General features: G+C 42.3%; 2 long non-coding RNA genes across 2 annotated transcripts; one reads left to right on the forward strand and one right to left on the reverse strand.

Annotated features, from left to right (window-relative positions):
- Positions 1-31,323: 31,323 nt before the first annotated feature.
- On the forward strand, positions 31,324-32,579 carry LOC115584395 (uncharacterized). Its single transcript, XR_003984534.1, has 2 exons — positions 31,324-31,402; positions 31,706-32,579. It is a non-coding gene; the product is annotated as an uncharacterized LOC115584395 (long non-coding RNA).
- Positions 32,580-62,402: 29,823 nt separating this feature from the next.
- LOC115585770 (uncharacterized) lies at positions 62,403-69,748 on the reverse strand. Its single transcript, XR_003984766.1, has 3 exons — positions 69,639-69,748; positions 64,769-64,906; positions 62,403-63,101 (listed from the first exon to the last, which is right to left on the reverse strand). It is a non-coding gene; the product is annotated as an uncharacterized LOC115585770 (long non-coding RNA).
- Positions 69,749-72,089: the final 2,341 nt, after the last annotated feature.

The raw sequence follows: 72,089 nt of genomic DNA on the forward strand, positions 1-72,089 counted from the left end.
GCAGGCACAGCTGTGTTTGTGCGTAAGAAACACAGACGTACTGTCGAGGGAATGTAGTCCCAAAGGAAAGGGCAATGCACTGACTTGGAATAAGTACCTCATACAATGCCACATCCAAAGACCTGAACTATCTTTTTAATGTCACATTGTCATGGTTACTTGACGCTTGAATGTAACAAAGCCATTGTTAATGCCATTAATACAAGCTGTGCTTATTGAACTCTGGCAAGTCAAAAGATCTTCTGCACAGTTCATTAATATTTAGGTTGCTAGCTTTTTAAAGTTTGAAAATGCAAATTAGCTGCCAGAAGAAAAGCTAAACAAAGACAGATCATTTTCAAACTGATGACAACAATTTACAACTAGGCTTGTCTAGTTTACAATTTAATTTCAACAGTTCTAGTTTCAGTGTCAGGCAGCAACTGTTTGCAAGATCCAGTAGCTCGGTTTGAATCAGACAGGCGGCCAGTTCTTACATGTTGTACCTTTATTTTTGTACATACACTGAAATAAAATCTTAATTTGATAAAAAAAACAAAAAAAAAACATTTATTTTACCACTGGACGGAGAATTTTCATGATCCTGAAATCTGTACTTCGTCATCGTTCGTCATCATTCCATTCCCTGTTATTTTTCCTCATAAAAGCAACAATTATGTGGTATGTGCGTGTGCACATGAGGTTTTTTTAACTCTCAACTTCTTCTTTCACTGAAAAGATGAAGCACAGGAGCCTCAGTGACGGCAACCTGACAGTAGATTTTAAATGAAAGCAGTCTGGCTGCTGTGATAAACAAACTCTGCTTTGTCTGGTATTAACTGAATGGTCATGTTTGTGCAGTACAGCTAAAAAAAATAAAAATAAAAATATCCTATTATATTTTCCAGCAGCATCTTCATAATATGTTGTCCTTCCACCTACACATATTGAAGTCTCATGCTAATTCTAATCTAAGTTTACCTTATTATCATCGCCAAGGCAACTAATCCAATACAACACACAAGTAATGCCTTGACCTCTCGCTCCTCTCTTCTTCTGTCTGCCTGCCCGTGTCCCGCTGTCACTCATAAACCAATCATAAGGTAACATCTCCCTCCTCTAGTCTTTTGTCACCTCTGACCCCGCCCCTGAACTCAGGTCTCCTCCAATAAGGCTTCGTGTCAGAGCGAGGCACTCACCCATGGCCGCAGACAGAGCCGCCAATCATCTGGGATAATCAGAAATGGGCTGACCCTGAGCTGACCCGGCCTTGCAGAGGGCTGACAGGATGAGAGGCGCTGGAGTGAAACTTACAGGGTATTTTCACGCTGTCTCTCTCTCTCTCTCTCTCTCACACACACACACAGACACTGAACTCTCCCTGTAGATGATTTTACATAAACTAGCCATAACTTTAAAAATGAAAACCGAACTTTATTAAAGACAAAAACAGGTAATCGTCAAACATATGAGTTGAAAATTACCATAATATTCAGATTATTTTCTGTCTAAATGATAAAGTTCCCCCTTTGTGATGTCCTGTGTGTTTGTGCGATCAGCCTGCCCTTGACAAACCGCAACCACAGTAATGTTCCTATTGTTTTTTTATGATGTGCTAGATCCATTGGCTCGGTCTATTAACCTTTAACATACTACAGTATGCATCATTCACTCACGTCACTGGAAGCATCATGTCCTTTGTTGTCAGCGTCCTAGAGGGAAGGATATAGTTTCATGCTCTTCAGTCAGACGGAGAGTGAAAGACACAGAGATTGGAGGACAGGCTGGAAACCAACATGCCACAACACCTGTTAGTGACTGTAGCCACTGGCTGGACAGTTAAAGAGCAAAATCAGATTGTCTACCAGTGAATTCTCTCATACAAATCATCTTCTCTGGTTTTCTCTCCTCAAACAATTTAGCTTCCAGTTTACGTTTGTCCCATGATTTAAACTAATATCATACAGGGCCAGCTTTTAGTGGATGCTTTTTACAGTACAGCCTTTAACATATCCTTGAATGAAAAGTTCATCCAAAAACGAAAAATTTGGTCATTATCAATTCAGTCTCATGCTGATGGAAGAGTCGGGTGAGGTTTAGCAGTCCGTAAAACATTTCTGGAACTTTGCAGCAAAACAGCGCGGCAGCATTCTGCTAAACCACAGTAGTAGAGAAGTCATCATCAAACTTTATCTGAAGTAAAAAAATAAAATAACAACAAAAAAATTTGATAAGACAATATTTTCACTCTTGATGCCTGGTGGAGCTCGTGGACTCACTTCAGATGGAGCCACGCTAACGCTTTTAGCTTAGCTGTTACAGTTAAGATTTCAGCTTTCAGCTTACCAAAGGGTGTAAAATAAGGGGAAAAACAATATATAATATAGAAAATAATATTTTCTTCTTTATGTTTGAAAACAAGGCACCAGTAAGTTGAGTGTTGCAAAGCTGCACGGCATGAGGGTGAGCTATAGAGCTACTGTAGGAGCAAGCTAGTAAGATGGACATGCTAACATCTTCATTTTAAGTTAGAGCAGTGAACTCACCATTTCGGCCATTCTGTAAGCCTGCTAAGCTAAGATTGGACAACTTCTTGTTGTGGGAGGAGTTTAGTGAACAGTCTCTTTGAACCTTATTGTGTGAATTCTCGTCTGTGTCTTTACATCGACCTGTGATGGAATCATTTCTGAAATTCACTTCATATTCCATCTGAACTCTTAAAGAGTGACATCGGGGGGGATAAATAAAGACATAACCCACACAGGCATCCTTTGCCAGTGACTGCCTGTACTTTTGTCCTACATTACCGTTGCTCACAATTCCCTCTTGCATGCAATACAGTACAGCCAGTTTTGTACAACACAAAACTCAATAGCCCTCACAAAATCTGGCAGCCGAATGAAGAGCAGAACTCACAGAGGCTTTACAGATACTTCTCTGGTTTCGTAGCAACCACAGCGGACACATTATCAAAGGCCAAATAACACAAATAAAGATAAAAACAACAGTTGGTGAAGAAAAGGAAGATTTTAAAAGATTAGTTTTTTGGGATTTCATGTACAAGGGACAAGGGACAAGACAAAACTGTTGATGAGGCTCCCTGGTTATGCAGACATTGTTCAGAATGATGGAACAATCTACTTCAAAAAGCAAAAGACTACTTTTACTGGCAGAGTTCATTAGCTGTAGCTATAGCTAGCTAATACCCATTAACTCATTAGATGGCCGAAGACTCTGTCTCCGGTTCAGCTTTTTAATGTTTCTGACTGAGCTGTGTGAAAATATTAGCAAATAATATGCTAACTCTTTCCCTTGGAGGTAATGCTAGGTTGCTCCTCAAGGAGAGTGGTCGCTAACATTAGCAGGATACATTGGCAAGAAAAAAAAACGAGACTTAATGGACTTTTTCTTTTTCTTTTTTTTTTTTAACTTTGGTAATGGAATAACATGCAGCCTTTAAATGGCGTAAAGACAGTTCCAAAACTCAAAAGTGTACTGCAGAGTCATGTCCTCTATCTGTGTCACGAAGGTTTGGCCATTTCCCCCGGTCCTTAGACTAGCAGCAGGTCGTGAGGTCTGTTTGCTCCAGATGGATTGATTGTGGCTGGTCATTTTGTCCTAACATTTATGAAGTGCTTTTGAGGAGATTTCAAAATATGAAATATACTTTATATTGTCCAGCTAAAGATTGGATCATTCTCACTTACTTGTGGCATTATTCCCATTTCATCAAATATTGAGGCATTTCTTTAAGCATTGAGTGTACAAACGATTAACACTCGTTACTTTAGAGACACTGTAGCAGACCCTTTTAGTAGCTGCTTTAGTGACCGTGGGAGAGGAAGAAATGAGACGGGGAAACAAAAAGAGTTCAGAGTGGCAGAGATGTGGAGACAGGCCGCGTTGTTAGTATTCAACCTCCAGCCTCAGAGCTGTCCTCTTTGAGACATCCCCATTTCCAATTCTCCACTCACCTTTTTCGTACACAGACGCAAAGCGAGGGCGGAGAGAACAGCAGAGAATGAAAAATTTAAAAAAAGAAAAAAAAAAACTAAGACTTGAGTAAGATTTGGGTAGACGGAGGAAGAATAACAAAGGGGAAAATCAGTCAGAAGTTACTGATGCCGTGTTACCGTCTCTGATCTGTCTTTGTTGGCACTCCTTGTTAGAGTGCGAGCGAAGCCGCTGTCACTGCGACTGTCACAGCACCAGAGTTCAAACTGGCAGTAGCCTTTCATCTTGGCTTTTTCAAGGTGAATTTTTGTGGCATTTTGGATTTCTGTTTTTTCATTAACAGTGCGCTGAGGGAAAGGAAAGGTGCAGGAAAGAGGAAGGATCATGACACGCCGTGGGTATCAAAAGCCCACACACGCTTTGAAAGGTCACAACTTACCGGGCTGGAAGCAAAAAAGCCTTTTTGAATCAGACTTGTTTGGACTTCGACAAACACACGGCTGCTCATCAAACAAATTGTTTTAACATTTAGGGAAATACAGTTATTATGCTTTTGTCTGGGAGTGAGATGAGAAGATTGATATCATTCTCATGTCTGTGTGGTAAATACAGAGCTGACAACCGGACAAACAGCTTAAAAAGTATAAATAATACTGTTGTTTTTACACGAAGCTACATGCTACAAAGATGGAATTACAAAGAGCCAATGTCATGACGGCTGGGCAGGGATAGCCTCTGTCATTTTCCCATCTTCCTGGGGACTACTGTCCATATTCTAAGACAAATTGGCAGAACTTACACAAAGTCAAACAATGATCAAATATGCGTATTGCGTTGTGCTCGGTGATTCGAGTCAAACAGATACACACGCACATACACACACACAGACTGGACTATAGACAACAGTTGGAGAAAACACCCAGCAAAAAACAGGTCTGTTAATCCAGATTGGACTCTTACATGTTCATTATTCCAACCCGCGGCTCAAAATCAGTGATTGCTAAACTTGGCAATGTGATGCGCCGCAACCAGACAGAGCATGTTTTGAGCAAAAAAACAAACACAAAAACCCCCAGAAATTCTGATTACCTCCTCGTTTACTTGGGAACATTTTCTGGAACTGGACCTCTTTAAGTTTAAACTTGATTATTTGAATCCCTCAGATCCCAAAATCTGTGTTACAGCAAACAAAACTATAAGCACAGAAGAGCCAGGCTGATACATAAACATTGTTCCTGACGAATTATTCCAACATATAGAATCCAGAATCACAATTTCTTTCCCTTGCTGCTCATTGATTCAGTAAAAAGACACGATGCAGCGAGCCATCGGGAAAATGTTTCTGAACTTTGGACGGAGCCAATTTGACTGTTTTCCCCTGCTTCCAGTCTAACCAGGCTGGCCATATATTAAACCGACCCTGCCCTGTACTTAATGGGCAGACATCGCGTTAATATCAGTCCTCTGATCTCGCTCTCATTCCTGAACTGTTAAATTGTTCCCTTAAGCAGAGCAATTTTTATTTTTTTTTATTTTGAGTGAGATTTTGAGGAGCTGAGTTCAAGTCCTGTGCTCCTTCCCTCCTAAAGTATAAGGTGAAAGGAAAATTCTTACATCATTGTAAGAGGAAAATACGTATATAAAACAGATTGGGTTATGTTTTATTGATTAAATAGTCGCTTTCTTACATATTTTAAATTCCCCATGGAGCAGTTCTTGCACGGAGCCAAACAAGTGCAATCCTTGCAAATTGTTTAAAGTGTATGTAATTGGGTTGTGTACCAAAACGGCCCAGTTTTTTTTTTCTATCATTTGTAAAATTTCCATCGCGTGAAGCAGAACTGGGCCCCGGCCAGTGGAAGTGACGGAGATGCGAAGTATTTTGTGTCAGATCAGCAACAGGAGCGAGCGCTAGAGCGAGAGGGAGAGGGAATGAGGGAGAGAGAGAGCGTCTGTTAATGACGAGTATTATCTTCTCATCTTTTTGAGTGCTGCAATTGCAAAAAAAAAAAAAAAAAAAAAGAACACTGAATTATTCATCCCCCCCCGAAATAATAAATAACCACTGCAATTCTAATGGGAATCTGTAGCATCTATATTTTATGAACGAGCAAAAGATTTAAGACAAACGGGTTCATTATAGCGCACACACAAAGACACACACACACACACAGAGTAATTGGTATGATTGCTTCCCCAAACACCCACAGACTAAACCTTCAAACAAAAGTCTACAGACGGACTTATCCGAGGAAATCTACGCCAGCCACGCAGATAACGTCTTTGTCTCCCTCTTCTCCTTCCCTCTCCGACTATTGAAGAGATTTTATGCATATTCGCAAAGGCTAATTCTCTGGCACTCACCCCGAGGTACCCCTCTGTGAATGTCTGCTCGTAGCAGGGAGCAGCCTCTGCGCGCCGCTGCATGTGGTGAGATAACACAAGATACTGAATACATGATAGGGAGCCACACAAAGGGAGAGAGCGATACACTGAACTTCAGAAAACAAAACTGACTGGGGCCGCCGGCTGCAAGGCTGCTGGAGTGACGACTAAATTTGTTATAAGGTTGAGCCTTGAAATAGAAAGAAATCTGCCAATATGGATGAGATGCAATATTATGAATAAAAGTTATTGATACCAATGGAGTCAAATGACTTGTTCTGCTGCGGATGAAGTTATTGTCTCTAGTAGGGCTGTAATGGAAAACAACTGTCTCTGCTTATGGTCTTCCTTGTCTGGGTTGAATTGTATTCAATTGCAACCCAATGGCCGGAATAAATGTCAGCAACGTACGCTTTCGAAAAACCACAGATAAGTTCAAACTCAGTGTTTCTTTCTGTTGCAACTTGATGTTTGTTCCGGTTCAGTTCTTTCTTTCTGTTTCTCTCTCGTCACACCGCTGCGTCTGCTTAAGTTTAGGCACAAAAACCATTTGGTTCGGATTAGGAAAACATCATGGTTTGGCTAGAAATACCTGTTCTGGTTGCCATTTAAAAAAAAAAAAAAAAAAAAAAGACGAGATGGTCTGGCTTACTGTCAACAATAGATGGTTTCGGTCGCTGCAAAAAACGGATGGAAAAACGTCCCCGCAGGCTCAAACTGCAGCTGCCCGCTCAGAATCAGAATTCCTTTTTTAGTCTCGCAAACGGGGAAATTTGTGTGTCACAGCAGCCAAATGACAGTTTAATATAACAATAAACAATAAGAGTAAAAAATAAACAATATAATAAAAAGGTAAGAAATAAAAAATAGCCCGTATATACATATTATGTACGGCATGCGAGTGAGCGCAAGTCAGCTGATGAACATATGAATGCGAAGGTGAGACGTTTGGTACAAATGTCAAACGTGGATGTAACTGTGGTTCCTGGTTACTGAGCTGTCTAGTTTCCCATTCATACTAATATACTTTAATGAAATGATCTGATTTGTGCTAACGTTTAACATAGCAAGTTTAAACTGTGTAACTGTTGATTGGGTTAACTTTCTGTTGGTGCTGCAAGACATATTTTCCTCAGTTTTTACCTTTGCTTTGTAAAAGTAATACAGCACTACCATACTGAACAAACAGTCCTCCTTTCAAAATGTACTTACAGACAGGTATCAAAGGTACTTGCAGCAGAATGCCCCCCCATTTCCAAATTTTAGACTCTTATGGTTTGAGCCCGGGGTGGCTGTAGCTCAGCGGGTAGACCAGGTCGGCTAGTGATCGGAAGGTTGCTGGTTCAAATCCTGGCTCCCCTGGGATGTGTCAGGCTGCATGTTGAAGTGTTCTTGAGCAAGATACTGAACCCCAAATTGCTCCTGTGGGCCCTGCGATGAGCTGGCAAATTGTCCAGGGTGTACCCTGCCTTTGCCTGGAGACAGCTGGGATTGGCTCCAGCAACAAAAAGCCTGCGACCCCTTGAAGGATGAAAGGATAAAGCAGTTACAGACCACGACATGACATAGTTTAAGCCTTACAGATGTATCTTTTTATAAACTCATTATAGGTTGTCTGTCTAGAATATTAAAAGTAACTATAGCTGTCATGCTGTTGGAATGAACTAGTGCTGTTGTGACGGCCTCTGACACTGCTCGAGTGTTTGTGCAGGTTGGTCACTGTAACCCCTCTCTCTCTCTCTCTCTCTCTCTCTCTCTCTCTCTCTCTCTCTCTGTCTCTCTCTCTCTCTGTCTCTCTCTCTCTCTGTCTCTCCTTCTCTCTGAGGGTGACAGCAGTATCAGTCTGATCCGGAGCACCTGGTCTCAGCTGGTCTCAGCTGGTCTCTGGGGGATATAAAAGTCTGGCCTCTAGCTGGGCTGGGCTCTCTTGTTTTTCTCCCATCGCCCGCACCTTTTGTTGTTGCGTTTAAACTATTGTTTTGCACCACGCCATCTCTCCACACGTCCACACTCACACCGCTGATGCCACTGACGCACACACCATATTGAACTGTTATTGTTAAGTTTCTTATGTTAATTAAAATAAATTATGTATTTTTGGTTTTAATTATTAAATTATTTCATTTTGCACTCTGTGTCTTTTCCCATTGTTTGTCATGGCCAAGAGCCAGGTTATGACACTGGCAGGAAAAGAATGCAAAACTTTTTTCTTACATCTGGTTATGTACCGTCTGCATGTAGCAGTTGCTTAAAGGAATTAGATTGAAAATGAACTCAACTGTTTGTCACAGTCTAGTTTAAAAGTTCACCCGCTTGTAATTTTTTAATTATTTATCTTCGATACTATTTTATTTTATTTATTATTATCTTATGCATTTTATCCTTTTAACTGTTCACTTCTTTAAATTATCTTTTGTCAGGGTTTTTATCCTATCTTATGTTTTTAGTTTTTAAGGGTTAACTCCAGAGTTTCCTCACACTGGTCCTCCACACTGGGAGCTGTGTCTGGGATGCTGCTGGGGGTGCTGTCCCTGGGTCCCTTTGGCCCAGCCATTCGTTGTCTGTCAGGGTCGGGGGGCCTGGGCACTGGTGCCCCCCGTGGCACAGCCTGTGACTCCTCCCAGTGTGGACGGCCCCAAAGGTGGCGTTTCCTCAATCCTCAGTGCCTTGCCATGTCTCCTTATTTCCTGTAGTAAGAGTGTGTGTGTGTGTGTGTGTGTGTGTGTATGTGTGTGTACGTATGTGTGCATGTATATAGTACGGAGGGTGGGAGGGAGGGGCTTTCTTTATTATTGTTTTATGTTTCCTGTGTAAAGCACTTTGTGCTACATACTCATGTATGAAAAGTGCTTTATAAATAAAGTTGATTGATTGATTGATAGGAAGTGCTTGCAGGGGCACGTCCGGACTTTCTTTACAGGGGCATCTTTTCTCGGGGTGACATGAAGTAAGTGTGTGCACATTCACACATCGGAATTGTGTTAACTGTTAGTGTTGTGACGTTCACGAACGAACTGATTCTATTGAACGGCTCGTTAACATGAACAATGGGAACCGAGTCACAGCTGGGAACAGTTCTTTTTTTTTTTTTTATGTGCTCCTCCCCTGAGTGGGACAGAGAAGTTAAATGAGGAGGAGCGCAGCCCAGCTGCACGGTGCTTATTAGATATGCAAATGTAGCATGAGTTGTGCACGCTGCCTTTGCGTAAAAAAAAGAAAAAAAAAAGAAAAGGGAAATACGTGACTGCCCCTGCCTCGGAGAGCAGAGCAGCTGCAGCGGTCTTAATTAGGAGGAGGACAGTCAGTGACTGTCGTGTGTCCTGACGTCGTCGTTTGGACAAAATGAGCCAAAGGAAACGGAGCAGCATTTTGATGTACTTTTCTCTTGTGGAAGACAGTAATGCAAAATGCAATATTTGTCATAAAAATATTTTTTTTTAAGTCCGGTTCAACAAATAATTTGCATAGACACTTCAAAACACAACACCCAACAGTAAAAGTGGACTTTTCAGACTTTAAAATCTAGTCCACGCATGTCAGATGAGGTTATAATCAATATTTCAGAATAATTCAAACTCAGATATTGGTGGGATATCTAATTTGTATTATTTTGTTACAAATCTCACCAATCTTATTTCCAAGATAAAATGAGTTACCACCAGGCTGGCTTCTTAACACTTAATAAATGTAAAAATCAGTCAAATGAGCCAGTTTTTTGAACGGCTCTTTGAAAGGAACGGTTCACCAAGATCCGGCTCCCCTCAAAGAGCCATAAATCCCATCTCTAGTTAACTGACCGTCCCTCATAGGCTTTAATAACCGGCACTACGGTGTCTCACAGTGTTACATTTTTATTTGTTTTTTACATTACATCACATTCACTTAGCTGATGCTTTTATCCACAGTGACTTCCAATAAGTGCATTTTAAAAGATAAATAGTCCCATCAATCACAACACAACAGAGTGGGAATATATAGTGAAGCTTCAATTCTTTCTTCTTTCAATAATAAATAAACATAAAAAAAACAAAAACAATTATTGTCAAAAACATCTGGTTTGAACTAAGGTCCTGTCTCTCACTGGGTAAACAGACAAACTTTAGAATAATAGGGTGGCACTTAGGATAGCCAATCAGATTTCAGGGTTGGCCAGCGCCACCCCAAGGCCACCCTTAATAGTGTTGATTACTTAAATCACTTAAAACTCATTTCTTGTCCCTTCTTCTGTCATCGAACTAAAGACATAAAGATGCATGTTGGTACATTTTTATTTAGTCTTTGTGAAGATAAAATCAACACAATTATGAAAGTGCATTAACACGGATCCTGTGCACTATAGATAAAAGGTGTGCAACGCTTAACACTTGAATAAACATAAAAGCTTTCATATATTCAGTGGTCCACACCCTGTATCGCTCTGTATCGCTCGTATACCCGGTGTATACGGTCCTGATGCAATATAGCACACAACAAGTACATTGTAAATGCGTTCTGTGGCATAGATGCAATCTCAATGTGCTTTCTGTTTTTTTTTTTTTAAGGACAACAGAGCTGCAATATGTCGGCTGGCGTTTGTTTGTGTCTGAGAGTACAAAATCATTACTGATTTGCACTCAGAGCCATCCTTAAGTAATATGGCCTTCAATATGTGGCTGTCAGTCTTTTGCAGCATGATGGAACATACAGCACCAGAATACAAGCACATTATTCAGAGATGTTTTTTATTATCAGCAGTTGGCAGAGCGATAAACGTTTCGGGAGAGGCGAGGATTGCTCTACATAGCTGGAACCCCTGCTTCGAATCCTGGTGAGAGGTGCTTTACATGCAATGCGATTTCAAATTATTTTCTTAACAAAGTATTCTTGATAACTATTCATAAATGTATACACTCCAGGTCCGCACAACATCTACATATTTCCCTCGGGACATACATAATTGAGCCAATACAAACAGGCTGAATGGAAAGTAAATTATATTAGGTTTTTACCTTTTCGCTTTGTTTGGGCATTTTGTTGATGCTTTTATCCAAAGCTGTTTAGAGTGAAGCCGGCTGAGAGTGCCTCTTATTAAAGAAAGTTTGACAGGATGGATGGATGGCTGCCTGTGGCAGAACACTTTCCGGTTACAAGTGTGTTTCTTCGAGGTTTTATGAAGTGTGCTCTGTAGCTCCTTGAACCATGTTAGAATTCCACCAAAGTGGTCAAATGGTCAGACATATGCACCAGTCATTATGAATGTAGGTATGCTGATTAATTCAGGGTTAAAATCTGCAATTTTTTTAATTTTTTTTTCCCTAAGGCCAAAGAAACAAGTCATTATCGTCTGTTTACCTCATTATTTTAACCTTTAAAGTATTGCATCTGTTCCTCCTTTTTAACTGTGAGAGTGGAATGACTCTATGATGGGAATGTTGGGTCGGCCCACCACTTAGGTCCAGATTGAAATACGTCAACAATTATTAGATTCTTTTTCCTATTCATGGTTCCAAGAGGATGAAGCCTACCAACTTTGCTGATCTCATGAATCTTCCCAGATCAATGCCATCAGATTAGACATCTGTGTTCTACACAGGATCAATTGTAATATCATTAATGATCCCTTAACCTTTTGATCTTGCCTCAACAACCAGTCAAAACCTTAGTATTTTCAACAATTTTGGCGATGACCAAATGAACAAATACCTGCAGAACTGATGACAGTCCCATCAGCCTCGGCTGTACTTGGTGTGAAGTTCTAATTAGCCATTTTTTAACATGCTTGGTTAAAGACACGGTGAAGATGATAAAACATCATAGCTGTTCTGCATTCAAAATCTGCATGTTAGCAATTTCGTTAGAAAAGTGTTGCTATGCTAGAGTTAGCATTACGCACAAAGGACCATTGTGCCTAGATCGAGCCTCACAGAGCTGCTAACATGACTATAGACTCTTATGGTGTGATCACCGAACACAAAGCACTTTCTCGATTATAAATCCCATTTTTAATCCCAAACGTTAAAAAGTCATCCCTGAGCCTTCCTCCTGTAGGTAAACAGTTCTCAATCAGAGCAGACCTCCTCAAGGAGATTTGGCCCTGCAGATGATTCTCTCCTTGAGAGCTGGCTGGCTCTGAGCAGCGTTTTCCCCTCTCTGCCCTGCCTGCTTCTCCCCACAAAACACTTGAAAAAGCCTGCGACACATGCACATTTTTCCCCTCAAAAATTGAGATTTTCAACTTGCATAATATGATTTTCAAACATGCAAATATTGCAGTTTTGTGCCACATCATTCCCTCTGCCTGGCTTGAACACTCGTGAACACCTTTGTATGCAATAAAAGACTATGCATGCAATCTAGACGTGTGAAAAATGTCTGCAGGTACACACTATTATTCTTGATTAGGGCTGTTTCCTCTGGCAAAATCTAGGTTTAAAACTTTCACAGTCTAACACATTGTTGAGACAGTCTGAACATCCACTAAAGTCATGGTTCACCATCTACGCCAATTCCTGACAAGGGTGAAGATGACTGAGATTGAGAAATGGGTTCAGTTGAAGAGAGCTCTCCTTGAGTGGAACAAAGTGAAGTATTTTTCTGTATTCCTTTTGACTTTTTCATAAAAGTTGTCCTTTGAGGTCGTTTTAAAACCTTGAGCAAGGATGAATACATCGTCATAAAGAGTCATCTGAATTGATGGACAACATCAGGATAGCTGTCTGTCTTTGTATTGATCCATCCCAGCCGCCCCCTCACTGCACCTCAGTGCTCCCTGTGTGTCTGTGCTGCAAGTCACATTGACGATCCAAGCTCCAACGTGTTCTGTGGGGTTGAGGTGTTCAGGAAAAAAAGATATTTGTTTGCATAAGAATTTAATAAAGTTCTGCTACAAGACAATAAGGGACTGTTGGAGAAACTAACTAACTGACTAAGAGTCACCACAAAAGGAAAGCATTTTAAAGAGTCAACGATCATAAAATGAAGGTTTTTTTTTTTTTTCTTTTGCTATTCAGTTGTAGTTAACCTTATATAATGCACAGGGGGCACATCATTACAAATCATTAAATATAGAATAATTAAACTGTCAAATAGACATGTCCTTTGCTTTAACGTATCATTATGAAGTAAATGAATTGTACAATGTAATAGCTACAGAATAATGACACCATCAGCATTTAGATGGTTTCCCTCTAAACCTCACTTTCACTATACAATATTGACTGCCGGCGGGCACAAATTCTCCTGGGAAAATAAAGGCTGACGAGCGATCCAGTCAAACTGGCAGCCTGGCACCATTTCCGTCTGCCTTCACATATGAATAAATAAACTCACGTTTTGCGAACCAGTTGTCTTTGGGACCATAGCACCACCAATGATACCACTTGGGGGGAAGTTGTCTGTATTCAGTATAACTAAGGCCTGACGTTCATCTGTCATTCTCATATGCTGTGGAACTTAATCTACTTAAAAATATACGTCTCAGTTGGATAAACCACAAGCCGATGTGTCAGCAACAGTGATGGCAATAACAGCATTACAAACGGGTAATCTAACTAATTACTATTTCTGTCGTTCGACACCGTTACTGTTAGCGACAGTTATATGTGGCGCGTTATAAACTGAAGCTACTCGCTGAAGCTGTTGTCATCTGACTCGGCTCTCAGCCACAGGAGCTGCAAACCTGTTGTCTTTTTTCCTTTGTTGAGGGAGGAGGGGGGGACGGGACAACAGCATAAGTGATGATGATTGGCCAAGGTAGAGTTAGAGTTCGTAAGCCATTCAGAGGCAGTGTTCAGTTTACACACAAACCACACACGCACACAGCAGCCTCACACAAACTAACTAGCAGAGGTAAACTGCAGCAATGGCGAGTCCGGAGGGAAAGTTGGTGTTTTCAAAGTGGAAATACAGACACGACTTTAATCTCCTTGAGGTAAAAGGCAAGAACGTACATGTGAGGTGTACATTATGTCCACGAGCGAAGTGTTTGTCCACATGCGTTGTAAGCAACACTAATCTAATGAAGCATCTCTCAACGGCACACGCTTCTACAAAACTAGTGGCCAAAAACACTGTTGTTGACACTGTTGATGATGACAGCAGGCCATGTGTGGCTAACGTGAGCTCCGCTAACAAAGAAGGACACGGAGCTGTCCAAGCAGCTAAAGCTGGATTTTTCTGCTCCAGCTTCACAAAAACATGTGACACAGACTGAACTGAATGCAGTGATAGGCAGGTATGTTGTTGAGAACATGCTCCAGTAATCAACAGCTGACTCAGATTCCTTCAGAGCCCTCATTGGTAAAATACCAGGGAGAGCATATTTAAACTAAAAAAAACAAACGCAATAGTTACTTTCCCTGGTAACTAGTTACCGTTTATAATATAGTTACTAACTCAGTTACTTTTTGTGAGAAGTAACTAGTAACTATAACATATATTAATTTTTATAAGTAACGTGCCCAACACTGGTCAGCAATCTGTTTTTTTTTTTCTGAGCTAATCAGGGCAAGTCTTTCTAATGCATGGGTGCCACAAGGAATGGGTTAGCGGACCCTGAATGTTTTTAGCAACTATCTTACCTGTGTTTTTAGCAGATCGTACCTGTGTAGGAACCCGTGTGTTTTAAATGGAGGGAAACGCTGTCAGACCAGAAAACAAAGCCCTACACTGTCGTCAGTGTCTTGTTTTCACCCAGCCTGTCACTCAGAGTTCCCAGTGACTACCTAAAATGTCATGCCAGTCAAGTAAACACAATTTGTGACCTTAGACTTACTAAAAAATTTCAAGGCCAAGCGCTGGACCTCCACTGACCCTAGAACTGCCCCGCTTCTCCAGTGTAATGGTGGTGGTAAGGCACCGGAAACTGGTAACAGCTAAAAAAACAACCCCTGGAGCTGAATCTCTTCTGTCCATAAGGAGTTTAGTCGCAACAGTAACAGTTAAGCTGGCTAGCTAACAATCCAAGTTGTGCAACCACATGGATGACACATGGATGGACACCCACACCTTTCATTCAATTGTTAAATTGATCAGGGATAGCAAATTACTCCTTTGTTTAAATCTAACTTCTTATTTCCTGCCACTTTAGATGAGTTTTATATTCTTTGTCTCTGTGTAACTATAGCTGCCATTGTCACAGAGGACAGACCCTTTTAAAGCAGTATTCCCCAGACCACCTCGTGCCTTGATTACAATTGGTAAAAGAAAAGGTTACATTTGTGTCTTGCACAGGCGGAATGGCCTGAATGCATTTTTAGCATGAAATCAGTCTTGGTATCAGCTATTCAGTGAAACGGTTTATTCTGAAGACACAAAGGGAACTGAAAGAACAGTCCCATCAGTGCAGTAACCCACGGGAAAACTGTGGCTATTTGGTGAGTAGGCTGACTCAGGTCACAGGGAGCTGTTACACTTAAAAAAAAAAAGAAAAGTGGACAGGTGGTGGTGATTGCCCACATGGGAGAAGCTGCTCTGCTGCGACTGTAAGTATTTTATCGTCCTTTGCTTGTGGTGTCTGGTTGTCAGACAATCTCATGAGCTCAGCTGGTCTTACCAACAAACTCCTGCGTGAGGGAGTCTATGATCTGCTTTTTAATGAACTTTGCAAACTTCTTGAAGTTTGAGTAGACAGCGCTTGGGAAAAGAAATGCTGAACTTCTAACTCTCTTTGAGTTCAGGCTTTGAAGAAACTGATAAACAGAACGGAAAGACGATATTCTTTTCATGCTTTGCTTTCAAATGTCTCTTGATAATCAGGCGCTCGAGGTTATCTAATCATGTTAACACTCCAAATAGAGAACGTTAAGTGAGGTCATCAGCAACACCAGTCGGAAAGTGCCAAAAAACATGTTGGTTAGAAATCCAGAAGGCCAAACACATGACCTTGTGTGCTCTCAGCAGCTCAGAAATGTGTTTTGTAGCCAGTCAAGTGTGCGGCGGGTCAACAAGTCCTTATATCTTCACGTGTTTTCCACATGCCCTTGTGATGTTCTGGTTGAACTACAGCCGCCGCCGCTGGGCTACCCTGTTTGTACTCTTAGATGTCTGCCGCGTTTTACCGTTTCATCAGTCACTGCTGATGAAACCCAACATTTCCCTTTTTTTGCTGCCTCATAATAAAAGCTGTCAAATGACTAAATAATAGGGGACTTTTATTGTGAAAAATGTATAGTAAATTAAATGGATCAGCAAATTAATATTATTATTATGATTATTGTAATTATTATATCTATTCTTTGATAATACTGCAGTACTGAGTATTTACAGTATTTACATTGAACCACTATTCCACAGAGGCATGTCATAAGTTGAAGACCTTCGAGCACGTAGCCCTGCTGTAATGGCAGTGCAAAATCCTGCCGTGCTGGGCTGACAAATCAAATCGAGCCGAGCGATTGAATGGAGGTGCGCCAGTCTGGTTCTTGGGTTTTTTTTGAGCCACCACAATGTTCCAAAAAGTTATTTGGCTTCTTTGCATTACAGAAAACTTTTAACAATGTATCAGGCTACTTTCTTTCTTTTTTTTTTCAGGACTTTAATCCCACGGTTAACAATTATGTTGGCTCTGCTTTTACCTTTGTAAGAAAAGGAATTATTATCAGGATTTGCTTCATTGGTGTAACGGCCCTGATCCTTTGCTGCATATTGATGGAGAGTGTTTTAAAGTGTGAATTAAACTCGAATACTTTCAGCTTTTCTGCTGTACCAAAAAGAAAAGTGTCGGGGCGGGTGAACCAGATCGTGATAATAAAAGGGATGGAGATGAATAAGTAGAAGAGGGGAATGAAAGATTCTTTGGGCGGGTGAAGGAAGGTGATGGCAAAGAAATCAGAGCGCTTCACAAAAGTGGATCATAGGTGAGGGGGAGAGGTGGACTGAGGTTTCAAGAGTGGCAGAGATGGGGTGTGGTTTTGTGATGGAAATGGAAGGCTGGAGAAAAGGTGGCGAGTCTGGAAGAGAAAGTTGTGAAGAGGGAGGAAGACTGTAGTGAAGTAATGAGGGCAACACGGAGGGATGGATGGGAGGGAAGAGAAAACGAGAGAGGGAGTGAGAGAGGGCAGCGGGTTAAGACGGAGGCGTGAAGAGGAAGGGAGAGGAAGGAGGACAGAAGTAGTAGGTAGGGAAAGTTAATAAATAATCTTTTTTAGTCTTGACACTGCACTCCTAAAAATGCAGCCAGAGCAAAATTAATGCCTGCTATAGTTTTCTTCTTTTACGCCATGACCACGGTTTCTCCTATCCCGTGCAAGTTTGCCTAATTTGCACTTTGAAAATCTGTTATTCCCTGGCACCCCCACTGAGGTGTAACACAAGCAATGAGATCATTTCTGCCTCCAGAGCTCTGGCTGGAAACGCTTGGCGAAACTGAAAAACCACAATCTGCACAGAAGATGTCTGTGGAGAAAGTATATGTGGGTCTAAATGTATAAACACACATGCACTTATTTGTTTTTGTCACCCCTGATATGAAACACAGTGGCTGTAAGTTGTTGTGTTGGTCCAGGTTTCCAGGCAACAACTACATTAACTAAAGGTCCAATAACATGTGTTTGAACATCAGAGAAATGTTGTTTGGTATATGTACTGTAATAATACATTTTACAGGACAGAGAAAGAATTTGACTCTCTGGAGGACTTCTAATAATAAAAATCCCCACGGCGCTGATGTAGCTGAACTCATCCTGAGGAAGGCTGCTGTGTTGCAAACAATCTGGCTGTGAAAACTTTAGATCTCTGTTTTATCTTACTGATATTATTGATACTACTAGTTTCGATTCTGCTTATCAGCCCGATTCTTTATAGCAGGTTTTCTCCAATGCTGGTCCTGGGGGCCCCCTGCCATGCATGTTTTAGGCATGCATGGCACACGGGTCATTTTGGACAGAAATATTAATAAATATGTCACAGAGATAATCTCCATCCATACAACATACCTGAAAACACATCCCATGCCCATTTACGTACAGTTGGCATGCCCGTGCAGATTGTGTACTCTGTGCTCCAAGTTAGCTACAGAGATACTCTGTAGAGCCAGCGTCTTGTCATCGGAAGGTTGCCGATTTGATTCCCCTGGTCTGCGTGTCAGAGTCTCCTTGGGCAAGATACTGAACCCCAAACTGCTCCTGATGTGCTGGTTGGCGCCTTGCATAGCAGCCACCGCCATCCGTGTATGTATGTATGTACGAATTATTTTAAGTCGCTTTAGACAAAAGCCTGCGAAGTGTAAAAAAAAAAAACTCTTCTGAGCAGCCGTTTTTGTCTCCATTCTCCATCATTGCATCATCAATGTCAGTAGGTGTCATTCTGAATATAACCTTAAACTATACAACATCCAATCTGGAACTTTACAGGCTCAAATACTCCAAAAGCACAACAAATACTCAGAGTTGACATGTGCCAGTGATGCTGCAAACATCGATAAATGTGTTGTTTCTTCGCCATACCTTCCAAAAGTCTCCTTTTCTGCCCGCCCTGATGTAAATGGTGAAAATGGCATTTCTGAATGGTCACCCCGGAGGGAGTTTTCAGGTCGAAGGTCAAAACGCAGAGAAAAAGCTTTCTTTTAAAAGGTACCCATATACATGTGGGCAGGTCATCGCTGTTTCCATGACCCAACACGCCTGATTCAGATGAATGGGTTGTTATCAGGCTTCAGCAGAGCTTGATGACGGGCAGATCAAGAATCAGGTGAGTTATGAAGGGGAAGCATCAAAAACATGCAGGGCAGGGGGGGACCACCAGAACCAGGACTGAAAAACAATGCTTTATAGGATCACTAATTGATTCCTGATCGATCTTATGTGTGGAAAATAAGTAGCCCTGTGCAGTTTTTGGCATCAATGCAACTGTTTTATCATCCCAGATTGTGAAGACAGTGCAGAATCAGAGTGGAAAGACGGCATTGTGTGCAAGGTCAAAAGCTCCACAGAAGCAGTTCACGATTCCTATCCCGCTTATCCGTACATCATTCATTTTCATTTGGGTTATATCATCTGATATTTAGCTTTGGTTAGAGATGTGCTGCTCTGTTGGGATGCATGGGCGCTCAAGCGCAACATTTCAGGTGCATTGGCCTTCCTGGAATTTAAGCCCATGTTGTGTAGAAAGGTGCTTCAGCGTATCACTCATGGTTCCATCCCTGCTTGAAATCATTCGACAGACATTACAATCTGCTCTGCTGTCACATTTCTTTGTGAAATGAAGCCATGCGTCGGACCATTTCGTCCTTTCCACCTCATAGTTGAAAGTCTGCAGCAGCATAGATGAGCGTGTCCTCCACAGAAAATGAAGGCAGCTTATTAAGAACCACATTTTTGTTTGTTGTTGTTAGGGGGCGTCCTCTGGTGGCTGTAGTAGGTATTACAGCTGCAGGAGGAAGTGAGACGAAGTAGTATGAAGTGTGAAAAGTCCATATAGGGAGGTGATCAAGTATGGATGCTGGGTCAGGAATGCTGATGAAGACAACAGTGAGTTTTATTATTATTATTATTATTATTATTATTATTATTATTATTATTATTTGTAGCATTATTTATTACACAATATATATTATGTATTCTAGTAAAATGTACATTTCTGTTCTGTTTTCATTGTTCTTGCTTACATATGGTTATTATTATTATCAAATACTATTATTATTATTATTATTATCATTATTATTATTATTATGCATATTTCTGGACTTTGAATGGCAGCAGCTGTAAGGCAAGCAATTTCCCCTCGAGGATCATTATGGCATAAATGATTCTGATTTTAACTTACTGATGTAGTGATGTAACTGTTGCTACTGCTACTGACAACCCTATCTTTTTTAACATTGAGCTTGCTATAAACTATCAATAAAAATGATGATGTGATTTTCCTCTTACCTTTCCCTTTGAAGGAGCCGGAAAGCACTACCCTTCACCTGTTGTGTGTAACATCTTCATGCCTGCGACATGTTGTATGTATGTACAGACAGAGACATTAAAACTGTATATAAACGCTGGTATGATGTCGATATGACTGTCTACAAGTTGTTTTCAGGACTATTTTTGCAGGGAATGGTGCGCGTGTTGCTGTAAAAATAGGTTTTGAATCTCTAGATGACTCACCCCTGCAGCCTCCCTTGACACGTGCGTGAGAGATGCGACTCACGCCACCAGTGTAGCTGCTCTCACCTGTAAACATGGACATTGAAAAAGCATGAAGTTCCACCGCACACGTGTGCAGCCCGGGCAGGCAGTGTGTCCAGCCTGCAAGTTTCACATCATTTCTTTGTAATGTGCAACTGTCAGAAAAGCATGCCAGCCGCATTTGAGAAAAAAAAAAAAAAATTGACAAACTCAGTGGTGCAACATTCCAATGGATCAGATAATTTGGAACCAGTTCTCAACTGGAACCCAGTTATTGATTCCCATCCCTAATCCCAACAAATCATGTCGCCATATCGGGAGATTTGAGTAATTCTTGTTAAATTACAACTGATGTGCCACATGATTAGTTTGAAAACTGAGAGGACAGAACCATACATATTATAGATTTGGGCATTTTACACAAAATCAGGATTGGTGTTTCTGTAAACAATGTATTCAATTATGTGGGAGATGACCATTGTTAGTAAGTGTCAAGGATCCGACCTATTACAGGCTCTGCTTTACTAGAAAATCTCAACATACAGTAGATGAGAGGTCTCTGCTTGTGTGGCTCTGCCAATTATTTGTGAGCTTTGCATTCTCTGTAATCTTTATGGACCAACTCAAGGGCTGAGACACGGAGAACAGCCTGGTGATCAGACTTTGTTCCATCTGTGTAACATAAACAGTTATATTTTCTCCTCAAGCAGCGGCTTTATATCTTCTTTTGTATTTGGTGTGAGATTATTTTTTATTTTTTTGGCCAGTGTGGGAGCTAGAGACAGAGCCTGAAAGAGGGGGTCTCGTGCCAAAATCATGAGTCTTCAACCCAGTGGGATGGTGTGGTGTGAGTTTTGGTGGGTTGCTGCCGTGGATAACCTTTACAAATCACTTTGAGTTTGTGTGTGTGTGGAAGTGTGTGTGTGTGTGGTCATAGGAGACACGGTTGTTCGAAAAGACAAGGAGCGAAAGAAAAAGAAAGAAAAGCAAAAAACCCATAAACTAAATATGAATATGTGAGGCCAGCCTTCATGATGCTAATAATGCCTCCATCCACTGGGAAACTGTGAGTTCAAACAACTACGGCAGGGTCATTGAAATAGGAAGCTAGTCTTTGAACCGTGTTGGCTGTTTACAACCAGACACTCTTGGTAATAATTTTCCTTCTTCTGCAAATAAGCTCGACTAAACTGTCTGCTGGTTTACAACCTGTCTGACTGTCTCACTGGCTGTTTCAGCTGGACCTATTTCTGTCAATGTCGCCATATTATGAGAGGTCAGCATTTACGTTGGTAAACACTAGTTTATCATAAAAGACAGAACAGATCGCTGCAACCAGGGAAAGATATCCCAAAGTATGATAAACTCTGGAGTTCCTTTATCCCTGTCGTGTTTTACCTTGTTATGACCTGCCTAGTGTCTCTAAAATGGAAGTTGAGTTTTCAGTCTCATTTGACTGTATGGACAAATTCCTCTCAATAGAAGGTCAAATTTCCAAGTATACGCACACCCAACACATCACTTGAGAAAATGTTACGTAGACTTACATTCATTTCCTGGTCCCCAACCCCAACTACTACTGCCTAACCCTAACATCGACCTTACTTTGACCATGACAACTACTTGTCTAACCCTTCCTCTGACAACAACATAACCCTAAAAACTACTTACCAACCATAACCTTACTCTAACTTTGACACTGACGACTACTTGCCTAGCCCTTGTTCTAGCTCTGACATCAACCTAACCCTGACCCTAACAACTACTTGTCTAACCCTTCCTCTGACAATAACCTAACCCCAACAACTAATTGCCTAACCCGCACTCTAAAATTGACCTAACCCTGACCCTAGTCTTCACTGTAAAATTGAATCTTTTACAGATGAGGTCCAGCATTTTGGTTCTCACAGATCTGTTGGAGCACACATTGTAAGTGGGCTCCCGCTTTTGGGATCTCACAATATAGACACACACACACACACACACACACACACACACACACCAACAGACAGCCGGAGTGCGTGAACAGTAATGTGGAGCCCTGGGGCGGACATCACTCGTAAGAGTATGATGAAGAGTGACACTGTACTGATTACAGCTTAATTCAGAAATAGTGTAGTTAAGAATTGCCATATGCTTGGGATCATTTGTCACAACAGGACCTACACAAGGAGCAGAAAACAGGTTCTCGCATGTAAAACGCATATATTATCCACCCACTCTCTTCTAGCCTACAGCTGCCCACTGTCAAAGCAACAGCTGGCCAATGTCTCCAAGCCTCAGGGATCATAGATAAATTAACTTGGTACATGGTGACATCAGAAAAACAGAGAACATGGGTATAAACTGAACCTAATGCAGGGGAAAACTCAAGATGTTTCTTGTTCAAATAGATCAAAAAGACCTTTACACCTATTCAGTTCAACTTCTGCCTGGCAGCGAGGGCCTGGGGAGTGCAGTAGTAGCACGAGAAGACAGGTACTTACACACATTCCACTTTCACACCAGTGCTCCCAGTGCTCCAGCTGTCACTGCTGGGAACTCAGATGTACCGTAGAAAGAAAAGAGAAAGAGATGGTGCAATAAATGACTCGGGTTGGAGCTATTTCCTAGAGACAGGTTGCTTTCACCCTCTTGTAGATCCAAAAATACACTCCTCCCCTTCTCTCCCCGTCTCACCTTTCAAACACTGAATACATCAGCCTGGTATATCTAGAATACAAACTATAGATACTGATAACGCTGTGGCATCACAACTCTCATTATCAGTGTCTCTTAAAAACTTTACACTGTCTTATCATTAATTACCAGAGTAAAGAACAAATGAAAAGCAAAGGCTTATTATATTCTAAAATTAGACAGATGCAGTATATATTTAAAGCTGCAGATGTTCAGTGTGAGTAGACAGCGTACTTCTTGTGCGACAAAGTAAGCCACGCGAAAGGTTGTGTATCATGGATTGTTTGTCGACATACTGTAATGTCGACAAGCTTAAGAGCTTCTACCTGCGTTTTAAGTTAATATTGTGTATTTTCTGCCAAATTGTTTTTTAACCTTTATTTTAATAGGATTATTCCCATTGAGATTTAAAATCTATTTTATAAGGGAGAACTTGACCAAGCATAAAAAAAACCTCTCATAAAGACCAAACTACAACTTAAAACAAACAACATATGAAATCTCGCATAACTGAAACTGACTTAAAACAATCAGCAAATTACATCAAGACAATGAATTTGCCAGTGTTCAGGAAATGTGAATTCTCTTGTGGATTTTTAATCAAACTCCATCATCATTATCAAGTTGCACTTGATTGCACAAAGAAGACCGACCAACTTTCTCACACAAGCTGCAGTGAAGTGTACGATTCACTGAATCCAGCATTCCAGAAGGAGATCAGTTAGCATGCGTGTATAAAATGTCATCTTAATCAATTACTGGCAAAAACGTCACTTGAATTATTTTTTTCCTTGTACTTAAAAAAACAAAACAGCAGATTGTTCCTATAACAGATACCAGCCTCAACCTGAACTGTTTTGTAATAAACTCAATCTGATGTTTTAATGTCCTAGGAAGAGAAGATCAAAGATATGTTTGTCTTTACAGTCCCAAGAACTGAAAAACTGAGAAATGAAATCATAAATTTAAGCCCTTTAAAAAAGATTCCTGACTGTGACTCCACCACGTGTGAAAAGCCATGAAGATAAGGTCAGTTAGATTGTTCTTTGTAATTAAACTTTCCATGAGAGATGCCACACTGGTATGACTGCTTCCTTAATGCACATAATGCCAGCACTGCCATGAGTGGTCATTTTGTCCAAACTCTCTAATCTCTCATGATAAACGACCCATATGAAGAGTGATGCATTTATTTGTGTTGATAACTTTCGGAAAGTCAACACAGGTTTACAAACTTATATCCCCCTCACACACTTACACACACAAACATCACACACGATGGACTGTATGTGCCATCACTTGTGTGTGGTTGTTATTTTCTGTATGTTGTGTTCCCTATAACTTGGTAAAATGTACATTATTAAGATGGAGGCCCTAGATAAACCGACAGGGTTTCTGCCTCTCCCAAACTGTTTATCATTCTCATTCGTGTGTATTTTGTTTTAAATTGTGCAAAAAAGTAAATTAAAAAAAAAGATTGCTATTTGCAGAAGCCTAAGTCAAAGTATTTGGTGTCAAAATGTGAGAGCTATAACACACAATTCCAGCTTGTTATGGATGCTGAAAGGGAAACTGTTCGGGTCTCCCCTACTGTATATTCCTCAAAGAAGCTGCGCAGCGAAGCAGAGCTCACCTCACTGTCATCTGATACATTCTGGTTAGCAAAATGTCATTTTTGGCAGCTGTTAAAAAGTGCAAGAGAAGGAAAAATCGAATTGAAAACTTTTGGAGTTTCGCTGACGCTCTTTCTCTTACTTGTAGATGAGACTGGTTGAATTTAGAATTTCGGCAACAGCTGTCTGACTGAATCCTCTGGCTGTCATGAGGCTTGTGTGAATTTTATTTACAGAAACTGTAACAAAATATACTAACACACCAACTGGTGGATCGGGGATGTGTGAGCGCATGTGTGAGAGTGAGCTGTGGAAGGTGTAAAATGAGGATGATCACAACAGAACAAAAGTGAAGAAAAGGGGGGGGGGGGGCGTGTGAGAGGAGAGGCACGTGAGTGGCTGATCTTAAACATATATACGCACACACATGCAAACACACACACACACACACACACACACACACACACACACACAGATATATATATATATATATATATATACATATATACACATACCAGAGTTTCAGACATAAAAATATCATTGTTGACCCCTGATGAGAAGCTTATAAAAATATGACAATATCCTTTAGATGTATGCTGCATAAATTTCAAACAATCAGTCAATTTTTTAAATGATCTGATATATATAATCATATAACACTAAACGAACCATTCCACCACACTAATCATGTATGTTTACTAGGGCTGTCAAAGTTACGCAACTTCCTTTTAACAGCGTTAATTTTTTTAACGCGCGATTAACGCTCAGTATTAAAATAAAAGGAACGCGCATTGTTTGATTTACGGCCGTTGATGGCACCTGTAGTCTTGATCCAGAGGGTGGCAGAAGAATAAGAAAGGGAATCAGAAGAAGAAGAAGCAGGGTTGGCATTCGGGAAAAACACGGTGGACTGAAAAGCGAAAGTGAAAGTAAATGGAGCAAGGACATGAACGACAAATTCACTTACAAAACACTGCCAGATGCTTTCGGGCGATAGGACAAAAGTTATCTGCACGTACTGTCAACATGAAATGAGTTACCATTGAAGTACGTCGAGTCTCAAATATCATTTGCAAGCCAAACACATGGCAGATGCAGAGAGCCCACCGCCCCCCCTCGTCAAAAGCAGACATCGCCATGTTGTGATCCCATTTACGGTAAGGGGATATTTTTTTAGCCTTTTATTTGAAGTGCATGATTTTAAGTGTTGAATAAACATTTTCATAAAGCAAGCATATTTGCCCTTTCTTATGTTGTTAAAGTATTAAGAATAACATGAACAAAATACATGAAGGTACATTTAGAACAGAAAGAAATGTGCCAAAAAATTGCCATTTTTTTTGCGATTAATCACGAGTTAACTATGGACAAAATGCGATTAATCGCGATTAAAACAATTAATCGTTTGACAGCCCTAATGTTTACTCTTAACTTTTAGTACAATCTGCTGAAAAGACATTTGTAACTTTGCGCTGTGGTATCACTACTTTGACTTTAATATACTGCAATAGTCAAATTAACAGTAATGCCTCTATATGACCTACAAACCATCAGCACAAGGATGTCTTAATAGTTAATATAGATGGCCATAATGCCTGCCGCTTGCCGAGATTACAGCTTATTAAGAATTTGGAAAAATCATCAAATAAAACTTCTTTTTTCTTTTTTATGCCGGACTACTGAGGAAGAATTGAGGAGTCTCAGAGGCTGAAAAAAAAGGCTGCTCTTTAGTCTGGTGGTACGGCACAAGTACAGAGTTTACTCAGAGTCATCCTCGTCATGGTACAGTGAATAATCTTACATTGCCCCAAATGAATACATCACCTGATCATTATGCATCCCGCAGACAGCCTCTCCCAGATAGCACAGGCGGTGGTGCTCGAACCACTTTTGTAAACAGGGGCCACCAAAATAAAAATCAAAGAAATGTCCTTGTATCTGCTTTAAATGAAAGATATGAGTACTTCTTTTACTAATAAATCCCAGTTGCTGATTTAAGCTTTAACCCAATACTGCCAAATTGGAAATGTGTCTGGAAATGAGGCACCTCTGGACAGCTTTCAAATGCTTCTTTCCTTTCCGTCCTTCCTTCCATCCATCCGTACTTACTGACTTAACTCAAGTTGGTTACTTCAAACCTGTTGGTCCCTGCTGGCTAGGTGTGCCCTCTGCTGGTGCAATAACACTTTATTTTATTCATGCTTTTCAATAATTCATCCTTTCTTTTAAACGGGCAGCGCAGGCCCACCCACCCTGCACGCATGGGTTGGGGTCATGGCTAATAGAAAAGTACTATCTCAAGAAGGAAACCAAAACCCTCAAACCACAGCCGGAACTTGACTTTCTAAAGGTTTGTGGTTTCTTGTTTTGCAGCCAAAAAAAAGGCCTTCAGTCTGCTTACAATTATCTAGGAAAAATATGTTCTGTTTCAGTGGCCTTGAGCTTCAAACTGTGACACTCTCTACCTTCTCCTCTAACTTTGTTTTTTTATAATTTTCAAAATAAAAGCTTGGGAACAAACAGTTCACATAATATGGACTGTTAGAAATGTCAAACAAAAACCTTAACAACTTGGTTAGGTTAAGGAAAATATAACACTTTTGTTAAAATAGCTACGTTCAGTGCGCACATCACTCATGCCATTTCTGTAACGTAAGTTAATTAGCTAATGTTACGCACGTTAGCTTACTTACATCGCATGACCTAAAAACAAATCAATCTTGACTTTTGGTCACAAACAGTGATTGAACCCTGATCTCTAGACATCAAATCCAGTGTGTGACCCGTCCAACCACCCCAACCACTCCCAGACGTGGACTTTTCTCGCTCCTTATACTACTGCACTAGAGAGGTGCTTCTGTAAGTGATGTCAGCCTGGTCCCAACAGCGCCATCCTTAGAAGCGTGGGGCCACTGAACAGGCTGCTTTATTTGATGCGTTAGTATTTTCTATCTTTAAAGTTTCTGATGGGACTCCATAAATATCGAAATGACATTTAATAATTTTCTGAATGTTATCAACCTTGTAGACCTGTTCACAACGGTAACAAAAATATACACTGCTAAAGATCAAATTTTGCTGAGGCGCTTTGAACAGCGCGGCAAGTATTAACCCCCAGAATATATTTGTTTCATACGGTACGGTTAGGACAATAATGATGAATACAAATCTGATACAGGCTGTTTCTCTAAGCGCCCAGATGATTTCAATATCAAAGTCTGACTTCTCGCTATGCACAGTCGGTTTGAAGTCAGCTCTGTGTTTCCCAAGGCTGGAGCGCTCGTCTGTGCATTTCCCTCACTTCACAAAACGAAATGAAAGCCTCGCTTGAAAACACGTCAGATGTCTGCGGCGCAAAAGGCAGGTTCTCTATCAAATAAAGAGATGGTGGTAAGCTTACGACGAGCAGGCTGGACTGCATCAGAACCAGGATTGACTTCTGCTTTTGTTTTAGAAATACAAAAGATGTCTAAATCTCATTTTTTTTGCAAAACGTGATGATCAATTAATTGATCCATCGGTAGACAGAGACGCGTACAATTGGGGCAAATTCATCTTGTTGGTTTATGATATTTTACATTGCTGTGATGTTTCGTCATTTTCAGGTTTCTGCTCATTTGACTTTGCACAGAAGCTCAATTTACAACTGACAAGCAGCGCAATTAGATTCAATAAAAATCACAATGTGGGGGAGGAAAAAAAAAAAAAAAAAGCAGAGGAATCAACCTTCACACAGGGAATTACCATTAAAAAAAAAAAGTCCAAATCTAATTTTCATCCAAAGTTTTCTTAACGAGCACGAGGTAACGCTGACCGCGGTGGAATTGTTTTGACACGAGCGGCCCCGTCTGACTAGACACCATTATTGCCTATATCCTCTCCTCTGACAGGGTCGGCCCAATTTGTCACATTACATAGCAAAACAGTGTTAAGAGCGCCTCCTGAGCCAGATCGAATGAGAGGGAATATTGTAATGTACATAACCTGAGCGGGGACCCGCGGCGCACGCACGCGCGCATGCAGATCCGCACGCGTAAGAAATGAAGAGCTGGAAAAGGTCAATAAGATCCACCAATTACTGCCAGTCATTACTCAGAGCGGAGACGAGGGGAGCTGAGGATGAAACAGTGGGCCGGGAGAGGACAGCTGCTGGTGAATTGATAATAACACTCGGATAAATAATCTGTCTTTCGCAACGTAACTCACAAGCCTTTTCCCCTCTTCTCTCCGTCGTCTTTCCCCCCGTTTTTTCGAATAAACCACAGGAGGAGCCGGGCGCCGGCATTGTCCCCACACCACCTTTTTTCTCCTCTCTCATTTATTTCAATTTGTCATGCTTTGCTCTCCTCCCTCGGTGCGAGGTGGAGGGGTGGGTGGGGGAGTGCATCGGGAGAGACGGGCAAAGAAATTGGTATCTCCACTCTTGCCGTAATGAAACATTTAGATGCAGGCGCAGCTATGCCTCGGCATTAATGGCTCGCGATGAAGGAGAGAGAGAGGGGAGGGGAGGGAGGGGAGAGGGGGCTGGAGAAGGGGACCAGGCGGTCGGACCACTTCACCCTAATAACCCTTGAATCCAGGTCAGACAGGAATACCTCCAGATAATCAGCTCTGCCACATTCCCTCAATGAGCCCCCATCATGGCTTGAAAAAGGGTTTTGTGTTGTGCGCAAAATGATCTGTGTGTGTGTGTATGTCTGTGTCTGTGTGTGTGTGTGTGTGTGCTGAAAAAAGCTTGGCGTGTCCGGTCCCTCACGCCTCCCCAGGGAATCTCAGGTGTCATATATTTCCTTGACAGCGATGAATATTGACATTTTTCATCTCGACTAAGATTAGACTGTTAGCAAACTTCCCCTTTGAATCGCTCCGGAGTTTAAATCATAGCAGATATCCTGCAGTGATAAAGTGGCTGAGATATTACCTGGAAATGATGATTGACTGGCTGGATCGCTTACGCCTTCGTGCGGTTAGAGAAGGAGAAAATGGAGACCTCATCATTTGCTCAACAACACAGCCCTCGAGAATAAAAGAGCCAAAGAAGAAACCTTGATTCCAAAAGCGTTTTTTTCTCAGTGTTTTGTTTTTGTCATTTTTTTTTTTAAACTCCAAAGTGGAGCGGTTTCAGATCAACTAGTCGAAATGTTGGCTCCGGCGTGGAGCCGTCCCACAGCCGTATGAGGCTCTGAACTGAAATGGCAGCGCCCTTTTCACAGCTCAGATGTTGTAACTTCCAAAAGAGGCCATTAATGAAATATTGGCATTGATATCGGAACAAAAATCTAAAGCCGCGCCGGCGCTTTGTTCTCTTTTGAGATGTCTTCTGCTAACTTTGGAGTCTGTTAGTGAATCTCCGACGCGCCCGTTGGCTGTCACACGGGCGTGTTTGCGATGAATCTGCCCTCAACACTTGTCACTTCAGATCTATCGGTTAATGCGCGCCGGTGCTGCTTCGAGGCTTTGTGCTATTATTTATCTCCGGCCAGTAACTGAGTATGACAAGCAAGAGATAAAGGCGCGCCCATATGCAGACGTGCAAACTCACAACAGGCTGGATCGCACAAATGTTCACACTTCTGATACACATATGGGAGGTCTGAGATGCCTAAACAAAAAAAAATAAAAATCAAAGCCACGCAGCCAGAAAAGTCTAACGTGTAACTGTCATTACTGATGCTAAGCTTCCATTTACTTTACCAGTGACTGGTGATTTCTTACATTCTTATGTGACTGCTGCTCAGATGAATATGTGTGTCTTTCTTTGTCTTGTCATGTCAGTCTTGTTCTACAGGGTTTTGTTCTCGTATACAAAGCGTCATTTTTCTTGCAAAACTTTGATGTGTAGGATTAAGTGGCCTCTACTGGTCAGATTTCAGATAACAACCAACTGAATACCTCACACTTCACCCTCCTCTTCAAAAGTCCCCCCTGGAGCCGATGCTTGTCCTATCAGGGCTACTGTAGAAACATCGCGGTGCAACATGGTGTACTCCCTTGAAGCAGATCCGCCCCCCTGTCGATAAAAAAAGTCATTCTAAAGTTACAAAAAAGACGATTCTTATTTCCAGGTGATTAAAGATTAATGAAAGCATGATTGTGAATATTATGTTGTATTTCTGTCGCCAGATCACCCTAAATCTTACATACTGGACCTTTAAATGTCTAAGGAAGAGGATTAGGGCCACATGTGAATTTTTTCTTTAGTTCTGACTTTAAAGTCAGAATTCTGAGAATAAAGTCAGAAGTCTGCACATGTGAATTTTTTTTTGAGTTCTGACTTTTTTCTCAGAATTCTGAGATTAAAGTCAGAATTCTGAGAAAAAAGTCAGATTTCTGACTTTAATCTCAGAATTCTGACTTTTTTCTCAGAATTCTGACTTCTGAGAAAAAAGTCAGAATTCTGAGATTAAAGTCAGAACTAAAAAAAAAATTCACATGTGGCCCTAATCCTCTTCCATAAAGGTCCAACTGGGTTAGGAATAATACTCAAAAATCAACTTTGTTATGAATCGCACCTTTAAGGTAAAATAACAATTAATTGTTAAGAAGGCCTTCTATGATCTGAAAGCTTGAAACACCATTCAAAACTATATAGCAGTCCTCTCAGCCATCTGACTGTACCCATTCAAGCTTTTGCGGCAGGTGATCCAAACCACACTGACCGCCCTGTAGCTGCCGGTCGGGAGATAGGACGTGTGAATGGTGAGTGCGCTACACTCCACAAACCCTCTTAACTTTTAACAAAAACTTAAATCAATAATGTAAACGACTAATATGGCTGAAGTTATTACTCACAGCTAAGAAGCTGTCAGTAGTGACTAGCTCGCTTAGCTTTAGCAGTATATCAACCCAGCCTTATAGAGAACTCAGTGTTGGTGTTGGCAGATAAGCACGTAGGTAAACAGCCAAGGAGATTTTCCAATTCCGTCTGTAGTGTCAGCCCTTCAAGCTTTTCTGTATACCTTACATACTTCTTTTTTTTTTTCTTTCCATATTTTACTCAAGAAAATGCAGCAGGACAGCGCACAGCACAAGGCTATGGAACATAAGGCATCCTCAGTTTTTTCCAATTTTTCTATCCCAGCCCGGGACCCCATGGTCCTTCTGCCAACCCTCCCACGGACCCCTTCAACAAAGGACAACCTCGATGTTGGTATAGAAAGCAGGAAAATAACCTTACATACTTATATTAGCATTAGCGTATCCTCTCTCTGTATATCAGTCGGTGAAAACTCTAAGCTGGAGATACACCTGCTTTTATCACACATTTTTGTAGGCAGCGTCGTGAACGTAGTTGATTGCATTCTTGCTTACATGCGACTTGTGTTATTGGAAGCTACCACTAGATGGCGCACGTTAGCTCTCCGTTTTATTTGTTGTCCCTGCTGCTGCTGACGTCCTCACTGACTCCTGACCTCGTCATGCCACACATGGCTGTTCATGGGCATGTCGCTTTTCACATACACGTAGCGTTAATTCCTGGGGTCCAAACGGCGCTCCATACAGACTCTGGATGAGCTGGCCAGCCCTAAATCGTACCCGTTTCTTCAGCCTGAGCTGCTGCTAGATTGCCAGCGCTAGGTATCTTAGCTACCAAGCACTTACGAAAGAATTCCTCCAAGTGTGTGTTTGTACAGCTTCCTGCAAGCACAGTCCATCCTTTAATATTGCAGACAGTCAATCAAAAACACAACTAAATGTACAGTCACTTTTATTGTCCCTGCAGATGGCTCGCCCACAGTAAATAGTTTTAATAATCTATCCTTTCCTTTGTTTCCCTGCTGGGATTTGACTTTAATGTGGCAATAACAGTGATTTAATATGATTTTCTAACTTAAGACGCATGTTTAATGATACAGTAAATGCACAGTTAAAAATATGTATAGTTATGTGTATTGTATTTCACTTTATATGTTTGTTTAATTTATCTGAAGGCATTATTAAAGCTTCCCTTTGTGCTCCACACGGCAGTGTACATGCACAGAGTTAACTGGATGCACGCACAGTGAGCGTCATCATACTGGTACAGCAGAAATGGTCATATTTAATCTGTTTTTAATCATTGAGATAAGAGAACATTAGACATAGCCTGAAACGCACACTCCTATCTGGAAGAATCAGGCACATTATACTTGATTTATGACGACCGTGACATGCAACATGGTGTACTCCCTTGAAGCAGATCCGCCCCCCTGTCGATAAAAAAAGTCATTCTAAAGTTACAAAAAAAAGACGATTCTTATTTCCAGGTGATTAAAGATTAATGAAAGCATGATTGTGAATATTATGTTGTATTTCTGTCGCCAGATCACCCTTAATCTTACATACTGGACCTTTAAATGTCTAAGGAAGAGGATTAGGGCCACATGTGAATTTTTTCTTTAGTTCTGACTTTAAAGTCAGAATTCTGAGATTAAAGTCAGAATTCTGAGAAAAAAGTCAGAATTCTGAGAATAAAGTCAGAAGTCTGCACATGTAAATTTTTTTTGAGTTCTGACTTTTTTCTCAGAATTCTGAGATTAAAGTCAGAATTCTGACTTTTTTCTCAGAATTCTGACTTTATTCTCAGAATTCTGACTTTTTTCTCAGAATTCTGACTTTAATCTCAGAATTCTGAGAAAAAAGTCAGAATTCTGAGATTAAAGTCAGAACTAAAAAAAAAATTCACATGTGGCCCTAATCCTCTTCCGTAAAGGTCCAACTGGGTTAGGAATAATACTCAAAAATCAACTTTGTTATGAATTGCACCTTTAAGGTAAAATAACAATTAATTGTTAAGAAGGCCTTCTATGATCTGAAAGCTTGAAACACCATTCAAAACTATATAGCAGTCCTCTCAGCCATCTGACTGTACCCATTCAAGCTTTTGCGGCAGGTGATCCAAACCAACCTGACTGCCCTGTAGCTGCCGGTCGGGAGATAGGACGTGTGAATGGTGAGTGCGCTACACTCCACAAACCCTCTTAACTTTTAACAAAAACTTAAATCAATAATGTAAACGACTAATATGGCTGAAGTTATTACTCACAGCTAAGAACCTGTCAGTAGTGACTAGCTCGCTTAGCTTTAGCAGTATATCAACCCAGCCTTATAGAGAACTCAGGTACAGTGTGTGTTGGCAGATAAGCACGTAGGTAAACAGCCAAGGAGATTTTCCAATTCCGTCTGTAGTGTCAGCCCTTCAAGCTTTTCTGTTTACCTTACATACTTCTTATTTTTTTTCTTTCCATATTTTACTCAAGAAAATGCAGCAGGACAGCGCACAGCACAAGGCTATGGAACATAAGGCATCCTCAGTTTTTTCCAACTTTTCTATCCCAGCCCGGGACCCCATGGTCCTTCTGCCAACCCTCCCACGGACCCCTTCAACAAAGGACAACCTCGATGTTGGTATAGAAAGCAGGAAAATAACCTTACATACTTATATTAGCATTAGCGTATCCTCTCTCTGTATATCAGTCGGTGAAAACTCTAAGCTGGAGATACACCTGCTTTTATCACACATTTTTGTAGGCAGCGTCGTGAACGTAGTTGATTGCATTCTTGCTTACATGCGACTTGTGTTATTGGAAGCTACCACTAGATGGCGCACGTTAGCTCTCCGTTTTATTTGTTGTCCCTGCTGCTGCTGACGTCCTCACTGACTCCTGACCTCGTCATGCCACACATGGCTGTTCATGGGCATGTCGCTTTTCACATACACGTAGCGTTAATTCCTGGGGTCCAAACGGCGCTCCATACAGACTCTGGATGAGCTGGCCAGCCCTAAATCGTACCCGTTTCTTCAGCCTGAGCTGCTGCTAGATTGCCAGCGCTAGGTATCTTAGCTACCAAGCACTTACGAAAGAATTCCTCCAAGTGTGTGTTTGTACAGCTTCCTGCAAGCACAGTCCATCCTTTAATATTGCAGACAGTCAATCAAAAACACAACTAAATGTACAGTCACTTTTATTGTCCCTGCAGATGGCTCGCCCACAGTAAATAGTTTTAATAATCTATCCTTTCCTTTGTTTCCCTGCTGGGATTTGACTTTAATGTGGCAATAACAGTGATTTAATATGATTTTCTAACTTAAGACGCATGTTTAATGATACAGTAAATGCACAGTTAAAAATATGTATAGTTATGTGTATTGTATTTCACTTTATATGTTTGTTTAATTTATTTGAAGGCATTATTAAAGCGTCCCTTTGTGCTCCACACGTACATGCACAGAGTTAACTGGATGCACGCACAGTGAGCGGCGTTATACTGGTACAGCAGAAATGGTCATATTTAATCTGTTTTTAATCATTGAGATAAGAGAACATTAGACATAGCCTGAAACGCACACTCCTATCTGGAAGAATCAGGCACATTATACTTGATTTATGACGACCGTGACTCATCAGAAATGAAAGCGACAACACGGAGGGTTTGTTTGAGATAAGAGCAGGCTGGGAGCAGCGCTGACTGAAAACTGCCATTAAGAGCGACAGCTATGCCTAAAGATGTGCCTACATCGCACCGGAGAATTGGCTTTTATTTTTTTATTTTTTAATTTTTTTATGAATGCCTTTTTAACTTGTTCTGCTCCTTCTTTTGTCATCCTCGCACACACACACTATCTGTAAGCTAATGGCTGCCAGAGCCCAACGGCCTGCATAACTCTTCGCCGTCTGACACTGTACTGTCATATCCGGCCGAGGCTTCATTAATTCCCCATCCCAGAATCAATGACTCGCCTTTGTAACGGATTTGCAGTCTTAGGCACTTTCTTTTTCTCCTCTCGTGCTCTCTCTCTCTCTCTCTCTCTCTCTCTCTCTCCCCCTCTCCCCTTCTTCCTCTCTCTCTCGCGCCGGTCTCAAGGGAAGAGATGTAAAGATGAATGACAACAGGGTCATTTTACCACAAGCAAAAAATGTCCTACAGATAATAGAAAGTGTACGTTTGTGTGTAGGTGTGTGAGCGTGTGCGCGTCTGTAGATGAAACTAAATGAAACACATATTCCAAAATATTGGATAAATGTGTATAGTAGTGTAAGCATCTGTACACGTGCTTTATGTTCACAAAGTCAGATTAAGTGGTGGGTATACATGCTTGTGTGTTGACATTTATGTGTGTGTGTGTGCCAGTGTGCTTGCGCGAATCGAAGGTGACATCTCCGCAAACAGTGTCGCGGCCTTCAACCCCCGAGCTGACGCTTCGCATCACAGTCACTGGTGGAGGATCAGGGGGACGGTGGTTTGCGGAAATGCTCCTCGACCTTTGGACCGAAACGTCGCACAGTTTTGGGTCAGATGTTTCTTTGTTGACCTCAAACTTTTCATACGCGATCTATATTGTCTATACTCATCAACTGTGAGTGACAGATACGGACCCGATTTGCCTTAAAGCGCCCATTTTTCGACGGTGCGCATGCGAGGACCGTTTGTGGCGAATAATAAAATGTTCATTCAGCTATTTTCAATTAAATGTAGAAAACAAAAGCTTCTCTGCTGGGTTAATGTTGGTACAGGAGTCATTATAAGTCCATTTGGTAAACCCTCTCAATAAAACCCCTGCATTGATCGAATAGCTTCTACATTGATCCATCACAGACAGCAAAGGCACTCTAGGGTTAGGGTCAGTAATAGTAACAACAATTACAAATGCATTTGCATCGATATGCCGCTGTGAATCATGTTGAGTCTCCTGTGCATTCAGAGTGTGTGCTCCACGGGCTGCTATTCATTTTACCAGTAGCAATAAACCTTATTTATAAAGCACTTTCTTACCACGAGTCACGACTTTACATTGGTCTTAAGAAGAAAAAAAAAATAACATATATACTATTTGATAAAAGAGACGAAGGTTAGGAGAAATAAACAGAAGTATGAGTCACTTCATGAACTTGTTATTGCAGATTTACACGACTTACACTTTACAGGTGAGAACTGCGTCTCGGTCTCTTCCCTGCACGAGGGTTTCTTCCTCCATTTCTAATTTTTCAGTGAAGTTTATGAACTGGGGATGCGAGCAGGCAGGTCGTTATCTCGGAGTTTAATAAATCCAGGCTGTTAGTTAACCATCAAACCCCTATTAGCTCCTGTCGTCACCTCGGTATCTGATTTATCTGCTACCACTGTCTCGTCACCGTGTATCTGCAACCAACGCGCGTGAAGTGATAATGAAATATGTCTTCTTCTTTTTTTTTTTTTGTCCCGCTAAACCCCTTTTTTAACGCCTCCTACTCCCTCACTATGCTGGGGTCATCTTAGACCAGAACACAGCAGCAGGGCCTTTCACTTATCACTCATAATGGGGGGGAGAGACAAAGAGATAGGCCTTTGTCTCTCCTTCGACTGATCTATTTGTCAAGAGACTCAATCAATGTGTAATTACCGTGGATGGCTATCATAAAAAACAATGGCACGAGCTCCTCTCAAGGTTATCCGCCTAATTGTGTTATTTATAAATATGAAATGGCTGTAAATGCGGCTGCCACAACGGATCGGGGCTAACGGCTGATGAACACGATATATTTCCAATTTGCAACGTGGGATCCGTGCGGACAGGTCGATGTGGCTAAGAGGTTTTCTGACTGTGGTTAATAACGCCGATAATGGCGGCTCATGCCTGAATCTGGCTCTCAGGTAAAAACAGATAAGAACCTCGAATTCATTCAGCCAGGTTTGACACCTCAGTGGTTTCAGTGATGCTGTGTTATTTCATCTGAGCCCTCCCTAGCGAAGCTGTAAAAGTTTAATGAATGGAGTCAATGAGAAAAAACAAGTATTTAAGAAAATAAAATGTGGCTTAGAAATGCACTTGTGTACTCACCTCGCTGGTTTTATGTCGCGTTAAAGGCAACGTTACGTCGAGTTTCGCATATTTTGAGTGCAACACAACTCTCGAATGCAAAGGCTTCTGTAACACTCATCAGATGTAACGTAATGTTGCGAGCTAACAACAAAATGATGCCTAGAAAATGTCTGTCTTGAAGTAAACATGACAGTCAATGTTTGCTCGAGCGTTGTAACTCAGAACAGTAACACAACATCAAGCTAACATCACGTGAACCAGGGACAAAAACACCTGGCTGTAACATGCTACCAGGTAGTAGGCTAACTTCTTGTTAAAAAAAGCTCCTCTAACACAGCCAAACGTTTAGCAAGTGCAAAAGCACATATGACTTAGCAAACCAGCTAATATTATTTACATTTAAGCAGCATCAAGTCCAGCTCGGCGGCTATCTGCAGCCTCTATTTAGTCATTTTAAGTGACTAAAATCCAGTCTGACACTCTTGTCTCTTGCCTCTTGCTCAGTCAAGGTGTCTTTTTTGTCTTCTTAGCTTCCCCAGTCAACGTCCTCTTTGGTCCTCTCACCCCTGACGTGATGTCTATAGAGGCTGCTGAGCTCAGTTTTGTTAACCTCAGCTTCACTTTCAGTGCTCATCCCAACCCCAGACCTGGAAACCTCCTCCTGGCGGTGCCGAGCTGCTGCCCTGGCCTTACTTCCAGCAGAATCAGCTAGCAGAGCTAACTTGTAGCTACAGTATGCAGCAGTCATTGGTTGCTTTCAGGTGTTTGGACCCCTTACCACATGGTTCTAGCAATAGAGCGTCCTGCGTGTAGATTAAAGCCTAAATGCGGCCCCCTTGCACTTACAAAGCCTGCGCAAAGGAAAGTGTACCGACCCTAGTGTCCAGTAGGTGGCGCCTTGTTGCCACAGTCCCCCCAGGTTTGAAAACACCCTTCTCCTATAGCCTGAGAGCGTAGCTGAATGCATCGTCACATCCGTGCAGTGACCAGACACACGGAGGACCTTAAAAATAGCTGCACGCCTGTTTCACGGCAGTCCCATCGCAACGTGTTGCTGGATGTATCGGTTTTTGCCCACCCAGCTGTTACTTAAAGGGGGCGAACAAACGTTTTGGATTTGTCTTGCCTCGGCTGCAGCCTGTTACTTCACTGGATGAGCCAAGACTCCCTTGTGTTTACCAAACATGTTCCGGATCCAGAGAAGACGCTGCACTCTCTCATCCCTGCAGGGGGAAGACGTTCCCTCCGGATGATGTAGCCGGCCCATGCTTGAATCCATGCAGAGGAAGCGAGGTGGATCAAAGAGGAAGACTTTAGTGAGACGAATTTAGTGTCTGGGCAGAAACTATGTCTGTCACGTTCAGTGATGTGCACAAGGGGGGGGCAGTGGCCCAATTGTTGAAAAACGCGCGCTAAAGTGCCCTCCTGAGAGCCAAAACGCATGCTAAAGTGCCCTCTTGGTTGGCAAAACACACTAAACTGCCCCCTTGGCTGGTTAAAACATGATAAACTGCCCTCTTGGGAGCCAAAACACGCGCTAAAGTGCCCTCTTGGGAGCCAAAACGCGCGCTAAAGTGTCCTCTGGGGAGCCAAAATGCGCGCTTAAGTGCCCTTCTTTTCGCCCCTGCCCTTCAAAAAGTCTGCGCACGCCACTGGTCACGTTAGCCTGGCCCTAAACTGGAAGGTCTAGTCCCTTGCCCAAGGTCCGAAAGAGTGGAACATCTGGTTATTTTTATAGGCAGGAAGTCGAGCTGTTTCACCCTCATGTGTCATGTTTTGCTTTTCATGTCCTCCCATCGTTTAGTTTCCCACCCTTTTTCTGTGTCCACCTGTGTCTTGTTTGCAATCAACCTTGTGTGTGTGTGTGTGTGTGTGTGTGTGTATAGTCTGTGTGCTCCCTCTTGTCCTTGTCAGTTCTGTGTTTCACCTGCGTCACCTACTCGTGTTCCACCTGCGTCACCTACTCGTGTTCCACCTGAGCCCGTTCCCGTGTCTTCCAGTGTCTTCTTATCTTCCCCCCGTGGTATGTTTCTGGTTTTTGTTCTTCCTGAGTTGTACTTGGCTCCTTTTGGTTGCGACTTTGTTTCAGCTTTTGTGTTTTTTACTTTGTTTTTTCTCTTCTTGTGTTTTTTTTTGGATTCTTGATGTCTCAGTTAATAAAGCTTGCTTTTCGTTCTTTATCCTGCCTCCCCTCGGGTTTTTTTTTTTTTGCATTTGGCTCCTCACAGTAGTAAGCCCAACCAAAATGGTTTCCCAACTCTAACCCAAGTGTTGATGTGCCTAAACCTAACCCGACTATAAGCACAACAAATTGAAAACCAAACATAAAAACATACAGCTGCAACGTTGCGTGACAAAAGTTTCAACATATCCACAGTTTGCGGAAACGTACATCGAAAACTTTTTTTATTTTGGCACTTGGGATGGTTATTTCAATATCAGCTCAAATGGTGTTTCAGGATTTATGACATATAAGAGAATAACTTGAAGACAAGACGCTTGAAGTTTGATTTTTCTAACATGAAAGCTATTGTCAGATTTTTACAGCACGGGCTCATATCCTTCTTCCTTCACCCAAAGCACTGATGGAGGAGCAGCTGAATGACAAGCCTAGTCAGAGTGGAAAAAGATCTCCCCCTGTATCCATCATCCCTTTTTAATCCATTTTTCGTTACTCCTCTGACTACCACCCTCCTCCTCCACTCAAACACACTCTTATTCCCAGGTATCTATCAGCTGTCGCCTCCACAGAGTCAGTCAGTCTCGGTGAGTCAGCCTCTCTCATCAACCTCCATGCGCTATCATGCTCCTCTGCGCCTCCTCGGAGCTCCCAGCCCTCCACCTTGCTTCAACACCTCCACCCCCTCCACCACCACCAGCACCCAACGCCCCTCGGGGAACCATGTCAATCCCAAGCCTATAAGAGGGGGCTTGACGGGAGCCTCGGAGGACAGCCGGCTCCCCTTTGCTCCCCTGCTCAGTGGAGGATGAAATTAGCCTGCGGTGGACGGTCCGTGGCGGTGGGTCACTCCAGACAACCAGGCAGCAGTGCTTGGCCGGCGCTTTACCCTCTACACCACTCCCTCAACTGCCCCCTCCTCCCTTCCACATCCCCGGGCTCCTTGCCAATAATCCCTCGGACCCCTCCGACTCACCTCACGTCCATCCTGCCTCTTTTGCCCCTCGAGTTAAAGCCGTTTAACCCTCCACATGGGGCAGAAAAGCTGGGGCGCAGGGGTCGGAGATTGGACGCCTCACGTTGAGTTAAAGAAACTTGCTGTTTAAATCAAAGCCTGTTTGGTATTCCAGGGCGCCTGTTACTGTCACGTAGCAGGACTGGGCCCGCTGTCTGTGAGCTCTGAACACTCTGGATGCCAGAGGATACTGCTTTCATTGCCTTTTCTGGAATGTTGGCATCCTTATATTTCCTTTCAGATTGATGTCATTTCGGTCCGTGATAAAGCTAGTGTCTAGCTGCCTCATCTGAATTTATGCAAAAACCTCTAAAGTCTGTATCTATTTCTCGGAGAATGCAGTTATGTGACAGCACCGAAACTGGAAACTATCGTGCAATATATGCAACACCAAGCTCCCCTCCCCTGCATATGATTATTACAGCAGTTGAAGCCCAAAAATAGCCGCACCATCCAATCTCATCCAATCCCCCAAAACACAGGCCCGTTCTATCACGAGCATCCGTGCCAGAAGTCCCCAAAGTTAACGGCGCAATTACCGTGAGTGTCTATTAAAGGGGGCATAAAAGATGGCTGAGTGTGATTCACCACTACATCAGACACATAAAAGGACCAAGATGTGGAGGAAGAGGTGTGAACTCCCATCTTAGAGCAAAGGAGGACAATTACACCGAGGTTTTAAAGGATGAGATAAGAGCTTGTCTTTAGAGTCTATTTGCTCCGGAATGAGCCGAGGAACAGTGAGGAGAGCGGGGAGTTTGTTGTATGATAGGAAGGTGGACGGTAAATTGCTGTCATTTGCGCTTCCTTGGAGTATTAGCTCCCCTGTGTGGCTAATTTCTTTTGATTTATTTTTGACATTTTTGATCGCCTGAAGGGAGGGTTCTATGTGAATGATTTGGGGATGCCAAATGGCACATGTGGGGGTAAAAAGGCCATAGCCCAAGTCATGATTTTTTGTTACAGTTAATTGATATAATACGTGCAACATACTGAAGGTCTCATATATTACTTGGTTTGCTATTTGCTATTTAACAATAACATTCCTTCTCCACCAAGTTATTTCCCGCCAAATTTCTACTCACCCAAAGACAAAAATTCAGCCATTGTCTCCTCACCCCAATGCACATGGAAAGCTGCACGAGGTTCCTAGAGTTTCTAAAGCTTTTCAGCAAAACCGGGTTAGCATTAGTATATCCCAAGCGACTGAAAGAAATAAACATACAATGGCTCTACAAAGCTTATCCTACATACTCTGAGGATCCAAAATATATGAAAAAAAGACTTTGTTTAGACCCTTTTTCGAATCAAAGTGTACACTCTAGCTGCTAAGCTAAAAGCATTAGCATGCCTTGTATCCCGTCTGTATTGGCTGTACAAACTTGAAATAACAGCTTCTTTGAAATACTATACGTGTGGGATCACCCGGCTTCAGGAGACTTGGATTATGCCTAATTAAATGTGATGTTTAATGTATATTTTAAAACAAGTCCCGTCTACTTCAGTTCTTCAGGAGAATGCTGCAATTTGGTTGTGAAATGTTTTGTGGACGACGAAACTTCAACCAGCTTTCCGTCGGTGATGGATCGGTCAGGTCGCGTGAGTAAATAACGACTGAATTTTCATCCCGGGGTGAATATTTCTTTTAAGGTCCCTGGTGGAATTAAAGTACAACAGGTCCAGCGCAAACACATCCGTCAGCACCAAAGTCAGGAAATAAGGCGGAGGCTGGTAAATGCGAGCCGTTGTTGTCATTTTCAATAGACATCACAATAAAGACGCCACCTTTCATGGAATGTTCCCTTGAAATGTCAGGGCCGTCCTCAGGAGCCTTGAAGGACGGCGTCTCTTAAAAGCAATATTGGCAGTAAACATACAAGGCAGAGGCTGTCTATCTGCCTCTGCCATCAGAGCGTGGTGGAGGATGATAATCGCTGTGGAGGCACGGCACCTGCAGGAGTCGAACTCTACCTTTTTCACATTTATTGGGTGTTCGCCAGCTGCTGCTTGTGCCGTGCTCAAAGCTGCTCTTTTTTTTTTTTTTTTCCTGCGAATCATTACATTTCCCCCCCTCATCTTACACAAAGACATTTACATAATATGAATTCCTATAAATCTCTCCAGTCTTCTCTGAGCATCAGGAAATTAAAAGCCGCCCTGTCTCGTCTCACTTATCTCTGGAAACCTTTACTAGGCCTCTCGAGTCTTGTGTGTTTGACAGCACGTTTTGCTTGTTTGTTTTTTTTTTTGGAGGGGGGGGGGCTGTTATTGTATTCTTTCTGTGTCATCAAGCACAAAATGATTCATCCAGTTTATTACTGGCAACTGTACTGCTGCACAGTTGTTAACTAGATGTGGCATCACAGGCGAGCAGCGATCTCGGAGTACTTCTCTGTAGCCTGACATTCATCCTGGATTTAATTTGGCGGCCGTATTGTTTCCATGGAAAAAAAAGCAAAAAAAACAGCAAAGAAAAGCATTTCAAGTGTGCATACGGGCAAGACAGGATAATTGTTGATGACAAATTCTGTACGACTATGCTAGACGTTGCAAAGAAGGACGGCGTGCTGCCGTGACACTCAAGCCTGTTTGTGAAGCAAATGCCACTGATGCTTGTGATTTGCCATTGATACCATCCGACTGCCTGGGTTAATATTTGAAAACAATGCTCTCTATATTGATTTTATACTACATTCCAACTAAACAAATCCCCCTTGCAATGTGTTATTTGTGTTTCAGCTGTTTTTCCCACATGTCACTTATGTGTTTCAGTGCATTCACAAGGCAGTAAGGTAAATTCCACACCTTACCGAGGCAGGCAGAAATAGATACAACGTGTAAAGCTAACAGACCGAGGCAAGGAAGACGTGTCATAGCACGGCCGACGGATATTTAAACCCGGAATAAAACAGCCCTGCTTTTGGTTCTGACACTCCCGTGCCCCGCCGATCGTACAGTAAGCTGTGAGTTCACAGGAGGGGGAGTCTGAAGGAGTGCAGGCACTTGCACATTTCTTTGTTCACAAAAATACAAGAGGGGCTGAAAAGGGAAGAAGAGTGCAAACCCTGAAACAAGTGGCTTGATTGTTTGAAGCTTCATCAAGCAAATGCTATTCAAATCAGGGTTGTGTTCATCAGACATGTACATTATTTCCAGCTGGGTCTCCTCCTCAAAGGGTGCACTAATCAAAATGTTAACGACGATTCAAACGTATCCCTGGAAGTGTCGAAACCACAGAGAGCGCCTGACTCTGACCTTTGGCTCAATGGGACATTTGACGTTACTCGGCACATGCTGTAGTTTCTTTTGTGCAGTGCTGTGAAAAAAGTACTTGTTTATCTGTTGGTTGGTTGGTTTGTCGGCAGGATTCCACAAACTAACTACTGAATGGATTTACATGAAACTAGGATGGTGGATGGGTCCAAGTTCAGAATAGACCCCATTTACATTTTGGTGAGGACCTGGAGAGAAGGACAGATTATTTTTGTATTTTCTTTCAGGTGTCTGCAAGGCATTTTTAGACATTTCTCAGGGAGTAATGCATTGGTCTATTATTATTATTATTATTTTTGCAATGTAATATGATGCTGATCCTTATAAATCTGTCCTCATGCAAACCTCACAAGCTATCAGCTGGCTGAAACGAGCAGCACACTGTTTTTACACGTGAAGGTCAGATTTTATTGTCGCAGTGACTCAGCCTCGAACAACACCAGTATAATGTCTCCTGTGGTTTTGGATGGTCTTTTAAACGTGACCCCGATGATGTCATCTGCTTGAGCTTGAGAGAAATAATTACTAGATTATTTAAAAGAGAATACATGAATTAGAATTAGAACACGAATAGAATTTAATGTTGTTAAATATAACTATCTGTATAGCTATATTGTTTTTGGAGCAGCAGCAGTAATGCTCACAGCAGCAAGATCACTATAAAAACAATAATATCTCACTGGAAATAAGTCGAGAACGTCAATAAAATAAATAACGTCTCTGGCAAACAAAACAGAGTAAAGTTGAGAGAGTGAACACAGAGCTCATGTTGCTGTCAACACAAGTGAAGTTCATGTTATCTTCACCTGGTTGACATCCTTCTCCTCACTGCTGCCTCTCTGCTGAGCTATTGGCTGAGTTCACTCGCTGTGTGTGCGTGTGTGTGTGTGTGTGTGTGTGAATTGGCTCAGCAGAGGGAAGGCAACCACAATTATATATGATTATATATGATACCAAAATGCCTTTGATAGTTTTGGTTCTTCTTCCTAGGCTCCCGAGGCTCGAGACCAAAACTATTTTATCAGAAGTGAGCCCGTGGAGTTTAAGAGAAGTGTACTATGCAGGGCAGTTCTAATTAAAAAAAAATGAAAAAACGTTGCATCCATTGCGTTCATTTGGAGACATCTTGGTCCCTGCTGCAAGATGATCTGTGTTTTAATATCTTTTTATTTTCAGGTTTTTTTTCTCTTTATTCCAAAACAAATCCCCACCACACCATAGTTCAACAATACCTACTTTTTTATCCTCAAAAGCACTATTGTAAATTCAATAAAATAAAATAACCTTAATCCTAATTCTCCCATTGTTCAGTCCCACTTTAGTTCTCTCGTGATATATTGCAGGATACATCCCTGCTTCCATCAGCGACGAGTGCGGAAACACCTGGCCCGGGTGTTAGAGAGGCAGCGGCTTAAGGGAGACTGAATTATGTTCATATTAACAGATGGATCGCATCATGTGATAAAAATGGAAATTAAGAACAAGAGAGTATAGCGAAGGGAATATATGTATATATATATATAAATATCATCGATGGAGACAACGCCATGAAACAGCATCCCACACTACTGCAGAGCTGGGAGTGGGTTCCTTTCACACTGCCCCTGTTTGTCATCTTAAACCTACAAGCTGAGGAGATGTTTAATAATCAAAATAAGATTTCTCGTGATTTATCAACTACTTCTAATCACAGCTTTAATTACCTGGTAAATTAACACCCGGCAATCTGCAATTTACTGTTCCTTATCTCCAATTTAACTTGCCTGGCGATGCAACCATTGGCATTTAGACTGATTGCGAAAGCTAAAGGTAACGACGCCTCTCGGGATTCAAATACACTTTAAAGAAACCCGTAAGTGACAAACATTAAATGCCAAAGATGAATGCAATTTCACTACAGGTCTGTTTATTCTAATTAGCCCGATTGGTGGTGAGTGGGACGCCCATGAGGGATCATGATCTTGTCACTGGACCAGTGGCACTTATTGGCTGGTTGTGAAAAAACTGGCAGGTTGCTTCCATTGTTACACCACAAAATGACTGTGTATATGTTTTTTTTGTTTTTATCGTGTGCCATGTTTGTCATCAGGGACGCGCCAGAAAAATGTAATTCTCATCTCCTTTGAGAGCTGCACATGTGCAGTACCGCTCGGTCAGCTGGCAAGGCTTGTGTGCTTACAAGGCCGCTGTGGTTACCTTTTTGTATACCTTTAACTTTAGTTTTAGTTTTAAACTCAGCACCGACTGAATGTTGTTTTGAGTTAGTTTTAAGTATTAACAAATAAGCGTTCTTAACTTGTGTGTTATACAGTTTGTGTGCATGTAACAGATCTTGAACGTTTGAAAGCCTGAACTCCAAACGGGCGGGAGCTACTCCCTCCCACAGAAAACACTGCTCCTGAAACGCCTCGTCAGGAGTTCCACCTTTAATTCTGTGACTTTTTTGACATCACACTATATCACACTACATATTTGCATGTATTCATGGTAAAGGTGAAGCCAACTGGAAGCTGAAAACACGACAGAGTTTGTCGAGAAATGCTGGCTCAGGCGTGTGTGAGCTGACCAGTCAGAGGGGATTGGGTATTTTGGCGGGGGGGGGGGGGGGGCTTAAAGAGACAGGAGCAGTAGGGGTGGGCGATACTGCAAGTTTTGGTATCGATCCGATACCAAGTAATTACAGGGTCAGTGTTGCGGATACCGATACTGATACTTTTTACTTGAAAATTCCCGATCATTTAATGATTTTGAACTTTTGCCTTTAATTAGTTGATCATGATTATGATAATAATAAAACACAGGATTTTAGTCAAATAAATCTATATATATAGATATATATCTATAACCTATCTGCATGTGGCCTAAAAAGGAATACTAATGTTCCTTCAACAGATACACAAAAGTGTCATTATATTCTGCCATATTCATCCTTCAGGTTTGAGGTAGCGCTATATACCTTAAAATAAGTATATATTTTTGAGTTCCAGTAAAATAATTAAGGGGCACACAGTAAACCTGAGTGGGCAGAGTGAGAGAGGTGGAGAGGAGCACTGCGCGTAAGAGACGCTGCGATCACACAAACTCTGTGAAAAAAATACAAGTGATTTGCTGAACTTATAGAAGAGAAGCTACAACACAAATATCGATCACATAAAGCTAGTATCGATCCAATACCAATACTCGCCTTGGTATCGATACTATCGATGTTTGGATCGATCTGCCCACCCCTACTGGACAATCTAAGACAACAAAGGTGTCTTTTGAGTATTAAAGCATGTAAACCTATTGTAGTAGTAACCCAAATTGAATCTGAGCATAATATGTCTCCTTTATCTTTAACACAAGTCTCCGTACAAGCGGTGATGTGTTGTGTCCTATCAGAGCTGGAGCTGATAAACACTGTACTGGTGACTACTGTCTATTGACGCAGGTGTGAATGCTGATTGGACCCATTCATATTGAAGACAAAAGCCAGATGTTCATGAGCATTTTCTTGTCGGATGTTTGAACGGGGTACCAGCGTGGTGAGGCAACCCAGGGCCGCAGCATGGGGCCGAGTTTACCGTACCGAACCCGAGGAACGCGTGGCGAAATAAGAGGTAAGAAAACAAACAAGAAGAAAAGGAAAGAGGAAAATTTCTCACTATTATGTATTTCACGCCAGAGTGAGCCTCTGACATATCCAATTTCTAACCTGAGACACTTACTGTGTCTTTGTGAAGCTGGGAGGGGTTAGACAGGAGGTTATGGCATAACAGATCTGTGTGTATGTTGTGTGTGTGTGTGTGTGTGTGTGTGTCAGCCGACGCTCAAAGCGACGGAGCCGCAGCCAGATAATAAAACATCTTTTGTATTGAATATGTTGTTTAAATAAGCTTTTACTATTTGAATGTGGCCATCTCACAGGGGGGTTGTTTATTCTCTGGTAGAGCACTTTATATGGTTGGGTGTGTGTGGGTGGGTGTCTGAAGGGGAAAAAAAAAGATCATTTCACATTTGTTACCCTCTGGGGGGAACACATTTAATGCCCCCAGGCACACACACACACACACACACACACACACACACACACACCCCTCCCAGCCTCTCCTTAGGCGCTTTAGCACCTCCATCACCATTACAAGCTCTTAAAACCACACTCATACCATGAAACCAGTACTGTCAGTCACAGCGAAGTCAGATCATAGAATGTCGAACTCCTCCCTCCCATAAGACTGAGCCGACTGGTTATCAAACGCCTGATTAGTCTTAACAACGCATGTTTTTTGTTTGCACACATTTTCGGGCTAATTGCTCAGCTTTGTTTTTTTCCTGCAGCCCTGAAATCTGTCACCGCGTCTCTCCCATCAAAGTGGATGTGTTAGTTAACGCGAAACAGCGCAAGCTCCTCAAGTGCTCAAAAGATGTTTGGCGTCTCTCCTTAATTGCATGCCACTGCAATTAAACAAGTTATTTCTAAAGGAGGAGGTGGTAGGTGTGTGTTTTCTTTTTTTTTTTTTTTTCCCTGCTTCCTATCCGTGGCTTCTTTGCCTCTCCCCGAAGCTGACCTGGTGGCTCACCAATCTCATTGTCATAATTACCATCATCACAATCACTATTATCTTAATTGGGCTTATCTACTCGTTAGCTGCTCGTTAGCTAATTGACTCGGAAAATATCCCGCCAAACGCTTCGCGCGGCGAGACAAAAGGCAACAGACGGAGATCAAGAGGAGACATCTGCCTGTTGAGAGAAGAGAAAAACTACGACAAGCGCCGGCTCGTCTGTCACCGTAATGACTGTCTCAGCAACTGTACACAATTATGAGGAGGAAAAAGCGACTGCAGCCGCCGCCGCCGCCGCCGCCGCCACTCTAGTTAAACAGGGCACACACACGCGGAAACACACACATTTTTTTCTACAAGTACAAGTACTCAGACGGAGTTCAGGACACACACAGCTGCAGAACTGATAGAGAATGCAATTATACACTGGCTAACACACACACACACACACACACACACACACACATATATATATATATATATATATATATATATATATATATACCCCCTCACACAAGCTATTAGAGCTTCTGTGTGTCAGAAAGCCAATTATAGGACAGTGAAAGAAATGGGAAGAAATACAGTAATTACAGCGCGCTGATCTGTGTGGAAATTAGGACGATTGGCAGAAAATATCAGAGTTATCATCAATTAAAGCACGTGAGAGAGCTGAACCATCCATTTAATGACACGGAGATGGCTTTAGAAAAGGCGAAGGGGAGAAGAGGGAAGCGGCTGTACGCTCTGCACTTAAGGAATATGACGACATTTCAGACGGTCAGAAGCAGAATTCGAGCCGTTCTCCTGGAATTATTCCTAGCAGAGAGAAAATGTTTTTCAGGAAACCATAACGTCTTTTTTTTTCCTGACCCTTCTTCATGCTCTCACTGTGTCTCTCTTCTATTCCTATTGTTCGTTTTTTTTTCACCTCATGAGCCCTCCGCCAGCTTCTTCTCTTCATTTCCCTCCCTGTTTGTCACACCGTCCCATCCTCTATTCCCACTTTTCTGCTCATTCTCCTTGCTTCCTCCCTCTTTCTGGCTTGCGTTTTGTCTTTTTCTCTGTAATGCTCCCTCTCTCTTTCTCTTCTCTCTATCTCTATCCCTCCCTCTCTGTCACTGTGTGTTACTCTAGGGCTGTGGAGTCCGCTGGTGTCACTGGTAATAGGGTCCCATGGGTGCTCTGAACACAATTGCTGGGGTCTGGGAACTGTCCTGCATAATAGGAAATCGGGGGGCCTCGTGCTCTCCTGTCCTACTTTCAAAAGGGTCTGTGGCTGTGAGTGAGTGTGTGTGTGTGTGTGAGTGTGTGTGTGTGTGTGAGTGTGCGTGTGTGTGTGTGCATCAAACTTTGAAGCGACATGAAGCAGCAAAGAGAAGCTGACCAACGTAGCGACACTGACGTTACTCACAAGTTGAGGGTAAGAGGGATTGTGAGACTGATCCTTTGCACTGCAGGTGCGTCGATGCACGCTCCATCTGCATCACGGGCCTCACTGATGGTCGCCCACATGCTTTGGGTTGTGACTGAAAGAACGATACAAGCACCCGTGACGGCCTGACTCAGCATTAGGGGCACTGGAGGGCGACCGAGCCCCTCCGAGGGAGTTTTTTAGCCCTCCTATCACATCTTCCGTCGCTTACCTAGGTATTTTATTTGTGCGTCTTCCTCCACATGCACGAGGGTAGTAATGCACGTATATAAACAATTGTATAAACACCACTATATGTGACGTGAAGTCACCTGTTGTGGCTATTCGATATAGTCTCAGAAGTCGTGCGTTGCTAAGTGCCGGTTGTGGTGGGCTGCAGGCCGGCAGCCTCACAGAGGTTTGTTGACAGGTGGTGCAGAGGGAAGTCCTGCAGCTGTAGACTCAATTATTTTTACATTCAGTGTTTCTCTCCAAATCACATTGTGTCAATCCCTGACGTCTAACGCATGGAATCATGAGACGTTTGCTGCGTCCATTTTTGTTCACTTCCTGCCAGGCCTTGGTCAACGCCTGCAGGTAAATTCGCAGGAGTGTGTGTGATGTCATCTACAACGAGATATAAGCAAGACCGAAGCCATCTACGGAGGCAATTAAAGGCTATAATCTCTGAAACAGAATACCTAATCCTGAATTAACTACAACGAGCTATTTGGTTATTTAAATGTATATATATATATATATATATATATGTTTATTTTATCCATATGGGTGGATTGTAATCTGACAGGAAAAATGAAACCTTGCCTGTGGAAGAGTTGTTTCAGTAGTTTAAAGATGTTGGACTGTGGATTTCTTTGTGAAGAACTCAGGTCAGATTACCCAACAGCAGTTCAATGCTCTCAAGTGTTTCCCCTCAGTGCTGCTAACAGAGATCAACAGTAGCTAACCTTAGTTTAGAAATGCAGTCTGTAAAATAAAAAAAAAAATACCCTAACAACCGGCTTTCAGCACAACAGAGTAATTCCACAGAGCCTCTTTAAAATGTTTTGCTTTCAGCCGAATTTTTCTCTGAAATGTTCTGTAGGTGATTTCAATTCTTATAGATTAAATTGTTTGATTTTTTTTTTTTTTTTTTCGCCTCTAGTTTACAAATTCAGCCAGAAAAATTGTCTGCGGTTTCTAGTCATGTATGTGAAAAATGAATACTGACAGGAGAGAGGTCAAATCCATCCTTGGTAAGAATAATATACAGTTACATTTTATTGTAAGTTGTTCAAAAACTTTCTTTTTAGTAAACTCTGTGTACACAAACAATGTTCTCAATGTTTTGTGTTCATGTGTAGAGGCCCTGGTGATACTACGGGCAAAGTTTCATGTTGTGTCGAGCCTTCTTAGTGCTTTGAAAATAGCGATTTTGATGCTATGGTTAAAGTGCCCGTAGAACTCCCATTTAAAATGAGTTTGACCTGAAAACGGAAATACGGTAAATCTTAAAAGTGCCTCTTTTGTCGTAATTATGATTTTAAACGAAGGTTTGACTCAGGTTGCATTTTGGCGAGAGTTTCACTTCAACTCAACTTTTAAAGGGTAAAACACTAAAAATACATTAATTAATAAAACATAAAAAAAGTACCTACTGGAAAAATCAAATAGATGATTTTCTAAATTCAGCAGTATTTAAATTTCAAAGTGTATGAAAGAATGCAGTATTGGATATATTGAGAATGAACCATTCATCACTATTATTACATTGGATTCTTGTTCAGTTGCTTGTAAGATGAAACTCTTCATGGCTTTTTTTGTGCTTCTAAACCTGTGGCCAAAATCTGCACATGGTACCTTTAAACACCCTCCTTAAGGAGGAACACAGTAAAAATAACTTTGTTGTATAGATATTGGTATACTTACATCTACTGCATAGCAGGACTAGAGACCATTTTAAATAATCCAGATGAAAACATCCAGGTTCGTTCCTACCTTTTCCTCCTCTATCTGTGGCTCCCACTGTTCACCTCAGTAGAAATACAGTACATATATCAGCATTTCTGAGGCGGCGCATGAGTAGCTCATAGTGTTGGCACATTGCAGTTTCACTTGTACTCGGCTGTCGACTCCGGCGGGTTCTTTTCCAATAATAAAGACAAAGATAGAAGAGTCACATACAGAGAGAACGATGGGGAAAGAAGCAAGAAGGGACAAGGAGGTGGAAACATCGTCACTGCAGTGTCTGCTGCCAACCTGTCGAGGTAACTCACCCGTAAATGGGCGACTCAGACGCTCAGTGTTTGATAGCAGTGTGACGTTATAGTTCTGTGCAGGCAAAGTTTGACAGGCAGCACCAGTGATGGGATGTCTGGAAGAACTCAGACAGCCTGATGACAGGTTTGAATGTAAAACTTTGCAGTTGTTGTTGTTTTTTTTTAACAAACTTAAACCACCGTTTTCATTATACACCAACGTAGTGGTTTTGTGAATATGGCTCTGCCCCTGCCTCTCTGCTGGAGACAGATTATATCTTTAGAAACCACTCACTGACTTCAGTTGAGCCAGCTGTGATTATAAAACCAAACCAAACTCCACGTTCACTTCCAAGCAGTGCTTTACTAAACCAAAAGAGGCTGGGGATCCATCCAGCCAACCCCGGTGGATGTACACACCAGGGGGTCCAACCAACCCAAAGACCTCCTGTCAGCGCATCAGTTTGGAAGCAAAAAGATTATGGGTATAAATGAGGAGAGGCGTCCCACTGCAAGCCTTTCAAGTCCAAACAGCTCCAATTCCCCGGCAAACAGCCTTTCAAAGAGAAAATATCTAGTGATGGCCTGGACAAACTCCTGCAATGCAAACAATTAAGCCATTCATCTCAATCGTAACTGCCCAGATGATGGACTCGTGTTTTCACTGTTTTAATAAAGCACACCATGACGCCTTACATCTCTGGATGATAAAAGCTAGCCAACATTTATTATTTGTGCAACTTTGGTCAGTCAGAATGTCTTTCTGAGGACTTTAACACACTTTAAGTGCTTCTAAAATGTTCAGTCTATTCAACCGTACACTGCTGGATCACTATCCAACACGGTAACTGGATTTTTCTCTCTGTGTGTTTCTATGTCTGCTGCTCTAGCTAGAATTGCAACAATTTAGGCAGGCGCTTCTAGAAACGCACACGCACACACACACACAAATACAGGTCCTGTCATTCATTCGTGTGTTTAGTGGGGGGGTTGGAAAAAAGATCCCTAAAAATTGAAAACGGACTCAACTTTCTGAGAAACACGGCACAACGTCAGGTTGCCCTGGCCAACCGCATCCGCTGGTGATTAGACTAGCAGCGTAAGCGACCATGAACACAATGGAGTGTAACATAATGTGTCAATGACAATTCAACTCAACTTGGCCTTGTGCACCAGTTTAACACACGTTTTCATGCTATGTACATTTCTTTGTGTAGTGCTACATTTGACTTGTTATCGATCTGTTTGGGATTTGTACCCAAGTGTAAAACACACCATAAAGTCAGGACAAACAATTGCTAGCATTCTAGTAGCAGAGCGATGTAGCAGCTTCTGCTTTTGTCGAACCGATCAACAGCGGTCGAACTTTACAGCATGGCGCAACACAGAAGCAGGCTATGGATTGATACTCCCACACCGCCATACAACCTTGCGGCTAATCGCTGTGCAGCCGCATTCTGTCTGAATGAAGACCACAGACACATTAGCAGCTCTGCCAGGGTGTACCAGCAGCAGCATGTCTTGAACGTGATTAAAACTCGGTGCTGCCCTAACGTCAGCTAGCTAGCATCAGTAACACTGACGTTAGCTAAATGAAATGCCAGATGTTAAATGACAGATTTAGTGGCTGGATGTTATCGCTGACACCTTTAAATCGACACCAATTCTGTGTATCATCAGCTTTGTGGTGTCTGTTTCACAAAATCTGACACTAACTGAGACCACACCATGTCTAAAAAGTGTATATTGAGTCTCCTTCATCACACACACTGACTGAAAGCCATACATGTGCCTTCATCCGATGTAAAAATATGATCGACAACGTATCACAAGAGGAGGCTGTATATTGCTGTATCAATACTTTGTCCCATCCCTGGTGCCAGCAGCTGCTCGGTGTAACAACGATGTGCAGAAATACCTCACAGACGTGCGATATGGGCTGGCATAACACTGCTGCAGTGTCTGTCAAGCAAGTAAGGGACACAGCGTGCTGTAATACATGTTTCGAAATGAATACGATGCCTGTGATCTGCAATCAGATCAGGACGTGGCTGGATCCCTGTGGAGTGAGATGGCAGCGCGTTGAATCCAAGCCTCGGTTAACTGGAGCGTGCAGAGTTCCAGGACCGGGCTCGCTTACTTTCCAGGTGAAATCCTTTCCTCAGAGACACGCACGCTATTGGTTTAACTGACCGGAGAGAGCAGTCCAGCAGTCGTCTGAGGCACACCTCGCAATGGTCCATCAATACACGGCTCATGCACCGCGCTGAATGCACTGTCTTTAATTAAACATTTTACGGAAATGTCTTCCAGTTCATGTTAGGCTACAAGAAGCTCTAATTAAAATGGGATTTCATTAAGTTATCAGATGGCCCTGTTCTTGGCTTTTTATATGCAACCTTTTCTCTTTTTATTTCATTCCATTGCTTTTTACGTCTCTCAGAAGTTTTATTTAGTGACTCGTATGCATTAATTATACGAGTAGAATAGAGAGACTCTCTTCGCTGAATGTCGATGGCGGCCTTGTAAGAAATATTTCAGCGGGTCTTTCGTTATTTAATCATTCGATTTCATTCGATTTGGATTTTTCCTTTTTCTTCTTCTCTCATGCGAGGCTTCATCTGCCACGGCTTCAACAGGTGAACTTCACCTTTGGCTCGTCTTTCAGTTTAAAATGCGGGCTTGTGGGCATAAATCTGATGGGAAGAACGGGGCGAAAGTTGCGTGTGCATGAATCTCGCATTGCTCAGAAGCGCCTCAACAGGTTGGATGTCCTCTCCGCCATCCTTCAAATACAGAAATAAACCACAAAGGAAGAGATAGACAGAGTTCCAAAAAGAAAAGCTTTATTTTATTGAATGAATGCAGCTGAGAGAGAAATCCCATTTCCCCTTTGGGCGCAGTGGCCTATCAGGAGAGGCGATGTAACAAGAGTCTTAGTGCTACCAAGTCTGAGAAGGGTCAAAAGTCCAGCGGGTCAGGTGGGTTTTATCACTGCAAAAGTCTTATCTGACATTTGTCACAGGGGTAGGCCTGGAGAGATAATTGGAATGGGATTCTCTCTCTCTCACTCTCTCTCTCTCTCTCCTCCTGCATTTTCCTCTCTCATCTTTTTGGCCGCACACACACACACACACACACACATCATCATCTGCACGGTTATCTTGATGCACCAAGTGTGTACCCAAGTTGGTCTGCAAGCCTTTGCCTTCACATCTCTCAATATCTTATCTTCAAGAAAGACGCCCGCGGATGGCATTTTAAGACGACACACACCGTCCGCGGCACATGCACAGATAACTGCCGCTACTGCTCACTGTCGCTCACAATGGCCCACACACAGGCTGTGAGTGTGTGTGTGTGTGTGTGTGTGTGTGTGTGTCTGTTTCGGCTCAGGTAGACCTTGTGTTGGGCTCATGTGGAGTGATGTGTGTATGTTCAGTTAGGAGACGCCGTGTGCGTGCACGTACTGTACACAGGTAACTATCCATGTATTTTTGTTTATATCCGCGAGTGTTTGTGCGTGCATGCGTGCTCGTGTGCATCTGCCTGGTGCAAGCGATGGTAAGCACTGATTATACAGTAATGCTAGGGCTGTCAGGAAGCCAGCAGGCAGCCTGGTTTTAGCCACAGCGGGAGGTGGCACCATCATCACCATTATAACAGCCTCAGTTTCAGACGGAGAAATATGCCAGTCTGGACAAAAGAGTGTCTTTCCTATTTTATTTTACTCTGAGGGAACCCCAGACTGTCTGTGAAAAGCATTTCACTCCTATTTAATTGCCAGGGTGAGCTGTATAAAAACACAGAGGAGTTGACATCGAAATATAGGCTCGGTTCTCAGAAATGAAATAGAAGCAGTTAACGCTTTGTAGCCATGTATATAGTTCTAGTGTTATTTCATAAGGTTGTTGGATTCCATTTACAATCTCCAACACCACTGACCTACCAATCAGTGGTGTTGGAAAATGAGCATGGACTTTTTTTTTTTTTTTTTTTAGTTTAGTTTATAAAGTTTTGACTCTCTGACTTTATCATTCAGATATTATCCCAGGCATCTGCTATTTACCTAGTGTACAGCAAATGTAAATCTTACTATAAAGCAATGAGTCTCTGTCCGTCTGTCTGTCTGTTATTCGCAGATCTCTAGAACTGTTCATCTGATCCGCTTCTCATATGGCAGGTGTGTTGCTGAGGACCCAAGGAAGTGCAGTGTCCAATTAAAGGGCATGGAGTCATAAAGGGCATGGCTGATTGTAATAACTATGTCCTTGATTTTGTCACTGTGTTTTTTTTACGCTGCCATAATGGATAAAAAGGGTTATTTAAGAAAATAAATAGGACACGTCATACATTAAGTATCAATTCATTCAGAATAAACAGCAGTATTGCTCTGTACAGCAGCGAGGGTGTTGCTTCAGCCTCCTGCAGACTGAATATAATGGCATCTAACACACTACAGATAAGGTCATGGTACCAGAGGGATCAATGCACCACCTCCCGTGGCCTCATAGGGGAAGCAGACTTAAACAAATTGACGATTAGCAGGGTGATACTACTTGTCGTAACAGCAGTATGAATAAAACATTAGCAGAAGGTTAAATGTTTCTGGATGAGTGGGGAGACGCAGTCAGGTAACAATGGTTTTCTATTCTTCAACAAGAACTGGAGAGAAGATTTGAAGTTTGTGTCAACCCTAGTATGCTAACTAATGACAGCCTAGAGGGCTAGAAAGTTTAGCTGCCGTAAATATCGAACATGTCTGATAATATTAAGGCATCACCGATGAATCTGTGAGCAGTTCAGGAGGCTTTAGATTCCTGTAAAATACAGCGATAGCCATTTAGATACCACAAGTGACTCTCACTACTCATGCATGCAGCTACATTCAGGAACATTTCTGGCAGTATAATGGGGACAGTGCAGCTCACGGTGATAATGCAACACTTACAGCTGCCAATCGCCATAAAATCAAAAAAATAAAGGGAGAGGAAGATGGAGCAATGCAGAGGAACATGGCCACCAGGGAGCTGTTTTTGACACCGTGTCAGCGTCGTTTCAATGTGTTTTATATTCAACAAGTCTGAAGGCACAAAACAGCTGTACCAACATTTTCCCTGAAAATGTACACGCTCTCGAGGTGCGAACACACGACCCCATATAGGAAACATTCCTGGTCATTTCAGAGTAAAGGCTGCGCATGTAAACGAGGCATGGACATAACTCCATGAGCCATAACCATGGCAACAACTCGTGTGTCTGGGCATGTTCATCCGTTTTTTGCAAAGTGCAGCTCGTCTGTTGTCACTCGTCTGTTTTTTCCTTTGGTTTTCTTTTGTCCATTTACTTTTTTTTTTTTTCTTTAGTCAGAGAGTGTTGAGCTGTCAGGGCCAGTGCATCAACTATACTGAGACACAATAGAGGTGAATTGAATTTCATTTCTGGTCTTCAAAGCATTGTATTATTATATAAAGAACTCAGCACTGCAATGTCTTTTATAAGTTGACTCGTCTAGAGTTTTAATTGTGATGTTTTTCTAAGCTGAGACAAAAAATTTAGATTTTTCTTCCAGATATTAAGATATAACATGATAAATAAATTCAAATGAGAGTTGGATTAAAAACCAAAAACTCTTTAATTGTCCGATTTGTTTTGTTTTTATCGGGTCACTGTGGACCTGATCTATTCACCCAGAACAGCTGGTTAATTTGAATGAACTGACAAACAGGATTGTTTTTCCAGATCTAGGCAATTATTTTGGGGAACTCCAGCATTAAATTCTGAACCGGATGAGAATGAAAAATGATGAATAATGCACATTTTGACAGCAGGACTTCTGAATATTGAAAACAATTGAAATCACCGAAAAATATGCCAACAACAATTTCAGATCCCTCAGTAGTTTCCATGATGTGCTGTGATACATTTGTGTGATTTGTTGTTTCTGTGTCACGGTCCCGGAAAGAAAATCAACATCCTTCATTGGCTCAAACACAAAACAATATTTTGAATGGAAATGACTATTGCAAAGCAGGAATCAAATTATATTAGTTATCAGCCAATTTTGTGCTCACAGCATCTGATTTTCACTCTTAATAAAAAAGCACTGGAGGTACACTGGCCTCCACGCGGAGTGTTGCATAATAGGCAGTTTACATGTCGACTGACGCTTAAATGTTGTTGGCTGTCGACTTTCTTGACCTCTGTTGGTCTGCGAGAGTCTGTCGGTCCTAAAGGAGGTCACGATGACTTGTGTGACGTGCTCTGCTGCCTCCGAGGGACAAAAAATCCTGATGAGCCAAAACAAGTCACAAGCATTTCCTGATGTCTTTGACAACACCAATGGACAGGGGACTGAGTCGTCCGTCTCCAACACAGTCAGCAAGAGAAAATCTTCTGCCGCTGAAAAAAACCCACTTTAGACTGAATCACCGAATCACATTACGAATATATGTGAAGATGGTAAACTTCTTCGTTTCTGTTGTCACTTTTAGCCGCAACTACAATGTCTAAAGATATGAAGTTAAATGCAGTGGTCTGATCTGATGTTCCTGTGGCGTATTTGATATCTGCCCAACAGCACATCAGGAACTAGCTGCTTCCTTTGAGGTGAACCCAAGCTGTCATTTCTGTGACCAGAGATCAATTTGGCTCAAACTAACTGTAGTGAAAGTGTTGTTGTTAATGGTGTATGAAAGCATCAAACGTGCATTTTAGATGTATTCACTTCGACAGTAACCTGGTGTAAAAAGCCAATTTAACTGAATAAACAAGTTGTTTTCAGAGGAAAATAAGGTCCCCAGAACACTGTTTGAAGCTAGAAGCTAGTAAGAAGTGGCAGGGTCCGCCAGATATAAACAAAGTAAAACAGTATAAAATTGTGCTGTCCTTTTAAGGTCAGTTTGTTTATTCAGTTTATTCAATCATGCAGAAAAATCGGTCAATGGAGATCTTTCTCTTTTGATTACAATTTTCCCCCAAAAACTACACAGTGCTCCTTTAACGTCTCTTCGATTCAGCCTGATCATGTATATCAAACTATGTATGCCAAACATGAATCACAAGGGAAAAAGGGAAACTTGTTGACTGACGAGGAGAAAGGAGTCGGCCGATGACTCAATTCTAACAAGTTTCTTTTTAAGAATGTGCATTTACACACTAATTTAAAAATGATAGTAAAGATTCAAACTACCAAAGATTTTAATATAGAAAGACTCCATCCATTTCTCCATCCTGTGTCAATTGTCAACTACACAACAAAAAAGAGAGTAAAATGTTTTAAAACAAATCTTAAACAAAAAGAAAGACAGAAGCTGTTAAAAAAAAAAAAAAAAACGGAGAAAAAAGAAGTAAACCAGTCGGGCAGGAAATGCACACTTTAAATGATCCATTGTGGGAGGCCTGTGTTTGTGGCCGATCAGTGTAACAACCTTTAGGACACGGATCGTAATGAACTGTACGTCGCATCTTCTTTTTTCCCTGCCATTTCCATTTCACCCTGGCTGATTCTTCATTAGAGTTGTCTGTGCAAAAGAACGCGGAGTGAGAAGCGATCAACCTCCGTCCTGCTTCTGCTGTTTATCATTATCTGCTCCGTCGCACCGGCCATACCTTCTCATCAAGCCTCGGCTATCTGCAGAGCGCGGCGGCTGTGCGGGGGCAATTAAGCCTCCGAGTTGCAGAATGCGACTTTTTACTGCATCCGAAAAAAAAAGTTTGATCTGAAACTTTGTTTTTCTTTGAGAACAGAGAATTCGAAAGACCAAAGGGCGTCCAGCGGCATGGACGCGGAGAGATAACGGAGCGGTGGGGTGGGCGGGGGGTTGGTGGAGACGAGAGCAGAACACAGAGAGAACAGTCGCCGCGCCGGGCAGAACAGAGGAGGCTGCTGTAGCTGGTCATTAATAGTCAACCAGGATGTACCGCGGGGGGATTTCAGACCGCGGAGGCAGCTTGATAATTCAATCTGTCAAGCGCACGCTACAAGCTCGGCCAATTAACTGGAGAGGAGGCCGGCCTGACCCCGACATCCCTGCCTCCCTCGTCCCTTTCTCCGTTTGCAACATCCGTGGCGCGTGTTAAACCAACACCTATACCAGTTAAACTGTCACTCCTGCTGAGGTCAGAACAGAACCCGGAAAGTGTGTGAGTGTGTGTGTGTGGCTGCGTGCACGTATAATTACTTCATCCTGTCGCTACATTGTCTGCTCTAATAATAGGGGAGATGCAGCGTTTATGGACAGATGGCCAAACAACAACCGCTGGTAATTGACGGCTAATTGCGAACGCTCGACAGGTGCGCAGGCTCTCCGACAAATGAAACCTGAGTGATTCCTCTCCGTCTCTTGCAAATTTACAGTTCCGTCTTCCGCTCGGTTCTTTCCTCTCCGTCGCCGCACCTGTTTTGTCTCACCTCCCGATGCGGGAGAGGCGAGCGCCATCGACACCACGTCCCACACATCCTTTTTACCTTTGACAGATGTTCGCCGGCATCCAAAGGCTTCTAACACATTAAACACAAGCCGCTAATTAAAACGGATAAAGAAGCCAAATAAATGCAGCGCGGAGGTGTGTGTGGACGGCGTGGGAGCGCCGGGGGAAGGCGGCGCGCCGAGGAAAGAGTTAAGAGGAGCTCTCGCCTGGAAAAAACATCTTTAAACGCTCAGAGAAAGAGTTGAAAGAAGAGAGCGCGGAGGCCGCTAGCAAGGAAGGTCACCGTGGAGTGTGAAAGAAGAGCGTCACGGTGAGCAACATACCGTTAGCCGGGCTCCGTACCAGGCTGATTGGGCTTTTATGTGAAAAAAGAAAATATTGTATCACAGACACCCAAAGCTCCCACGCTGCATTCGCTGAACCTTCAGATATGCAAAAATGTTTCTCGTCGGCGGGTAGGCAGGTGGACTCGAGCCACACGGCACTTAATGTTCCCTCTGTGATTTTCACAGAGTAATATCCGTCAAATGACAATAATTTCTTCAAAAGACGCGGAGAGATAGGTGGTGTTTTTGAAACCCCAGCATGGTAACACCTACAGAGAGACACTTTGAATATCAAGCACATGTTAAAAGGCTCTCAGGATCATTAGAATTCCGGATACAGGCTTTCCAATTAGAAGCATTCCCGCACAGTCGAGCTCTGGTGCCGCTGGTGAGCCCCATGCAGGTCGGCTCAGTGTGTGTGTGTGTGTTATAGCATTTGTCTGTTTCATGTCAACTCTCCCTTTCACACTGTACAAAAAACCCACCGTCACCTGGCTTATGTCTTTATTGTGAATGGGTACAATGTCTGCATCAAATCACTCTGCAGTGGTGATCCGCTGAACTCTTACGCATACCTCCGCCAGTGCCCGGCCTCTTTGATTCTGTCAACCCTGATTCAAAATCCATCATAACTAAATACCCGAAAATAAACAAAATTACCCGAAAATATAATACATACCTGCGTTATTCCCTCAGAAATGAATGAAAACATCATTTCTCAAACACAACATTTTTCACAATGTAATGTAAATTGAGATCCGTTCCTGTATTTGAACCGGCGGCAAAGGTTTGTGGGGTTCTATTCTGAGCTGAGACTCGGTCATCTCGTCAGTGTTTTTTTCTTGTGTAACCTGGCAGTCGAAACCGACCGACCTACAAACAGACAGGGGTGAAAAAAACAACACCTTTGGCGGAGGTAATAAAAATCACACCCTGAAAAAAAATGATTCAGGGTGTTAGTTTGCAAAGCGTGAAATCAAGAGCCTTTTTCTACATAAAACTCTTAAGTTTGTGACACGTTCATGTGTCACTCAGTTGGTCAGTTCTATGAGGAAGTTTGTCAAACTGTTCAAACGTATAAGTCTTGAATGGACATTTCGGTCTCCACTCAACAAGAGAAGGTATCAAGTGAGCCCAACTTGTAGATTTAGTGAGCTTCCTCTTAAAGCTGCCTGTACTCGTTTGCTGTGCTGCGACGAACTGGAGGGAGAGAAACGTTGGCTGAATCATTTCAGGGCAATTTGCTGGGTGAGTGCTATTTTTGCTTTTGTTTAATTTGCAGCTCCTAATGACTGTTTTAACACAGTGCGAGGGATCTTTTTTTTTTTTTTTTTTTACACAATACTAAAAGCAGGTTTTCAGCAAATGAGAAGGTATTGTAACGGGGTAGAATTTAAGCAAGTTTGTGCTGGTCGGCCGAGTCGTTATTCCTGTTTTCGTTTTAGAGGATGATGTTAATTGGCACTTAACGTGGTTAACATTAGCGTTAGTTCTTACCCTGCAAAGCGAGAGAGACTGGAGTGCGTCATTTTGTCCTAATTTTAAACACTGCGGTGATGCATGCTGATGTTTGAGCTTTAGAGTTAGTAGCAGGAGTTTTAGATATATTCCTAAATTTAAACATTTATTCTTAAGTGTATTCAAACTTAATTTCAATACTTTTATCATTTCCTGTTGTTTATTGACTCACATAACTTTTTAGCTTAGGTTGTACAGATCTCAGGGACGTGCGGTGCATTTTGAAGAGACTCCGAATTACATCACAATAAGCATAAAACTGCAACGTTGGCACCGGCGGACCACTTCTATTGCCGTCTGCGTCTCCTGGATGTACTCTGGTGAAGCGTATCTGATCTGCCGCTTTCTACTGTTCCCTGTTGAGTCGGTGCAATCAAAATGACAAACGTGACACAGAAGAAACAAAAAAAACAGAAAACTTGATATATACATCACTTTCTGTCTTGCTGCAACTGTGCAACCGTCCATTCTAACTTGCCACAGGGTAAAAAAAACAAAAAAAAAAACGACGTCTGTGTGCGTCGCGCCGCTGTGAAACCCAACACATAATCATATCTGTTTTTGAAGACTCCCGCTTTGATAGTCCTCCACCAAGGATGGGTCTCCAAAGAATTACTCGCCCAGCTCCAGACAGCTTCCATGGAAGTGTACTCTAACTTTCTGTGAAGGGAGAAGATGTAAAGTTTTGCATCAAAGAGCCCTCAAAACAGTCTCCCCCTTCTCTCCCCCTGACCGCAGAAAAAGGATCTAGTTTTCTTGCTCTTAGATGAGCTCCTTCAGAGGGGGAGTCCAGAGAGGTTTCAGAGAGCGAGAGCTGAAGCAGGTGGGGTGAGAGAGAGAGAGAGAGAGAGAGGAGGAGAGACGAGCCAGAGGTGGAGAACGAGTATGAGAGCGGGTTGGATGGAGAGGGGAGGAAAAAGCGAGAGACTGGTGGCGTGGAACAGAATCTGGCTCCCCCTTCATCAGGAGTAGCTGCCTCAGTGAAGATGACTTTTTGGGGTTAGTGCAGAAGGGACCCTCCCCTTCCGCTACACACACACACACACACACACACACACACACACACCTGAACAGACCAGAGCACACATTTCTTTTTGCTCAAGCAGTTTTGGCTGAGGGAAAACCATTTTTAAAGACACAGGATTACAGAGGATACAGAGGATTACCTCTACATGCACGCACATACTGTGTACACACTTCTCCTAAACTCCCTGCTTAACTCCCGTGCAGCCTTATAGGCAAAATAGTAAACAGTAATTATAACAGCAAAGTTGTGAACCTGGAGCCTCGGCTCCGTCACGGCGAACTGTCAGACGGCAAAGCCAACACTGTTTGATCATGAAAGTTTTATGACATGTTTGCCTCCGCTCCGACTCACAAAATCTTGTGAGTGTCAATTAGCGGCGGCAGATCAGGAAGCCCCGCCAAACGAAAAACAAACCTTTGTCTTTTCCAGCTCCGACATCAGAGGTGCGAGGATTACAGGAACGAAAGGAAAACAAAAGGGAGGGGTGCATGTTAGATTTGCATGGCAAGCGTCCCTGACACTTGTGATTTGTTTGTAGTGCGGCAACACTGTCAAGCGTTCTTTTTTAGCACTTTGCGAGCGCAGCGTTTAGGCGGCTTTTATCCTCATTCAGACGTCCCAGAAAAGGTCACAACCGAGCTGCAAAGAGTTGAAAAGACAATAGACGATAGCTCCGTTTTTGATCCGGTGGGAGCTGGCTGAGAGGACGAGCGCGTGAGGAAATAATTTCCCAACTTAGTTCTTTGGTTAACTCTAACAGCGATCGCCAGACAACAGATGACAAACTATGTACTGCAACAGCCTGCAGCAAATTAAAGATAATTGCAACAGAAGAGCGGGGAGATATTGGATTCTTCTTCTTTTCTTTTCAGTGTCCTCATCTGCCTTTGTCTTTCTTTTAACCGTAGTCTGAAGAAGTTGCTTTGTTGCAGCAAACAAAGGTCAGCAGTCGATTTGATTTGATTTGATTTTGATGCCGGTTGTGTTGTCTGCAACTTCATCCAATTTAAAGCATTTCAGCGGAAAGGCCTGTTTATTTTTCTTTTTTCACATCAAATGACTTCTCGTGATAGCAGAGGAGCATTTTTTACATTTTAAGGGGCTAGCAGAAAAACTGTTCTTCTTGGCACTTTGCCCGCAATTGGAACAACAAACACTGTATATAACGCATTATGAGACTCTTTGAATGGGAAGTCTGTCATGAAAGTATCTTTGCCAACACTGGAATAAATGGAATATATATATTATTCATTTTCCTACCATTAAATTAAGTTGTAAATGTCGGTGACTCATGACTTACATTCAAGATAAAAAATAGCAAGGGATAGCATGCTGACTGGAAACATCGCAAACTGCCATGGTTGGTGAACGGTGAAGACAGGAAGTCATCTACAGTGGGTGATTAACACTGCCCAGGACATCACGGTAGTAGTTGTACCTGTCAACAGATCGTCAGTGATATTAGTAAAGTGAGGCATGTGCACAGAGCCCAAAGGATACTGAAAGACAACAGCCACCCCAGCCACAGTCTGTCCACCCTGCTGCCATCTGACAACACCAGACTACAGAGCAGCTTCACTCCTCGCTGACGCTGTGAGACTCAACACTCACTCACTAATAACAATTATATTAAATCTTCCCGCTTAACCTACACTCAGTGTCTGTGACTGCGCTCAGCACATAATAAGACAATTCTCACTTCATACATACATACATTATAGAGATGCCATACTATGAAATGTGACTCAACAAAATGAATATCGAAATTATTAACTTTTCCAAAAACATCATTATGATTTTATGCTTAACCACGATCTGTACTACATAACTAGGGATTGGCTGTCAAGAGACAACTGACCATTAGAGGTGCACTGTGTGGTTTGGGGGAATAAATGAATACATTCAAATGCAGTATACAGTATCAATGAGGTAATATTTATGTGTTCCATAACTGAATAAACAAGCAGTTCTCGGAGGAAAATAAGGTCCCCGAACACTGTTTGAAGCTAGAAAGGTGGCAGGGTCTGCCAAATATACACAAAGTAAAAGAGTATGAAATTGTGTTGTCCTTGAAGGTCAGTTTGTTTATTCAGTCATGAAAATAGTTTATTTAGTTTGTTATGACATAAAAATCAGCCAATGAAGATCTTCCTTTTCTGATTAAAATGTCCTCACCACGTCTCCATGGAGCACCTTTACATGAACGAAACAGCATCACTACATGTGTCTCCAGGTTTATTTGTATAAAGGATGGTCAGATGAGCCAAGACAGTTTTCCGCAGTACAACCGATAGTAGAAGTGAACGTTCTGAGCAACAAGTTAGTACAGCTTCAGTGACTCTAGTGGGAAAATGTCACCGCCCACTCCGCGGAAAGCAAGCCACACATTGCTATAGAAATTTATTGGAATACATTAGTTCGCAACACTAAATAAACGCTGTAATTCCTCCACCGGGATCACTGGCACTGTGATGCACCGGAGCCATGAGTGGGTGAGGGAGGGCAGCCGGTCAGGAGTTGTTGCTGTTGTTGGACTCAGAGTAAGATGCTGTATTGATGAGCAGTTGCCTGGTCATAACTGTTACAGAATATACAAATGCCAGTTGTTGGAATTAAAATAATACGAAGATGCTGTGAAATAGTCAGTCATTCCACCACCCTGGTCCAGACCGAAGTGTCTGAACAACAATTGGATTGCCGTGCAAATCTGTGCAGCTATTCAAAGCCACCAGAGGATGAATCTTCATGGCTGCCATCTAGCGCCATCATCAGGTCAGAGCTTCCAATCACCCAGTAAAACATCTTGACATCTGCTTCATGGATTGGCACAAAATTAGGGATGGAGATTGATGGTGACCAGGGGATGACTCATAATGAATTCCAAAAAGGAAAAAATAGAAATAAAAATGTTAACCTGCTAGTCGGGGAGGGCCAACACCAGGAAGTTAACATGTTTTGTTCAAAGTGAAATTACCATGTGATGCATTGCAATGAATTTTGGTATAGTTAAATAGTGATCCCGTGACTTTTCATTGGCTGCGATCACCATGCCACTATTTTGTGTTTGATGAACTGATATGATATGAGCACATGAATAACTGCAAAACCAAATACATAGCTATTAGCCTCAGCTATACATGATATAATGCTAAACTAAGATGATGATGATCAGCGCAAACATTATAACTGCTCAACATCAGCATATATCTGTGGCATGGTTGTAGACTCTTTGGGTGAATCCAAGAGTGGATTCCCTGTTCTTGCAGACTCACAGACTTTGCAGGCATGTTCCCAAGAAGTCTGCAAGGGCCAAACCCAAAATATATCCCATCCACAACGGCAAGTCTAGAAGGGTCAAAGTGTGTAAGCTGATAGAAATTAAATATAATAATCACAACTATGTTTTTCTTGTATCACCTCAATCACCTAAAACCAGTGATGTGCACAAGGAGGGGGGCAGGGGGGGCAGTCGCCCCCCCCTCGTGGCCAAATTGTTGAAAAACGCGTGCTAAAGTGCCCTCCTGAGAGCCAAAACGCGCGCTAAAGTGCCCTCCTGAGAGCCAAAATGCACGCTAAAGTGCCCTCCTGAGAGCCAAAAAAGCGTGCCAAAGTGCCCTATTGGTTGGCAAAACACACTAAACTGCCCCCTTGGCTGGTTAGAACATGATAAACTGCCCTCTTGGGAGCCAAAACACGCGCTAAAGTGCCCTCTTGGGAGCCAAAACGCGTGCTAAAGTGCCCTCTTGGGAGCCAAAACGCACGCTAAAGTGCCCTTCTTTTCGCCCCCGCCCTTCAAAAAGTCTGCGCATGCCAATGCCTAAAACTAAGACTTTTTGTGTTTTTGTTACCTTGGAACAGTGGAAGCAGGCCCTCTTCAGTAGAGTAGATCAGAATAAACAAACCAAACCTTGGCTCGATAAGGGTCTTTCGCATTTTCAGCGGCCAATTCTTTGGCGGCAGTTTCTCCTTCACGTTTGAAAGGGGAGGGGTGTCGCTAAAACTGCTTGATGTCACTAAAACCTACACACTGGTCCTCAAAGGTGTTGAAGAGAAGACATGCTCATAGTAACCTTGAAAGCTTGGCTTGAAGGACAAGATAAAAATTTGGAGTTGGTCTGAATTTAAGAGACGTGCTTAAAGCTGTTGTAAATGATGTATTTTTTATTAAAACATTTGTTAAATAGATCTTTATCTAAAGGAAATCACTGTTAGTAACTCATGTCTCTCCTGCGTCCCCCGGCTCATGCACTGAAAGAGAAAATACATTTTCTGGTATCCCTGCCCACTTGATCCAATCAGGAGAGAGAACTCTATAAAGAGGCGGGATGGTCTGTACAGGCTTTTGCTGCATTACAACCGATGGTAGAAGTGCACGTCCTGTGTGGCAGGTTTGTAAGGCTCCAGGAAGTCTGTTAGGGAAGATTTCAACACCCACTCTTCCAAAAGTAAGTCACACTCTGCTGCAGTAATGCATGTAGAGTGCATTCACTTGTATCTGATCTCTGTAGCGGTTCCATCAGTATGCAAAATGTGCCAGCGTTTTGATTTCAAACTTTAAGTCAGTACGGCGGTGACTTTGAGCTGCGCTGTCCAGTAACATTCAATCCACCTCCCCCAGATCCCCACGTACGCTTCCTCACAAAACAAATGTCCTGAAACAAAAGGAGACACATCTTTTCAATGATGGCAGGCATCACTATCATTCTTCTCCATTTCCCAGCTGTTAGACAGCTAGTCTATTGTACAGCAATGAGATATCACTTTAATTTAGAAGAAAGGAAGCGAGGAGGACAGTGCGGGCTCTGATGTTTTCTCTTGGCGTCCATTGTGTCTTGGGAGCTAATAAAAATGAGACTGCTGTGCAGTTGCAGCTTCAGCAGAGGGCCCCCACCACCACCACCACCACCACCCCCAACACACTCACATACCATTGTATGCTTCTTTATTGGCTTAATAATAGAGGACTAAGGGCATGGTGGAAACAGTTTTGTCTCTGTGAGTGCTGGAGCCAAAAATCAAACAGGAACGCGTTGGCTTTAGCTTCTCTGGAGGACTTGGTGGAACAAAAACAGCACAGTGATATAATTAACAACTGCCTCCTGTGAGACAAGTGTGTGTGTGTGATTTGTGTGTGTTAGTGTGGGTGTGATATATGTATATGCAAATGTATATATATATAGTTTATATCTGAGTGTGCAGTTGCATGAGTATGGGCATGGTCCTCGACACACCCCGCCCCCTCTTGTACATGCTTGCGCACATGTGTGCAGCAGCCTGTAATTCCTCCTGCTATTGAAGTTGAGGACAAACACGACTTAAAACCAGGACGCATTGTAATCTAATAATGAACCCCCGCCAATGACATGTGCTCATCTGAGTCCCCCCGCTGCAGCCGTGCCCAAAATCTAACCCTGTACATCTGAAGGACGGCACAAACGCGGCAGCCCAAGAAACGACATTAAGGAGAAACTCTCGCTATCTCCCTCCTGACAGCTCGCAGGGAAGCTGTAGGTAACAAATCAAACAAGGAAGTCGGAGCCCCAAAACATTTAAATGGAAGTGAGGCACGGTCTCACAATGGTTCTCGCCTTATCTCCCCTCAAACACCTGCCATGTCGGCTGCTACTTATCCTCTGATTACAGCTGTAGCCATTTTGCTGTAATTCGCCAAAAAATTATTCCTGAAATAAATAAGTATTATAACGTGCAGACAGAGAGCGAGAGGAGGGGGGGTGGAAGAGAGAGAGGGAGAGAGTGAAGGAGAGAGAGTGTGTAGTGAAATATTCAAGTGAAATATTCTCTGGGAACATGGTGTTCTGAGATTGGAATAAATAAGTAGACAAGGAGCAGAGGGAGGGGGAAAAAAAGGGAAAAAGTCAAAAGGAGGTTTGACGTGATGTCTAGTCTCGAGTCTGGGTTGCCTCTGTTGCACTGTTGATCTCCGCTTCACACACAACTCTCAAACAAGGTCATATTATACCGCGCAGTGTGCGATGAATGACAACTTTTCTGCATTCACATTATGCATCAGAGAGCTATCTGCAGTGACCCTCGGTTCAGCTTCAAGATTCTAAAGTGTGTGTGGGGGGGTGGGGTGGGGGCAGTATAGAAAATAGAAGAAAAGGAAAGAAAAGCAGTCATTCTGTGTGTCAGTGAGTAATCGCACTTACAGTAGAGGTCTTCATGAGTCCGATCACTCAAGTCGGTTCAAACTGTATTCAGTCCAGTTGGCCGGGGTTTGGTTGGTAGCGGTTCCATTCTCCTGCAGCACGTCGCCTCCTGCCTGACTGGATCTGTTTCATCATCACAGATCTGTTTTTTGACCTGAAACGCAGAGAGGTAACTTTGAAGTGCAGGAGAGATCAGATGGATTGCTCATTCTCCTTTTTGACCAAGGACGCTCTCTAATTGGTGGCGCACCATTCCCCCTGCCAGTGTTGGTGCTCTTCCCCGAGAGCGGGCCTCATTATCCCAATATTATCAGATGAGTCAATATCTGCAATTGTACTAATACGTACCTGCCAGCATTAGAATGAGTTAAGCAGGGAGGGTATCTGCAAAACTCACGGGCTCTAATTTATATAACCCTGCATCACAGTTTAGCAGAATAAATACAAGAATGTGAAAGTAAAGTGACTTTGAATTAGTCTTAAAGTCATAGCTCACAGTAAAATACGTAATCATCATAATCAGGATCGAACATCTGAAATGTACACAAAAACAGATGATCTAGCACAAATTTGATCCAGTACTATTATAGCCATATCATGGGTCATAGCTTTAAACACATTGTGTCATTTCTGCTGCTAAGGATTGCTCAGTCCAATTAACACTTAAGACTCAAGCAGCATGGCATCATGGGAGTTGTCGTGTTCACTGTCAAACAATCAGCATAGCTGATGAAAATCTATGTACATGTGATTCAGGCACAACTATTCACGGTAATGAAGGTAATGTTTTAAAGTTATTTTTAGTTATGTTCACCAGCTTGCTTCCTCACTCTCACTCTCCCAGAAGTCATAGCAACAGGTGACTTATTGCAACTCACCATTTACTTGAATAAAATCACAGATCTTTCTGGGTTTTAACACTGTCAGATACACTTAACAAAATGTAAAACAAAGGTCTAGTCATTTTTAGACATTTTATTGCAATTGTTACAAATTGTATTTTTAAATAGACATATCGTTAGCAATTGTTACCTGGTTGTTATGGTAGGATTTGCTAACTTTACTGGCCCAGGCCTGGTAATCAGTTGGAGCCAAAGTAGAATAAGGTCAGCACCTGCATCTTTTCCCCATGGTGTTGTTTTTGAGGTTGCCATGGTGATATGGTGAATTGTGGGGACGCTGAAAAAGTTGAACCACCATCAACTCAGATGGTAGAGCCAAACACTGATGCACATTCATGATGGCGCCACATGTTTTCACTCAACTCATCACGTATGACAGCCTGGTCAGGGGGCTCAAGCTTCAAACTATGATGCTCCACCTACTTACCTACCTTTCAAAGTAAAGCTTGCAGTCAAACAGCTCACATATTCTAGCACTGTATATCTTGTGAACTGTTTTTAACAATGTTGATTAAATTTAGACACCAAAACTACACGGATAGGTTTAGTAAAAGATCATACTTTGGGTTACAATAACATCGTTCAGTCTCGTGACTTTCAGTAAAGCAAGTTAAGTAAGTGATGTAACACACATCGCTTGCATAACATTACTTGTATTTAGGTCTTTATATGTATTTATTTATGTTTACTTTAAACTTAAACAAAAAATCACTCACAAGTATTGATCGCAAACCCCAGCCTGTGGGGTTTAAGTCCCCAGATCTTACTTTTCTTGCTCCTTATATGAGTGCACTAAAGGGGCGCTAGAGGGGAACCTCGGTTCAAAGGCAGGAGCGTTGGGCCACTGACCAGGCTGCTGTATTTGATGCATTGGGAGTGAGAACGGGCTGGACAGCAACAACTTCCTTCTCTCTCACCACTGGCCTATATAGAAACATTTTTGATGCATTAGCAACATCTGCACCTTTATTCTATGCCTGATTACATTTATGGCAGATCACTTCCTGTAATGGCGCTTGACGTAAAATTGTGATGAAAGTAATCATCCAACGCGGACATAATTCCAGGGGATACCTACCTGGCTAATTCTCGGGGTCCACTTTGAATCTTTAAAATCCATGCACATTTAATTACAGCAGGTAGGTTTTCGGATCAGATCCAAAATCTCGTACCCTGCGTCACGTGCTGTTTCATTTCTTGGTGATTTGAAAACAAAAATCACCACACTTCAGCGGAATTCTCAGGTGGTTTTTCACTATCTATTTAGAATTGTTTTCACAAGCCACTCGAGTCTCAGCTGGTGGAATAAGCCACCTAAAACATCCTTGAATATGACTGACAGTTCAGTTAAGACATAATACTCGCTCATTATAGGCATGCTCAGCAGCCAACCAATGGTTTCACAGTTGCTGAAAAGAAATGTGCAGCCAGTACTCGGTTCAAAAGAGGACACAGATATCCGTTGCCCACTTTTTTTGTTTATCGTACGGTGCTCTTAGCGAGAATCAGCCCCAATTCCGGCAGTGCGTCATGTTTTTTCCCATTGATG

This window comes from Sparus aurata, chromosome 7 (assembly GCF_900880675.1).
Source record: "Sparus aurata chromosome 7, fSpaAur1.1, whole genome shotgun sequence".
NCBI lineage: Eukaryota > Metazoa > Chordata > Actinopteri > Spariformes > Sparidae > Sparus > Sparus aurata.